This window comes from Homalodisca vitripennis, chromosome 2, assembly GCF_021130785.1.
Source record: "Homalodisca vitripennis isolate AUS2020 chromosome 2, UT_GWSS_2.1, whole genome shotgun sequence".
Lineage (NCBI taxonomy): Eukaryota > Metazoa > Arthropoda > Insecta > Hemiptera > Cicadellidae > Homalodisca > Homalodisca vitripennis.
Genome location: NC_060208.1, coordinates 117,714,242 through 117,775,189, shown reverse-complemented (window position 1 = coordinate 117,775,189; position 60,948 = coordinate 117,714,242). Strand labels below are relative to the sequence as shown.

Below are 60,948 nucleotides of genomic sequence, written 5' to 3'. Positions count from 1 at the left end.
CATTTTCAAAACAGTACTATCAGAAGGCAAAAATATAAATATTATGTGGGTTCCAGGTCATAGTGGCATAAACCATAATGAACATGTTGATAAATTAGCAAAAAAGGGCAGTTATAGAAGGAATAGAGCTAAAAAATTCATTTATTCCCCATGAAGATTTTAAAAATCTCAGAAAGAGATATTATAAAGAAAAAGTAAATAATCAACTAATATCAACAAACAAAGCCATTTGGTACAAACACATTTTAGACATCACTAAGCCCAACCCATGGTTTAAACACATAAAATGGAAAAAGAAATGACATAGTAAATATTAATAGAATGAGATTTGGACATGCTAACATTCAACAGTAAATTATACAAAATAAAGAAATATTTTACACCCCTCTGCCTTAAATGCAACATGGGAACTGAGGAAACAATAGACCATATCATCATAGATTGTCCCCAATATGAACATGCTAGAGTAGAATTAATAAAATCAAACAGACATTTCAAGATAAAACACATCCAGTGAAAGACATTTTGCAAACTAACAACACAGACATTTACAGAAAATTATGCGACTTTTTGAACATAATACAAAAACATTTATAAAACACAAGAACATTTATGTATACCTATTCACTGGGATTCTTCATCCGTGGTCGTCCCCTTTCGGGTTAGAAATGTCATATAGACCCATGACGAGAAGACTCCTTTTAACCTCTATCATACTTTTAACTTCCCTACATCCCACTTTTACTAATATTATACTCTAACATGAACATACATTTATGTAACTAATATTTTAAATGTAATTTTTTCAGATGTAAAAGAAAAAGAATGACCTTCAACCACAGAAGAAATTTTAATTATAAAAACTCAGTGGACAACGGGGCTAAATGACAAAGTCATAGCCTTTAAAGAAAAAAAAAAAAAAAAAAAAAAAAAAAAAAAAGCTGAATCTGAATTTCTAGACAAGAAAGTTAAGCTCAGAAGTAACTGAATGGTTGTTACAAGTTATGTTTATTTCTGTCAAACCGTTATTTCATTTTGGATTTTTGTTGTGCTTTCACTCTTCAGAGCTTAGATTTTAGAGCTCGATTCTTGTTACAGCATTTTGTTTTTATCATTTTATTTGTACTACTGAAGATTAACCTTAAACAATTGCATTCAAGAAATTTTGTATTAAGTAATATTTCTGGAAGCAGTTCTAGAATTTATTAAGATGGAAGACTTAGTTACTACAATTACTAAAACTTTTATTTCTTCAGAGGAGGTTGTTAACCTAAGAAAAAGCCTATTTAAGTATAATGGATTGACTGAAGTATCAGCCAGAGACAAGAGAAGAGCACGGTTATTGGAAGACTACAAATTGTAAGTAGCTTAACCCCAAGGTGATATTCTCCTTCTTTATGATTCTAATCTAGGCTAATTTTGAATTTTTTACCACTACTTTGATTTTTAGAATTTTAGTTTTAAGATATTCTGTAAAACATTTTGAGAATTGTAATTTTGATAATGGTGAAAAAAATATTGGGTAGGGTACAATAAGCGGACCCGGTTTTTTATCGAAATTGGCAAACGATATTACTTAATCATAACCATCTAACTTATATAACCAATCGATACTGAACAATTATTTTGAACAATTAACTTAAATAATCTATATCAACAGCTGTAAAAACTTTCAAATAATATCTACACGTAAGATAATATTTCAATTTTACATAATAATTAACATTGTTTATCAAAAATGGCATTCAGTTTTAGAAAACTACACAACATTGCCTTATAAAAGATATAAGACATGTTTTTTGTGGCTTCAACATGTTGGACTAGTACTGAAAAATCTATTATGTGAAATTTGTGGGAAAGAAACAAATGTAACTGTTAGAGGAGCAAATATGGTCTTCTTCAGTTGTTATAAAAGAAGGTAATGGTGGACATAATATAGCCTAGTAAAAATGCACTAAATAATAGTTTCTTTGAAGGATCAAAGTTTGAAGTGCGCAATATTGTGAGATGTATGCGAATATTAGGTATCGATGATTATATTCTTCAAAATACAAAAACCGGTTCCGCTTATCTCGTACCCTACCTAAAGTATTTGTAACTCATAGTGTACCCCTAAGTATGAAAAGAATGATCGTTCAAGTACTAAATGAAAGAACAATCTATTCAATATTCACCTTTGAAATTACAATTTTCAATTTGTTTATCTTTTCCTATTTATAAATAGGCTAGCTAGTACTTTTTAAAATCCATATTTTTTGCCTATTTCCATGTAATTACCAGTTACGGTGGGTAGGGTACGATAAGCGGACCCGGTTTTTTATATCGAAATTGGCAAACGATATTACTTAATCACAACCATCGATATAATCTATCGATACTGATTAATTATTTTAAACATCACTTAAAAAACCTATATCAACAGCTGTAAACACTTTCAAATAATACACGTACGGTAATATTTAAATTTTACATATAAGTAACATTTATTATTAAAATTAGCAGTCAATTTTAGAAAACTACACGACATTGTTTTGAAAGATGATGACATGTTTTAGTGACTTCAACATTTTGGACTCATACTGAAAAGCCCATTATGTGAAATTTGTGGGAAAGAAACAACTGTAACTGTGAGAGGAACAAATGTGGTCGTCTCCAGTTTTCATAATATTGGTTATAATAATTTTTTTGATCACTGTAAATATTAAAATTCATATTAAAATTTAAAACTTATGATTTTTATTGAGGACTATAGATACTTTTATATCGATTGATAGTCTAGGATTTGGGATGCGAATATTAGGTATCGATGATTACATTCTTCGATATAAAAAGACCGGGTCCGCTTATCGTACCCTACCCGTTACGGTAATTGTGAAAGTAACGGCCAGAACTAATTAGAATCATCCTACTGAACAAAACAATATAAGGTTTCACAGGGTGGAATAACGGAAGTTGTAAAACATAAAAATGAAACTACTTTTCACGTGCAGAGCAATATTTCCATGTTAAACATTCACGTCGGGCATCACGTGACCTTTTGTAACCGTGATTCAACCTCGTTATGACATCATTGGCCGAGTGCCCCCGGCGAGTGCTGCCTGCGCTGATGTCAACGATAGAAAAATATCCCACAAGATAAGATAGTACCTATCAGTAAAATATCATATTCTAGAGGGGCTAATCAGGAATATAAATTGAAAAGTAATGCAAAGAAATTTATCTTAAGTGTAAAAAACTTAATAAATCAAGTAAAACCACAATATTAATATATAAATAGACAGTAATAGAGAGCACTTAAACCATTAAAAGGAAATAATCTCATTTCGGTCAAAGCGTAAACTCTTAACATGCCCGACAAAACACTCTGACACACACACGATTCATTACGATTCATCGAATTAGTGGATGGTTGACAAGCACTCACTTGATCTCAACTACAGTACACGGATATCTTATGAAGCATTGGACTAGAGCCCTGAAGTGCTCAGATAACAGATACGCTATCCTGGCCGCAGATAACATTAAGGTACACCGAAACAAAACACACAGCACACAAACAGAACATTAAAATATTAAAAACTTAACTATTTATGAATATACTCCCTAAAACCATGTTATTTGTCATTTGCACCCCCTAAAACCATATATATTTTTGTTCAGGAGGATGAGTAGAATAATAGTAGTTAATAATGTCAAATTTGTGATTTGCTGGGTCGGCCTTTAACTCATAGATACCCTAGTTAGATACAATGTAACGGGAAAGGCATTAAATCCATGGTAAAAGTTAACGCCTAGACTGGCAAAATACGAGTTTTGCATTATTAACCAATTGCTATTATTCCCCTGAACAAAACAATATACAGTAAGTTTTCAATACACCTGACATAAGTGCGTCCAACCACCATTCTTGGTGTTGCACCACGCTGATGGCAATATATGAAAAACATTCCTTGAGGTAGTAGGCCTACCTATTAGTAAAAAAAAATTCTGAATCATCTGATCACGATTGTCTTTGGCCATTACTACTTTATAGGAAACTAGCGGACCCGGCGCGCTTCGCTGCGCATTTCAATAAGTTTCCCGCGGCTTCGCACGCAATTTCCCGTTGAAAACAGTACACTATATTCACTTATTCATTTTCTATCACATTCTAAACATTGCTGAGATAATTGATAGTCGTTCCTTCGTGAGCTTCTTGGGCGCATTATGAAGGTATGTACCACATTCCTGATACTTCTGTCAAAAAAAAAACAACTAAGGTTGATTTTATAACATTCTTTATATTTGTAGCCAACGTAAGATAGTAATTATGATATCTGCATTGCTCTTCTGATCAAGCATGAGCATGGTTTATATTAAATAAATATTGCAGTTAAAGGTGAATTTTTACGTCAAATTTGAATTGTATTATCTGGATAGTAAAGTCTATGTTTAACAGTGATTGCAGAAACAGTTTAAACAAAATTTGTCGTTTCTCTTAAGCTTACTCTATGCTTTAAAACTATAAGTGTAGTAATTAAATTATATATAAATATATTTTTTGTCGCATTATATATGTTTACAAAGAACAGCTGATTAAAAATTTGAAAAGACTCTTTCACTTAATAACATATGTTTGCTGCAATGCATTTCTTACGGGTATTTCTGTAACCAGTGGGGCGGAATCCTGAATCGGGAAAGGGATAAAAAGTATCCTATAACCTTCTACAGATCAAGACGAACAAATTAAAAAAAAAAATTAGGCGAATCCGTCCAGCCGTTTGTGAGTGATGCTGTTACACACGAACAGTTTCATTTTTATACAATAGATGAACTTGAAGAAACAAACAAATATTGTAAACTCACTCAACTAAAACTTGCTTCTACCTTGCAAGAAAAGTAATTCTACTTTTAATGTTCAAAAATTTATTATTATTATCTCAGAAAAATTAGTTGTTTTAATTTTTAAGTGTGCAGGAATATATTATATGATTCTCTAATCATTTTCAAATATTCCACAATTTTTAGAAACATCACTAAATTGTTCTTTCTTAAAATATCATGAAGTGCGTAGGGGGTTTCTGGTTTTCAGTTCCCCAATGTATATTCTTAGAACATTCAAGTTTTAATTTGTAATTATTTATTTTTGTGATTAGTGATTTCCATGTATACTAATTTACTCTGACATCTCTCTTAAAATCATATAGTTATGAGTTGGGAAAATATAAACATAATCTTACACAAACTCACGACCTATAAATATAAATTAAACAGAAAACTAAAATCAATAAACAATTATGTTATAAACAGTGTTTACATCAGCTGTTGTTCACACCAGCCGGTATATTTAAAACAGCTGATTAACAAAACAGCTGATAGTGTTTCAAAGCTTACTATATGTGACTACAATTTGTTATTCACCAATGGCATTTCTTATGAAAATTTCGTCAACTGTATAGGCCAGTGGGGCAGAGCCCAGGTAATTTTTGTCATATCTGGTATTTCCACACTGTCCTTGATACTCAATCTTTAAAATAAATCTCGTAAATCTATCCTATTTTCTTCACAGCTTAAGACATTTTTTGTACTTGAGAGGTAATATTTGAACACAACTCTTCATTGTATAGTAAGGTAGTTTTTCTCCAAAGCTTAATACCTACTTTAGAAGCCTTTTGTTTTTATTCTAACTTTGTTTAGGAAGAGAGATGCAATTCTGAATGAAAAACGTGGCCTCATAGAAGATAACTTCAGTGACAATGAAGATTGGATGGATTGGGAAGATGTAAGTGATAAACTATCTTAATAGTTGAAGGTTTGAAATTTAATCCTTTTTATTGGGAACATAGTTTTTAATAAAAAAGGCAAGCAGCTACCAGTAACAGTACATTAGTTTGTAAATCCTCAACCATACTGAACGGTTGATACAAATTTTTCAGTACAGACAGATTCTAGTTATTTAAATAGTATAATCATCTGTGTGACAAGACATGATGTCACTCTGAAAACATTTAGATACCAGCAGATAGTGCATACTACAAAAAAGTTATCAAATTCTTATTTGTTTGTCAGAGGGCATATTTGTTTTTGATAATGAGTCATCCTCACAATGACCAAGACACAACTATCAGTGAAGAAATGGATATACACTATTTTCTTCAGGAATATGGGACTGGTAAAGGCAAGCTGGAGGGAAAATGAACTACCACTGCAAGTTGGTACATTGAATAATGCTTGTCAGATGTTCTTCAGGACCAGATGTTTCTCCAGGATTTAATTTAGCACTATGACAATGCCTCTTCTAATATTGCTGCAAAAGTTCTTGATCAAAAATGGTAATAAAACATTAATATAAGTACCCTCCTTATTCACCCGATCTTTCTATGTGAAACATCTGGTTATTCTTCAATCTGAAAGAACATTTTTTTAGTTTTTCTTTTCTTTTGACGCCAAAATTGATGGTAAAATTCATAAATATTTTTAATCCATTCCAAAATAAAATTCATAAATATTTTTAATCCATTCCAAAAATTGAATGGCTGGGTGCTTTTAATGAATGTAAAATCCAATTTCAAAAGCAGATTGATGCTGAAGGAAATTACTTTGAACAAGTCTAACGTTTGGTAAGTCTAGCATATAAACTTCATATATCTCAACAATTTCAGAGTGACACTTATATTAGGTGGTTTAACGTAGCAGAAGAAAACATTACAAACTTGATTTCACTTAAGAGTTGTCAATATGATTTTCACTTGTAAACATGTCAGCTAATGAACATGTATATTCCTCAAAAGAACTGTGAGTTATATTTAGAATAATAAACATGATCACTTCTTCAATGATAAATGTTTTGTTTTTGTCTGAGCGATAAGTCTAAAAGACCCTATACTTAGCCATAAAAGAACCTTTGTGGTTCACTTTCAACTCTTGAATTTTAGGGTTCTATAGCGATATTGAATTTTAAGGTTCTATAACGATGTTGAATTTATCGAGATTTGTGGGTTTCTGTACCCTTATTTTCTTTATACCCAAGATATAAGCTCGAAAACACCTTTTTCTTGTTTTTAAAAATATTAGGGTAGTTCAGCCATATGTGCTCCACTGATTCTTCTGCTTTTTCCCTGAGTCTGCATTCATTAGTCTGGCTTAGTTCCATCTTGATTAAATGTTTCCGAAGAGGCCATGTCCTGTTAGCATTCCGAGTTCCATTTCTTAATGCCTAAATAAGTATTAGGCTTAAATAAGTGTTACTGAAATCTGATGTAGGTTCTATGATATAGGATATAGTATCATGTCATTACTTTTGTACATATTACCCAAATTTTTTAGCTTTAACTTTGTATTGTCGACAAAAATATTATCTGGCAACTGGAAACTGTTGCTGCAAGTTTCTGTCGGACTTACCTGTATGTTGAGAAAAGTAGAGTATGACATTCTAGTTAAAAATCTTTTTCTTTTCAGAGAGTTGAGGTTGACCAGTACTGCACAGGAGAACTATATGCTATTAGTGTGACTTATAACTGGAGTGAAATTATTCATTCTTGTCAACTACAGGACATCCAGGATGAGTTAATAAAATGGCAGTTTTTTCTAGGTCTGTAGGAGAATCTCATTCTTAGTCACCTTTTATTGACCTTTTGGTAAATTTCTATTAGCAGTTAATCCATGAACAGTTTGGTTTCAGACTAGGCGTACCAACTGTCGATGTTATGCTTATTTTTATTTATTATTTCTGACTTCAATAGTAGGAAACATCTGATTGGACTTATCTTTGACAAAAGTCGAACCTTTGACTAGGTCAATCACAAACTTTTATTGCATAAGCTTAACTTAAGTCATATTGACAATTTATTGCCAGACGGGTGGGATATGTGGATAGAAAAGTCCTGCTTGCAGTGTATTATGGATGCATATTTTCCTATATGTCGTATGCTGTGACGACCTTTAGAGCACTGTATTTGAGAAGTATATTTGTGGTGCCGAGGTTATTCTGAAGAATATTGGTGAAATATAGATCCTTACATTTTGAGTGAGAATATTGTATGTGACATTCACCACAGCTTTAAAATAACCTCAAATTAATCTACCAGTGTGATTCTAATTGTTCGATTGTTTTGAGCCTTTTCTAAGGTATCACACATGTGTCCATAGCATTAAATAACATACGTTTTTGTTATGTTTCGAATACAACGGAACTGAAAATGTTCCCATTCATTGTAATTTCGAGTCAGTATTTATAAAATAAAACTAAGTTTTAAGATAAACATATGAATGACATTCTACACATTAAGCAGCTATGGTGGGAAGGGCCGACCCAATACGAATGTTGAGATTAGCTCCACTGGGGCTAAACTGAACATTCGCAATGAATGACATGTTTACTTTTCTTGGACAGCTGTGTACACTTGTTATAAGTGTGAACAATCTAGTTACCAGATCAAGGGTAAAAATAACACTTTTTAAACAATTAGTACTTGTAATTGGACGGGTAGTGAAGTTGTTATTTCAGTTTAGATTTACAAAGCTGTGATGTTATTACATACAAAATAATACTGAATTGATAAAAAAGTGTATGCATCTCATAGATTGTGTGGGCCTACTTCTCGTGGTATTTATTGAAACAAATTGGTGTACAGACCAATCAGCTTGTTGTTTTTGTCCTTGCAAGTAGAACACACTTAGGAAGTGTACTTTTTCTTCTGTTGTTCAACTCGACAAATTTTGCATGGAAATCATATGGCTGATGTATGATATCACTAATAATCAAGACCTACAGAACAAGTGTCTCATATATGCGGCAGACATCGCCATGGAATGTTCCAAAATGACCAGGGCTTCAAATACTTATTAAAAAAAACTTTGCATGACAGAACACTGAATTTGTGCTGTCTGTGTGTAGAATCCACCCACAACATGTTTGCAATGCTTAGTCTATATGTACAACAAATCTTTAACATTAATACTTGTTTTCATCAGTTGCTTACAAGTCAAGGGTTCTTTCTCACTTAACAATAAGCACTGGATCGTCAATATAACACTTTATTCCTCTTTCTTCTGCAGAAAAGCTCAGAAGACTTTCTTCTTTCTCAGGAAATCATCCACCGCCAAGGTCCGTACAAAGGGGAACATTACCCATCCTTGAGGCCATAATAACTTGGTGTCTGTTCTACATAGTTGTGTTGAAATAGACACATTGTGTAACTTGTTATGTGCCTGTTTATTTATGTTTTTTACTTTGAAGGAGTTAAGACTGCTGGCCCTGTATGACTTTTCCTGAGAAGAATCTCAACAGCACTAACATATTCCTCTACTAAAACATTCGGTGTCCTCCAGATCTTCAAAATGTAGCTACATGCATAGCTACTCCTTAAGAGGCTATAGATTGTCTTGAATAATATCAGAACCCCTCTTATGGTAGGGCCGGAAAAAACACACCAATCCCTGGTGATTTAAAGGGCTTGAAAGATGTAAAACCTTTCAAGAATTATTAAATGTACCATTCAATGTGGTTTATGTAGTATAAAAAACTTGCTTTTTAGAGCTGTAGTTAAATTTTCTAAGCGGATAGTTAATACATTTTATCTGCAGCAAACAAGTCCTGGATAGCCATAGATTGTTGCCGTTTTTACTAATGTATTGCCATAATAATTAATTTCTCTCAATTTATTTTTGTTTATAGAAGAAAAGAAAATTAAGTCTAGAGCTACAATTAAATTTTTTTTAAATATTCTATTTTGAGGTTGACATAATAATCTTTTTTTTGGAAGACAGTCCTTGGACCCTAAGATCAACTCAAGGCTTTTTAGCTTTTTAATACTCCACATTTTTGCTAACGGTGAGTATTACTGCTCATTCTGATGATGTTCTGATACTGTGTACAGACAAGGCGCAAAGAAGACCGGAGAGGATATTATAGAGAGAACTGCAGAGGACAGCTGATGTTGTCTGAGTGGTTATTAGACCGGCCATGTGACATTGAGAAAGCCTGGACTGTGGTCGTGTGTCCAGAGGGACAGCGCACGCTCGTCATTGCCAACAAGGTAACTTAACTCAATATTAGCTGAGTTATTGATAAGTATTAATTAAAATTATACTGTTCTTATTTTACAAAATTTATAAGAATTCACGTGTTAAACCAGATACGATACCTAAAATAAGTGTTACAGTATTTCAAATTAAACTTAAGAATGAAACTTGTGTTGTAAAATAAAGAAAATAAATATGGGAATAGCCTCCATGGGTAGGAATGGACAAAGGAAACAAAATTTTTTTTTCCTTTTCGTATTAGTGGTTAATTTTGTGTTAGAGAAAATAAATTAACAATGGCATTGAAATTGAATGTACAATTTAAAATATTATTTCTGGCACAGTTGAATAAAAATAGATTTAATGTGTGGCTGTAATCTTAAAATATCAAACTGAAGCTGCATTAGTAGTTTTGAGGGTTAATTTAGACAATATTAATAGTATGAGCAATCTTTAAGGTAGGCATTTTTAAAAGTTATAAACACTTAAGTGGTTTCTAAAAATTTAGTTTTCAAAATACTTTTTTTTACTGAATAACATTGATAATAATGCTCTATGAATGTAAATGCTTATCAAATTTGATCACTTAAATTTATAGTTTGTTATGCGAAATGACTGGGATAAAAAATGTTTCTCTAATTAATATAGTTGGCTTTCATGATGAAACGTAAAATGGAATTAATAATAGCTGCTATATACAGGATGTCCATTTCACCATATGAATATGGGTCTCTGATACTCAGTTTCCCATCTGTCTGTCTGTGTGTGCTTTTTATAAAATAATTGATATCTTCAAGACAATAAGTTAAATTATACCAAATTTGGCTCAAATGTTTACAATAACAAGATCAGTTACTGAAAATAATATATTGAAATTATCTTTAGTACTTTCAAAATGGCGGCCATTAAAACTAAAAAACCAGCAATTTTTCTCAATAATTTTTTTTCTTTTTGTTTTTCCTTCCTGAGGGAAAAGGACAGTTTTTCCCCACGCTTAGTCCTAAAAGGATCTTTGCCCCTCTCTTACTTTAATTTTGTGCTCTCTAAGTCCGAGACTTTTGCAAAAACCAATTAGATTTAAGAGCTCCTGTTCTCTAATGTCCTTGGGGCTGAGGAGATATGCTCCCAGGTATCTTTTCCGAATTTCTACGATGGCAGGACAATCTAACCAAATGTGCTCCGCTGACTCCTCCTCCTCTCCACAGAGTCTACATTCGTTACTCTGGCTAAGGCCTACCTTCATAAGGTGCTTCCTTAGAGGGCCATGTCCTGTCAACTTTCCTAATATCAGTCTTATATCCTCCTTATTCTTCTGGTCTAGGAGAGCTGTCCACCCTTTAACGTAAGGAGAGATAAACAATTTGGATAGTCTTAATCCTTAGGCTCTACTCCAATTATTGTGTCTTGTCCTCTTTTCCCAATCTTTGACCAGAGCTTTAATGTTGGATAAGGCTATCCCACAACCTGGCTCAGGCCCCACCATTGTGGATTCCGCTTCCTTTTTGGCGAGGATGTCTGCTTTTTCATTCCCATGAATACCTTTATGACCCGGTACCCAACCGAGTGTTACTCTGTTATTCATTGCCAGCTCTGCTAGAGCATTCTTGCATTCCCAGACCGCTTTTGAATCAAATGAACAGGTATCAAGTGCCTTCAGTGCAGCCTGACTATCAGAAAGTATTAGGTATGTTAATCCTTTTGTCCTCATTTGTATGAGTCTTCTGGAACATGAGTCTATTGCCATGACCTCCACCTGAAAAACCGTGGCATGTCTTCCTAGGGGCACACACAGCCATGTCAACTCCAGGTCCGTGTATTCCATATCCTGCCCTAGAGTCAAGACGTGAACCATCAGTGTAAAACTTCAGGACTCCTTTTGTAGGGTAGGCCTCCTTTTTAATCCATTTCTCCCTACTTCCGATAGAGACCATATAATGGTTTGTCAAAGGAGTATTTCTTAACCATTGCGTCTGACACTTTGGTTAGCATTTCAACCTCAGGAAATTTTTGCAATATTTTCATGTGGCCTTTTAAGGAGGTAGCATTTATTACCTTTGTTCCTAGAAGCTTCATTGCACTTGTAGCAGCTGTTCTCACCACCCTCAGAGGAGTGTATCCCAGGACCGCTTCAATTGCTAGTGTTGGGCTGGAGCTCATCGCTTCCGTGATGCTTAAGCAAGCTAGCCTTTGAAGACTCTGTAGCCTTTTAGCAGCTGTTGTTTGTTCTAATTTCGGCCACCACACTAAGGCAGCATTTGTGACTATTGGTTTTATTATGGTTTCGTAAATCCAATATATCATTTTGGGTTTAAGTCCCCATTTAAATCCAAAAAGTCTCTTACAGGCCCCAAGGGCCATTGTTGCTTTGGATATCCTGTTTTCAATATGGGAGTTACAAGTGAGTTTTTCATCCAGGATTAAACTCAGGTATTTCACTTCTTTTGTTTGGTTGATGCTGATTCCCTCCAGAACAGGTTGTGTTAGCTAGAACTTTTTTTTCCTGGTAAAGGTAATCATATTTGTTTTAGATGGGTTGATCCGTAGTCCTTCCCCATGACACCAGTTGCTTACGAGGTTTAGTTCTTTTTGTATGAGGCGTTCAAGCATGCCTTTCTCAACAATTACAAGAATAGCAGTTTTTAGAGGATTTTATCACAAGTCTAATGAAACAAAAATTATTTAAATCGAATATTAACCCTTTGAGTGCCATGGCGTCGCTAATTTTGATGCTTCGAAAAGTGCATAAAGTGCCAGCGTCGCCAATTTTGATGTTACGTATTTTGATAATATTTTATATAGTACAAAGTTATTTTGACCAAATAACCAGATAGCTGCAATCTATAGGTTCCAAACTATCGATAAATACGAGTATTACGATGTTTTCTTTCTTCATTGGTCTGTGAAACATGTGTCCTTTGTGATGATTTTTCTTCCAGTCACATGACATGGCGGTAGAGTATTGTGTTGCGCATCAGCCATTACTTTTGTTTATGTGCCGGTAACCAAGCGTTTCTATAAATATGAACTAAAATAGTTAGTTATACAGTGTTTAGCCATATTTGTTCCCGTATAAGTAATGCAGTGACTGAGTTGTGTTCAAACGAAATGCGTTACTTTCAGTTTAAAAGAAAGTGAGTAAAAATAGTGTGTTTGTTTATATTTTTAGACTTTTATTTAGAAATGAGTAGGTCTAATGAAAACATTGCCGACGACGACGATTGTCTTTTACAAATGTTGAATGAAAGTGTTACTTCTTGCATCTTTTATTAGCAGTAGGCTGGGTGGTTCAGTCGATATTGGAGAGGTTAGTGAGAGCGACGTGGAACTATCAGAAGACTGATTTAGAAAGTTTGAGTGGTTATGATGACAACACTGATGCAGATAAGGGCTATGAACATTCTTCGGCTGATTCCAACTCTTCATTTAGAACCAGAGGTAGGCTAGAAATAGCTATATCTACTCCTATAGCTAAAAAAAGACTGACCATTATTACGCCTCAGACTACTCAGTAGCAGTGAATTAGCCACATCTGACGAGTTGGAAGAAGAGTCAATCCTGGATGAAATTGATGATTCTCATGATGAGAATAATCCTACTGATGAAGAACAGCTACCTTCTGAATGGGAGGAAGTGGGGCCTGATGACGACTTTCCTCTTGGCTATGTTATTTACAGAGAACTTGCAGAGCCTAAACATATGCCAAATCCCCAGTCTGGCCCAATGGCTTATTTTTATTTGTTATTTACAAACTTATTGTTTACAAGCTTAGTCAGAGAAACTAACAGATATGCTGACCAGTGTATTTCAAAGGGCATGTATGTACTAAGACAATTCCAGAATAAATGTATGGCTACCTGTCACTATCAATGAAATGAAGGCATTCATTTTGACAATTTTGAACATGGGTATAGTACGGTTGCCAACAATTTTTAGCTACTGGTCCACATGTCCCTCCATAAACCAAACTTGGTTCAGACAGATGTTTTCACGGAACCAATTTCAGCTAATCCTGAAATTTTTTCATATGGTGAACAATGAAGTTTTAGACAGGCAACCATATGATCCCTGCGCAAAATGTTACACAATTGTTCAGCATGCAAATGTTTTATTTAGACACCATTACACTGCACACCAGCAAATTTCAGTAGATGAATCTCTAATTGGTACTAAGTCCAGAACAATTTTGAAGCAGTATCTCCCGGTAATAAAAACATCACCAGTGGGGAATCAAGGTTTGGATGCTATGTGATTCTGTTGTAAATTACTGTTTGGGGTTTTTGTCTACAAAGGAGCATGTCACGATGACCCACAAGAAAAGAAAGAGATGAAGGAACTAGGAACAGGTTTGTAAAAAAACTGCTGACACTCTGTAACTACATAAACAAAGGATACCATGTTTTTGTGGACAATTTTTTTCCTCACTGTCTTTAGCAGACTACTTATACAGTGTTGGGACTTATTTCACTGGAACTGTATGGTCAAATCGGAAAGGTATGCCAGAACACTACAGCAAGACAAGATTAGCAGTAGGTGTTACCAAATTTGTGAAGAAAGGACATATTTTCTACTTTGTGGTCATCGAGACAAGAAATCAGAAAAAACAAGTTTTGCTATTGTCAACTTCTTCAAAGGCAACAACTTCAGAAATTCTTAAAAGGATGAGAAATCAACAAGAACCACAACTGATTGCTAAGCCAGATGTCATAATTGATTATAATAAATATATGGGAGGCGTTGATACATCAGATATGATGTTGTACACCTACCTCGATGAAAGGAACACTCTAAAATATTGGAAGAAGGTTACCTTCAATATTATGAATAGAATGCTTCTCAACTCCTACATATTGTATGCTGAGCATAAAAAAAATCAAACAATCAAAAATCAATGAATCGCCTAAAATACATTCAAACCATTGTTTCGGAGATTGGAAATGAATGGATTAAAATAAAAATCAATGCCCCCCACATGACAATGGACTTTCTTCATCAAAGGACACATTTGGAATAAAGCAGTTGCCTGGGAAAATGCTTCGCCTCTGCAAGGAGTGCAGCACTGAAAACACCAAACATCCCACTGCCTATGTTTGTGTTAAGTGTGAAAAAGGTGTACATCCCAAGTGCCTCAGCAGACACAAATGCAAAATATACATGTGGAACCTTTTACAGTGTGAATAATATTGTATATATAAACAATTGTTGTATATATATAATTGTTATTGTTCCTTTTTATAACTTTTTATAATAGTGTTGTTTTGGTTTTACGAAGTTGCTGACACCTACGAAAGAAATGTAAGTCAGTTATTTGTCTCTAGATTTACTTATCATATTGTTTTGTGTTATCTTGATCTTTTAGTTTATGTATTGTGAAATCTGCACTATAACTATGTCATATCTAAACTCTGAAAAATGGAGTACGATTTAAAAAATGGCAGTACCAAGCAGCATTTTGTTATAAATATAATGCTATGTTTGTTCATATTATAGAATCACATATTATGCATGAATATTATTTAGAATTTCATGGCCTTTCTCATGGTATACCTTTAAAAAATATAATATAAATATGTAAACAACAAAATGTACTTCAAACATTTTATTTTATAAACAGTTTGGGATTTTTTAATATTTGTCCAAAGAAATATTGGTAGTTTTTTTATTTTAAAACTCATTAAATTAAGTTCATTCATGTGTAACAATTTATTTCAAAAACCATGAAAATCAAATACTTAGCTTTTGTGCAATAATGTTTTTTCTAAATGCTTGTAATTTGAAGTAAAACGACACTTTCCGTTGAATTATCATATATGTTTCATTTTGACAATAAAACAATGTTATAACCTATTAAATTAGTTTAGATTTGTACAATCTTTTCCATTGTATAAAAAAAAAATCTTAAAAAATACCATATACACTCAATTTAGGTTAAAACTTAACTTTTTTTTAAAAAGCAAAAAACAAAATTTTTGTAAAAACTGAAATTTTTATATTTTTTAAAAACAAATTTTGTTTTTAATTATATGTCTCATATACTTCATTTCATTAGAAACAAAAACAACACCAAAATGATCAAAATCTGTTGGATAGTTATTTTACTACAGCTTTTCTCCTAAAAACTTGCAAATATGGGAAAACAGCCTGGTACTTTATGCATATGACACGGGGAAAATGCCCGTGGCACTCAAAGGGTTAAATAACTGATTTACAGTTTTTTTAACAGGTATTTACTGTGACTAGACATGACCCACATTGATAGCTGCTGTTTATTCAGTTTTGTATTGTTGGCTATTCACTGAGAACCTCAATGTGGGCAATGTCTTATGGTGGTCTTATATTTGTCTTAACCTGAGCAATAATGTGGTACCTTGTATAAAAGGCAAAGCCCTCACTTACTCACTCATTACCAATTCTTCAACTTTTCATTATCCTAGAAAGTAAAAATTTGTCACACGTATGGATCATGACTTAAATAGAAAATAAAAGCGTTCTCATAAAGATCAAACATCCATAGGCGTTGAATGAGGTTGCAACCAACAGAAGACCTATATTTTTATTTTGCACTTCTCGTTGCCCTAGAAAGATATCTAACACATACGTCATATGGTCTTAATAGACAAAGTAAGATTGAAAAAGGGTTGCAACCCCTAAACAATGTATATATTCCTGTTTTCCAATGTCCTACAAAAATAAAATGTCACAAAGAAAAGATAAAGTACTTCTTATATTGTTTAAGAATTATGATTATTCTACTTTTAACATAAATGGTGAATAACTATGATGAAATTAAGATATATAAAATGAATTATGAATTATATAATTTAACATAAACACTTATGATGGTATACAAGAAAGAAAGTACATGGTTTTTGTTTTTGATCGAAGTAGACATTTTAGACCCATTTACATACACTTTCTTGATCGGGACAACAACAAAAATGCTACAACCCTGAAAAGTTTTTTCATCAGAAATAGATTACAAGGGTAGACGCATCTTATACTACATCTTTTAAGTGCTTTCACACTAAGAAAACTACGGATTTCAAATTTGGAATTAATGCACACTGGTCTAAACTTAATAATTCGTGTTGTGTTTGTTGGAGCTGTTCAAGCAAATACTATGGAACATTGAAAATAATGGCTTACTGCTAGTATTAAATACAATGATACCGGGTTTGATTATAATCAGTTATAATAGTTGTAAATGTATTTACATATTGCAGCAATGTTATTGTAAATTTCTAAAAACTTTGTACGACTGCTGTCTTAAAATATTTTGAGACATTAAAAAACATATATAAGAAATAAAGTTTTAACCCTTTCAGTGCCAGACATGTTTTGGAATGTTAGTAAGTAATGCCAAAGGTATTTTTGCAGGTGTTATCAAAAAATGCTGGTGATATTTTTTTAACATTTTGCATACTGTTATTATAAAATGTCATAACTTTGTTAATTACTGGTGAATTTTTATAATTTTTGTTTTTTTGTGTACAATAATGTGTATATTGACACTAAAAATACCCAAAATTATTATACTACCAGAAGCACAAAGGATAACGATACTACAATCTAAAAAATTATTTTTCTTTTTAATTTTTTAGGTTTGACTGCAAATAATTATAAAAAAAATTCTCACACTTAGTAAAGTCAATCGCACTATAAGAACACTTTATTTTGAACATATCCACTAATTTTTATAAAACTATCACCCAGAATAAAAATATAGCACTTTTTTAACACCACTCACCTTTTTATGAGGAACTAAAAAGCGTATCTTGATCAGCAAATGTCTATTTCCTTCACTGATTTTACTACTTTTCTTATGACTGGTAGCCATACTAATAATAGTATAATACTGTGGGATAGAACAATAAATAATAGGCCTAACATGATTTTGGCTATTTACAAATATGTACATGATAAAAGAAAAATATCAGTTACAAAGTTGTAATTTAGGTACTCTTCCTCCACTACTCACATAAGAGTATTTTCACTCAGTGGGGACCTTGAAACATTCATAATACTTCACTACACGCCTAAATTACACACATACACTATTTGGCTATATTATAATTATAAACTGCGGAGCCATTCGTACTTCCACACGACTCCTATGCCGACACAGTCACGAAGACAATAGTCAAGGAACCTATTTTTTTAGAGACTCCTACAATTGTACTAATCCAGACCTGGGAAAATATAGAAACAAAAAGCGCTCTTTCAGGAACGCTATCTTTCAGCGCCAGAACAAGATGACAGATGCAACAAACCAATGACCAATGAATGCAAATTTTCTAAATAAAAATTCCATCTGGCTGCTACACCAAAACGCCCAATTCGCAACCAACAAGCTTGATAAATTGCAACTTGTCTGTGAAGAACAGAACACAGATATACTTGTCGTGACCACAAACGGGTTTAAAAAAAAAACATTGAACTCTGCAAAATTCCAAATTTCAATCAGGCTAGTTCTTATTGCAGATAACTCTCCGAAGGAGGGGGAGTTTCGATTTTTCTAAAAAATAACTTCAAGTTCACAGGTTTTTCTATCAAGGAAACAGTAGAAAAAAATTTGGAAGCAGCTGGAATCAAAGTTGACATCAAAAACTGAAAAATAATCGTTATCAGTATTTATAGGTCTCCCAATGAAAGCGATAATGTTTTCTTTTGAAAATTATAATCTTTATTGCCAAACCTGACCAACCTTCAGCTTAATTACGTCTTGATGGGCGATTTCAATGTCGACATACTGAACAACACATCCTACCACAATACGGCTTGTCGATATGCTACGGTCCTTCGGCTTGGAGTTGTTGGTTAAATCTCCAACAAGAGTAATGCCAACTGCACAAACTGCTATCGACGTCGTCTCCAACATTCCAAAAGTCAGTAGTGTCTGTGGTTAATACAGCTATCTCGTATGGCCAAGAGTTTATGTAATTAGGGGAAAACAAATTGAGAGGGAGTCCAAAATTACAAAAACCAAAACTTCAAAAGAAAGTGATTTGAATCATTGCAAACATGAATTTGCCATGTCTTTACATAATGGAAACGGTTTCATTCTGTATGTCCAAATATACCCTAATAAGGGTCCGTGACGTGCATGGATATGAGACATAGGCAGAGACAACTACCATTCTGGAAAACAAAGAATGGTGGTTTATGAACACTTGCCTTCGCAAGCAGGTGTCCAATTTATCAAGAGATTGCCACCTTCCATTAAAAATGCACCAATGCCTAAGGCGTTAAAAACCCGTCTTAAACACTTTTAGACGTCAATGGCATTTCATAATGTTGGCGAGTTTTTGGCATGTAACTGGGAGACCACCCATTTTGAAAACAGACCCTGGCGTTGAAGATGGTGTAAATTGGCGAGTGACTAGAGTGAATGAGTGCAAAATTTGTATGTGTGAATTTGACACTGTGGTATGATTGCAAAATTTTATATTAAATGGCTGACTTTTATCATATAATGTATATTGTTTACGGTAATAAAAGATTTGAATCTGAATTTAAACAAACGTAAACATAAAGACAACATTCTAACACCAAAACATAAGGCTGACGTCAATGAAAACAAAGCGTCTCGGCTACGACGTTATTGACAACGGGCCAACTTGATCGTAAACTTTTTTCATTGTTACTGATTGATCAGCTGTGTTTGTGTATCATATAACATGCTTAAGAAAATATGTTTATTTTTAATGGAAATTGATATGAAATACGTGTAAAAATATAATGTATAATATTTTTAATATATTTTCTTAAAAATGTCTGGTAAACCGGATGTAGGCAATTTATACATGTTTTTAATGTATGCATTGGCACTGAGAGGTTAAATGATTGGGAATTCCAAACACAATTTTTGTCACCTGTTAAAATCTATGAGGTATTAAAGCAAAGCATTTTATTCATTCACTTCTACTATCATGAATTTTTGGCTTGCACAATGTCCTTTGTGTTCAACAAAACCAATCTAAGATAGAAACAAACAAACAAACAAACAATTGGCAGTTTATTTCAATTGTTTTACATTGTAAATGATGACACAAAAAAAAACCACAAGACGAATTAGTTTTTGTGGTGCAAGTGATAATGAACAAGTTTTACCAGATTAAATTGGCATTTATTTTCCTGACATGCTCTTACAGTACCTAAAATATTCTGCCATAAAAATAAAAGGTTATTGCTTGTACGAAGTTGTACCTGTGCAAATAACATTGTTGGTTATGTACTTTACAAGCAGTTTTAATGTTGCAGGGATGTACAAGGGCTTATCACAAGAAAGGGATACTAATGGCGAAGTTCCCCTCCATACTGCCATTCGGGTCTCCAGCCCGCCGTGGTAAGCGCGATGAAATCATTATTCTGGATTGTATCTGGAATGCAAAGAAAAAAATGTTGTTCGCTCTGGATGTTTTATTTTGGAGAATGCAGCCCCTCCTTAGCTGTGATGTAAGTACAGAGCTTTTGTGGAGTACAATAAAACCTATTAAGATTAGTTTTAACTGTTTCAATTCACAGTTTGTTCCTGAAATACAGGGTCTCATTGGTTTGAACCTTGGAAAGTTTAAATATAAACAAAGATGAGGTGATGTTTCACTTTAAAACTTGTTTTAAGGTAAATATAAAAAAATTGTTTTTAGTTTTTATCTGTATCCGTTTCAAAATGGTGGCCATATGTATTCAAAATTAGGATTTTTTTACTATTTTCTCCAACCCCAAATTAATGTTGCTACTAATTGAATTAAATTCAATTGAAACCACTTTTTTGATAGTGAATAAAAAAATGTATGATCATTTCATAAATGATCATTTTGCGCAGGCCATTATTCTTAGTTTCATACCGGATACATATATGCCTGATGTAACAATCAAAAGAGATATGCGGCCGGAAAACTTTTAACTTTTAAATCTAAGTTCTCACAAAATAATTGGTCCTTTTTAAATTATTGTGTTACCGATAACAGTGAGTATAAGGTTCTTAACAACTACCTAATTCTGAAACTTTATACATTCTGCCCATTAAAACCTTAAAAAAACAAACGAAATCAATAAATAAATACTTGAATAACAAAAAGAATTTTAGTTTTACACAAGAAGATTACTATTTAAAATTCTATTAATTAACATTAAAATAATGAAGAATTCAAACAGTTTTATAGAAACTATTATTTACTGAAGGGTCATAAATGCAGGTAAAGCTTACAATGTAGAAGATACATTCAACAAGTCTGATAATGAGTCTAAAAATACTTAGGTGATAATAAATGGAGTAAAAGGAGATAACCGTCTGATTCCTTGTACAGATCTGAATTTTAAAAGTCAAAACACGTTTGTTCAGAATACCTCGAAAGTTGCAAACCATTTCAATAGTTCTTTTGTGTTACTAGCGTAACAAAAAATGTCACTAAATCTTTGCAATATTATCCCAGATGACATTACCAATAGTGTGACTGCTTCCATGGGTCTACCTCCTGTTCACAGAGTGTAGGTTGCCGCTGTTGTATAGAAACTAAGGGCAAAAGATCTTGTGATAATGATTTTTCCATATGGACGTTTGAACAGTGCTACAGGTATTAACGCTATTAACGAATTTAATTCATTATTTATTTCAATGGATTGTACCTAATATTTAAATGGGTCTTTTCCTTCTTCTTAAAATGGCAAAGGTTATTCCAACCTTCAAAAATTATGATCCTCAAGAATTGAGTAATTAGCACCTGATTTTAATACTTCCCGTTCATAGTAAAGTTTAAAAAAAACCTATTTCGTAGTAGCCAACAAAGCTAGTTTGTTACTTTTCATATTCTGAGGGAAACCCAATTTGGATATAGAAAAAATAAAGGTACAATAGATACAATCACCAAATTAGTAGAAACTGTTGTCGATGGTTTGGAGAGAAGAGAACGTGCAAGCAAAGAGTATTTCTTGACCTCTGAATAGGTTTTGAGTGCATGTATAATAAAACACTTGTATAGATGTCTATACTGGCTTATAATAACCTATCTTTTGTGTGCTATAGGCTGATTTTCGCATGTACTGGCTGAGAACAAAAATCTCTGAGCTGAAGAAATATGACCAGCCTTTGCCACTAGGGGAGGGAGTTTACGATGTGCACCTGCCATCCCACTGTACTTTGTCCACTCTGCCTGCCGTGCTTGCTGACCATAATCCATCTGAGGTATGTTTGATATTGTAAATATATTTCTCACTGTCTAAGTTAAATATAGTATAGATCTTAGACTCGTGGCAATGCGTAAAAATAATTATAGGAAATACAAACTAAAAGCAAAATATTACTTATAAAACTGCAGTAAATGTGTTAAAATAGTTATCCATCTATGTTATTTCATACAGAAAGTATAACAATAATAAGTGTTATTATTATACTTGCCAAAAACCTTGTGAATCCTGTAAGATCATGTCTACAAGTAAACATTTCAAAAGTAATGTAACCAATCATGTATATCCTATCAAAGGAACTATCAACTGTGACTAAAAACCTTATTTGTCAATTTGATTGTAACTTCTGTTAAAAACAGTATGTCGGCCAAACATCAAATCCTTTACGTATACACAAGTAACTGGCCATCAATTTGACATTGTCCATAGCAACATAGAAAAACCTTTAACCAGTCACGCTATCAATGTACATAAACAAAATCATTTAGAAAATTGTTACATCATCAAAAGTATAAATAAAATCCTGAAAATTCAAACGAAAACCCTAATAGGTTGAAATTGAAAAAAGTGAAACTGCACACCAATTGTTACTTCAGACAAGACATCCAAGGGGGGTCTTAATTTAAGATAAATTTATTTTTCTTCTACTTATTTACACACTTCATGTCATGAATCATCAGCTGCTGATCTATTGTATTTATTTATAATGTTTGGTTTTTTTTGTTTAATTTCTTACCTTCTTTCTCTGTCATATTTTTTGTAAATATTTATACTTATCTGAAGAATTATATAGATACACAAAAATTCATAAATTTTTTGAACCATTATACCGTGGTTTATTTGTTGAAGAGATGGATAATAACTTGTTTCTGTGAATAATAAGTGCACGTAGCAATATGTACTTTGCATATTGCCCAGCAGCAGTTGTCCGAAAGAGATGCAGCAGACTCATGGTGTTGTGTGACAATAAATATAAAAAAAATATGGACTGAAAGCAAAATATTATTCATAAACCTGCGATAAATTGTTAATTTGGTTATCTCTTAATATGATACAGAAAGTAGAAAAATAATAATCTGTAATTTGCGTTCTGCTGATCAGCTGTTGTCCACAAGTTAACTTTTTTCTATTTATTTTATTCAAAGGGGCAGTTTCAAAAACCTAAGCATGTCAGTCAAAACAAGGGCTTTTTCCTCTCACCATTGTGTAATGAGAGAAATTAAGTATATTACAACTCGTTCAAGAAATTTGACGAACTACTGCAACTTACCAATGAGCTCCCTGTGTGGCATCGTCTGTCCTTTGACCAGTGTTGAAAGGTCTGTGCTCTCTCCCCCACTAGCTCATCACAGTCTAAAACTATTTGCTCAGCTGTCTTCTCATGTTACCACACATCCTACACAGAGGATCGCCGTTGTAGATACCCATCCAGTGAAAGTGCTTTCTCAGATGGCAGTGCCCTGTAATAAGCCTTTTAATCCATCCCAAAACACCTCTAGCTGTAATGCCCCTTGGAAAACCTCTCTTGGAGGAGAGAGTAAAACAAGCTTGCTCATCCTAAGCTCCGGTGTGTTGGCCCCTCTATTATGATGCTTATCTTTTGCCAAGGAGTTGATTACCTACATGCAAGTCTCCTGGATGTTCCACAGAATGGCTGAGGCCCCCGTGAACTTTGTTAATAATGCCTATTTTCCAATATATTAGTAACATAAACCATCCAAATACCTTGACCTTAAGGGTACATCATGGCAGTTTTATAATAATATAATTTTAGAAATAGCTTTAAGGACAAATATGTACTTATATTTTGATATGCCAATATATTGTACACACATAAATAACAGTTTCAAGGGCTAAAACATATGCTAACTACTAAAAATTGCATTAATAGTGAGTGCATGGCAATAATGAACAGCTGAAGCCATAACGCAGTGATTGTTGACAAATATCTACATCGTCCCTTGTCTGCCATATAAATTTCCCCGATTCTACCTTCCTGTTTAACAATTTTATTTGTCCTGTCCTATCTTTATTTATTGACATTATTTGCCCTACATACATCTTTTTAGTTCTCCAAAAATTATAAGGAACAACAATCCACTGGCTTTGCTGAAGCTCGTTAACATTGAGGTTTATCAGGTCTGGGAGTTCTAACTGGGCCGAATTGTCGTCAGATTCATCCTCCTCATGTTACATATCCCCTTCTAATGAAACTTTTCATTTGCATTTCGGTGCAAATTGAAGTAGGGAATTGGAGTAGGGTGTGTATGTGTAGTTATAGAGGGCTTTGTTGATGTAGGCACCCTTGTAGTTTGGGAGTTGGAATGGGTGAGGGAGGCATACAGTCTAAAGAAGGTGAAATAGAGATTTTGCTAGTTAAAGGAGTTAAAGCAGAAATTTGATTACTAATTGAAAGAGTAGGGTCTTTGGTAGTCGAAGGAATTGAAGTAAGAAGGTTGCTTGTTGAGAAAGTTGATATTTGTCAGGTGTAGTAAGGCTGGTAGGTGGACAAGGTGTTTGATCTAGTGACTAATAGCTACCACTTGTACTCTGCATACATTGTTCAACTGTTATAGCTGTGTCCGCCAGGTTTTTATCAGTTTTTGTAGTTGTTTTGAAATCGTGCCTCTTTGTGGGTCCTCACCTCCTCCTTCATCTCTGTCCACCACTCGAACAAACTTTCATCTCTTCTGTGGGTTTCACCTTTCTTAAATAGTACCAATTTCCCCTTTCCAATCTTACCCTCCAAGTAGAACAAATGACTCTGTAGTGCCAGCCACTGACTGTTGGACACAGCTGTTTGATTTTCAAATCTTTTCTGTAATTTAATCACTTTAGAAAAGTTCACGTCGTCAGCATTAAGGGTTAAGAGACCTTTCGTGGAAAATCCATTGACAAAAATCTCCTTTTTAACATTTGCATCAAGGATTTTTTTTCAACATCGGAACAAAATCTTATTTTAATTTGTTGGGGTCCGTTTTTGTACCTCCATTTTTGAACTTTCTTCTGCCAATGAGCCTTAACTGGCTAAAAGACGGCAACACCCAGTAGCTAAAGCACATGCATAGAAATAGGGGATAGAGCAATAATTTCAATTTGGTTTGAAGTGCAAAATTCATTTAAATGATATATATAATGTGGGATGTGTGCTCATCAACAAACATTATCACTGTTCTGGGTATATTGTTTGCCACAAGCTAAGAATTAAATACGTTTGTTATATATATTTGTAAAAGGACTCTCCAGTCATCCACCCAGAGTCAGTTTTGCCCAAATCCCAAGCTGCGGGATTAGTTTGAATTACATTAGGTGGGATTCTTTCGTACAAGTAAACCACTATGGGAGGTGCCATTTCTCCACTGCCACTTGCCGTCACCAATGCTGCTAAGCATTCTTTCTCAACATTGCCCGATATTGAATTTACGTTCACCACATTTGCAAGCACTTTTTTTTGCTTGGGGCACAAAAAGAATGCTGTCTCATCACAATTAAAAATTTGTGATGGATCGCCTAAAACAGGCATGACTTCCTTCATCTCACAGGGTCACAGTATTTGAATGGTTTACCTTAGTTTCATTACCCCTAATACCTATATGTCCTGGAACGCATCACAGAGTAAGATTGTCAAGTCGACCCAGCTTGGAAACAGTAATGTAGCAATCCCAGATGATTCTTTATCTGAACTTATTGGAGGACAGGGCATTAAGGACACCTACCTGTAAAGATGCCAATTTCAATGTCCTTGACACTTCAGATCAGATAAATGTCTGTGACTAAAAATTCAAAATATCTAAAATAGAATTTCCCCATATTGACCCCCCTGAGTATGTTCTTGCCTTCAAAAAGTAATTGAGAATTAATATTATTTTGAGATCTATATGAGTATATATGAGTATGTATCATCATGTATCAGTATAATTATGCCATACCTATACAAAATGTTGTATAGGTGGACGGAATTCTATTCTATCACAATGGTGCCCCTTACATATCTGGTCAGACACCACTGGTAGGCTGGCTCAAGCCGTACATGCTACCAGAGAGGTTCGGGGTGCAGGTGCCTCAGGAATATCTGGAACAGAGACCTCAAAACTATCAGAACCTGGAACAGTGGGTGGAAAAGGTGAGCCACAAACACAGCAAGAAGAATCAGGAGAAGAAAGTCTGTCGCCACAAGCGAAAAGGGAACAAAGACAAGGTACGTTAATAATTAGTTACATCGAAATTCTTATTTTTTTATCAGTTAAATGTAATATGGGAATACCCATATTATTATTACTATAAAAATCATTAACATGAAAAAACAACAAACACAATTATTATACCTAGTTTCTGGAAGACAGAATTTTAAATTTGGTTTGAATGAATGATTTTCATGGTAGAAAAAACTGCATGTTTTTAAAATATGATGTATTCAATTTTTCACTATAAAAAGCAATTTGTTCAAATGAGTGGAGAGGCAAGTAAAGTTTATATTTACATTAAAACAATTAATTAAAATTTCAAACAAGAAAAAAATTAAACTTGTTTATTTTGTCTATGCTATCATATTTAATTTGAAATAATACCTTGCAGTGGACCTTATGAGCTATTTTGCTAGCACTGTTTCTGATTAGTGTTGTTTTCTAGCAACCATTAATTTTGGTTTCATTAGACAAAGATATACTTAGCTGACACTTTATACATAGAAACTGTCATTCTATCTATTCTAAAAATGTCATTCTATCTATTCTGAAAATGATAGTGATCTTTGTTCACCTTACAAACAATTTTTCTGTATTTTCTGTGCAACTTTACACCCTTATAATACTTTATATTCATGGAATATAGTTCTTATCAGTAAAAATTACTAAACTTTTCTTATCTATGAATACTAACTCCTACAGATCTCTACACTACGTTTTACTATGTAACATAAAACATGTTTCTTAAATAGTGTAATTCACAGCCCATAAAAATAGGTTTTTCATCAGTATTGGAGAGGGTGATTTTATAATAATGGTTGAGTATTAGGATTTGGTCATGGATTTATCTCTTGTCCACTTTTCTCAATTAAACTAGTATAAAAACATACACTGGTATGGATGGTAACTATACAATTTAGCTGAATAGATATGAACCATTTATTATAAAAGAGAAAATATTATGTCAACAGTTAATTATCAAATTTAGGAGTATTTAAATTCAATTTGTATATTTTCTATATATTGTTCATTGTAATGAAGGTAATTATCATATTAACGGCCGGAGCGGAAAAATACGAGTTTTGCGTTATTAACTTATTGGAATCGTCCTATAGAACAAAAAAAGTATAAGATTTGATGGGGTGGAAATGAGAAATAACGAAGTTCTAGAACATAAAAAATTAAATAATTCCATGTTCTACATCCACGTCTAGCGTCACGTGACCTTTTGTGACCAATGACCATGATTCAACCTCGTGATGACGTCATCGGTTGCGCCGCCATCTTTGCAAACGTAAATGAAAAATAATACTGAAATGAGTAGAATTTTGATCAAAATGAACAATGTTTTTCTTAATTTTGAGCAACAAATTAATTACTTGTTATCGAAATGAGACGAGTGCCTCTGGCCATCAGCGCGGGGCAGCACCAAAGGTGCTGCCCCGCGCTGATGTCAATTAAAGAAAAACATCCCTCGAGATAGTACCTATCAGTAAAATATAAAATTCTAGAAGGGCTGATCAGAAATATAAATTGAAATGTAATGCAAAGGCAATTATGTAAAGTTAAAAAACTTAATAAATCATGAAAAACTCAAATATAAATATATAGATGGATATTAACCCTTTAAGGACCAACCGTCTGATTTATCGCCGGTGGCGTACTATGCGAAAAGGACCAACCATCTGGTTTATCGCCGGCGGCGTACTATGCAAAAAGGACCAGCCGTCTGATTTATCGCCGGCGGACTTTTCATATTTTTTAAGAGATATTTTAATCTTCTATATGGAATAAATATACTATTTTTCTATTCCCTGTATGTTTCTTACTATGATATCAAATTTTAACCGTCTTTGGAATCATCAGCTTGGTCAAAAAAATATTTTTCGGCCATGTTGTATGGTAATGTTGTCAGGATACTTTGGGATTATACCGACTACACCCAGACATGAATCGTTATTTGACCTCATGATTTTTCTCTCAAACACTTGAAAAATCGCACATTTTTAATGTGCACAGTTCTTGGAGCATGGCCAGAAAAACGCAAAATTTTCCTTTCACATGTCAAATTTTGGTCTGGTCCTAAAAGGGTTAACAGAGAACACTTACCATTAGTGTGTTGGCGGATATAGCTGAACAGCAGCAACAAAAGAGTGGATTTTTAAAAATTGCAACATTTAAAACTTCTTTTCTTACTAATTTTTCTAATTTTCCTATCGCAACGAAACAACAAAGGCTCCCGGTTTAAAAAAAACACGCGACTGCACGACGAACAAATACACTCATTATTAAAAATTCCATGTTCAATTAAAAAGGAAATAATTTCGTTTCGGTTAAAACGTAAACTCTTTACGTGCCCTACTAAACACTCCGACACACACAATTCACTAGGGTTGGTCTAACTAGTGGATGGTTGATTCACCTACTGAACACGATATCTTGTGAAAAACTGACTCTGCCCCTGAGAACTCAGATAACAGATACGTTATCAGGCTGCTATCAGTCCCGGCCGCAGATAATATTCAAGTACAGTAGAACCCCTCATATCCGGCCTCGGTTTTACCGCACCTCGGTTTATCCGGCCACTTCCCGGAAGCCAATATAGAAATTTATTTACCACGGCTTGCAGACGCGCAGTTGCACGCACTAGTCTCCCACGACTCTTGCGTTATTTTGGTGTATCTATTTGTTTACATTTTCCTGTGTTGTCCTAAATTGAGCTAATAGGTTTAACCTGTAAACTGTTCGTTGATTATTTCCAGTGCGGTTAGTACAGTACAGTACAATTGTTTTGTTTCGTCAAGTTCTGTGTACTGTAGGTTGTTTTATCCGGCCGAATCGTTATCCGGCCAGGGGCTCGGTCCCGTGGTGGCCGGATATGAGGGGTTCTACTGTAAACATATTATCCAGACACAGCACACAAACTGAACATTAAACATTAGAAACTTAACCACTTATGAATATACCCCCTAAAATCATGTTATTTGTCATTTGCACCCCCTAGTACTATATATATTTTTTGTTCAGGAGGGTGAGCAGAATACGTTGGTAACGTCAAATTCGTGATTTGCCGCCCCGGCCTTTTATCTTACAGCTACGGTAATGAATTATAATAGTATATTAAACTGCTGTAATTAAACACTATTCCTGATATCTACGTTTCCCAGATGGAGTTGGATTCAACTGAAGCTTCCACAAGCTCTTCTGTGGTGGCTGAGTCTTCCGTATGTGAGATGAGCGAAGGAATGGAAGAAACTTCTTCTTCTGAAGTGACTGACTCTTCTCTATGTGAGATGAGCGAAGGTGTGGAACAACTGGACTCTTCTGAGGTGACTGAGCCGTCTGTTTGTGAGATGAGAAAAAACGTGGGAAATTTGGAATGTACCTCGGACAACTGACAAAAACCTTTCTCGTGTTTACCTCATACTAAGGGCTGTGAATGTTATATTTTTCACACTATTTAATATGTTACATTTATGATATTCATTATAGGTTTCAGGGAGTGTTCAGGTGTATGTTCCAGGGAGTGTTCAGGTGTATGTTCCAGGGAGTATTCAGTTATTTACGGTTTCAGTGTAAAAATTGCTACAGTATTAATTGATGTGTATATGAAGTTTTTACAAATTTCCCAAACTTTTTAGACAGTACTATTATAATAAAAATGTCAGATTTATCACCATATACTGTTTATATACTGTTAATGATCATCATACCTGTAGTTAGGAGTATTGTGTGACAACATTGGACATGTTTACTTCATTACCAAACTTGTGTGATCTCATAGTTATGGTAAAGTAACTAACTAAATTGTATTTATAGAACAAGTGCTATGAATATTGTTACCATTTTAATAACCTATATTTTCTTAAACATTCAAATAGTGCCAATAAGGCTTTTGTATTTTATTATTATTTGAATAAAAACAATTCAGCATTTCCTTTTGTTGGTTTTTCCCTACCATACTACAACTAATATTAATCTTTAGAACGTCATTGATGTCATTGTGGAAGGTGATAAGCAATGAATTTTCTCCAACTCATAGTAGTGAGGTCAGTCTAGATCCAGAAGAATTAAATTCTTTTTTTTTTAGACTCTATTAATCAGTTATGCAAAGGAAAAATCCAAGCCCCTACAATCCAGAAGAATTTTTGGGAGAAGGACGGAAATCAACTTCCATTCACATGGTCTGAAATATCTTCATCAGTTGTAATTAAAGCAGTTTCAAAATTTTCAAACTCAAATTCTATGGATTACTATTGCCTTTCTAACTTTATTATTAAACAAACAATTCATCTGATTAGTGAACTGCTTGCTTTTGTTTTCAACAAAGGCTTGTATGAGGGATATTTTGTGCTATCACTCAAAATTTTAAAAATAATCCCAATTTTCAAAAAAGGAGATAAAAACTTGCCCCAAAATTACAGACCTATTTCAACCACTCCTATATTTTCTAAAATATTTCAGTCTTTAATGTACAATCAGCTTGGTTATTTTTTTGAGTCACTAAACTTACTTTTCCACAGGTCAACATGGTTTTCGGTAAGAAATCTACTACCTCTGCAGTACTTAATTTGATTGATTTATCTTTGGATGCTTTTGAAAGAAAAGAGTCAGTTTCTGTAGTTCTATGTGATCTTAGTAAGGCTTTTGATGGTGTTCCATTTAATATTCTGTCAAATAAACTAAAATTCTACAGTATTGAGGATAGCTCATTAAAAATAATTCAGTCGTATCTATCTAATAGCAGTCAATTTGTTTCAGTAAAAAATAAAAGTTCATCTATAAAACCCATCGAGACAAGTGTGCCTTAAGGCTCCGTTCTAGGTTCCTTCTTTTTCTTAGTATACATAAATGATTTGCCTCGAAATTTAAATGTTCATTCGATTATTTATGCTGATGGCACCAATTTAATGGCCTATCACAAAAATCTTAACTATTTAAAACATCACTAAACAAGCAGAAGAGCTCTTTGCTGGTTTTCTTCTAATAAACTAACTTCTAACTCTCAAAATACACAATACTAACTCTAAGCCTTAAGCAAGAAATTAACATGGAATCTATCAAGCTTTTGGGATTTCATGTAGATTCTAAGTTACAATGATCCCTGCATATTGAAACAGTTTGTAAAAAAATATCAAGAGTAAATTACCTACTACGGAAATTGAAAAACTTTGTAAGCTTGGAATATTTAAGAACATTATATTTCGGTCTGTTTCAATCACATATACTATATGGTATACTAGCTTTGGGCCATTCTCCGTGTGTAAATGATATTCTTTTATTACAGAAAAAGGCAGTCCGTAACATTACAGGAGTGGGTTCGCTTGCTCACTGTAAGCCACTTTTCATTCAACTCAAAATCCCCACAGTTGTAAATTTGTATGTTTTTCAGGTACTATTACATACCAAAACAAATTTACAGAATTTTCTAACTAGAAATTATATTCATAAGTATACTGTAATACTAAAGGTGGAGTTAAACTTAATATACTTCCTCACAGACTGGCTAAAACTGGTACCTCTTTCAAACTAAACTGTATTTATTTTTGTAATAGGCTGCCTGATAGTGCAAAATATGTTAGTTTTAGACTCTTCCAACATTATTATTGAGTAATTTTATATCTTATAAATAAAATTGAATCGCAAAATGTGTTGGTAAGCGCTAATCTTGATAACGGCTGGACCAATTCGGTTAATTCTTATTGTAAAATGTCAATTGCAATCTGAGGAAGGTTTTTATGAAGAAAAAGTTAAAAAAAGTTACCTGGAATATTTTGGAATTCAGAAAAAATTGTAGTTTTTACGTTTCATAATTAAAATGAAACTGGCACTAAACAGCTATAGTTCGACAAACTTTCTGAAACATCTGTTTACATTTACATTTTATTTTATCAATAATAAGTAAACAGTGCTTGATCGGTAGTGTAATGCAGATAGTAAATAAAACATTAATATATAAATTTTACTCCAGTCAATTTATATATAAATTTACTAAGGCTGGTACTTTTAAAATTTTGAACATCCGTTTACAGTGTTCTCTGGTATGTTCTATATTAATTTTTCTTAAGGTTTTCTTTTGTAAAAATAAAATTTCTTTAACCATAGAGCTGTTACCCCAAAAATATCAATCCATATCTTAAAACTGATTGAAAGTATGCAAAGTAGCATGTCCTTTCATAGGTTATTAGAATTACGTTAATTAGACGAATTATGAGATATATAATAACACGACTAAGTCTGGTTTTAATATAGTCAATATGACTGTTCCAGTCTAAGTGGCTGTCTATGTAAATACATAAAAATTTACTAGAATGCAATAAGTTATTGTTTGCAATGCATTTATGGGGTTTAAGACTAAAAAACACATTTTAGGTTTTTTTGTTATTGAGTGAAATGCAATTAGAATCAAACCACAGTTTTGCATCTTGCATGATCTCATGAGCCAACCTTTCCAGTTTGTCAATCATATAATTTGTATTTACAAAAATTGTATCATCTGCATATGATGTTTTACACTTTACGGAAAAGGGTAAATCAATAATATAGATTAAAAAAAGAGAAGGACCTAAAACTGACCGTTGTGGTACGCCCCACTCCACATGAACGATGACAACTGTCCATTAAAAGAAATTGACTGTTTACGATTTTTCAAGTAAGGTTTAAAAAAATTTATTGAGCACTCTGACAATCCATAATAAGATAATTTCATTAAAAGATCAGAATGGCTGACACAGTAAAAAGCCTTTTGAAGATCACATAAAGTGACTTAAGCATAGGTTTTATTTTCAAAGAATAGATCAATTTGTCTCAACAAGTTGTCCTGGGATCTGTTGCTGATCTCCCTTTTCTAAAACCAAATTGTAATATATTTAACAGATTGTTATTTACAAAACAATATTTACTTGTTCATATATTTCAACTACTTTCGATAAAACTGGTATAATAAAGACAGGATGGTAACTATCAGGCTGACTCTTGACCCTTTTTCTAAATTTAGTAAACTGGCGATATTTTAAGTTCATCAGGGAAAACCCCTTTATTCGGAATCCTATTCATACAAATCGAAAGAGGATAATTCAAACTATTTTTTTTCAATAAATTGTTGGATATATCATAAATATCTAAATGTCAGATTGATTCATATTTTTAATAACTCTTGTCATATTATTGTTAGTTACAACTCTCCAAATAAATTTTATAGGGGGTATATGAATTCTTTTAGTTAACTTACTAGATGTAAGTTATTTTTTTAAGTAATAATTATAGATACAACTTATAGATGTAAGTAATAGATTTATTTATAAAACGTACCTCTTTATTTTACTAACAGATTCAATGAAATATTGATTAAAAATATTGGGATGAATGATTAATTTTTGCTGTTTCGCAAAGCCACAATAATGTTTTATGATTTCCCATGCTGCCTTACATTTATTATTACTTCTCGATATATGTAAGAGTAATATCCAGTTTGGTAGCATCAACTTTGTAATTTCTTTTTAATTCGATATATTTTTCTTATAACAAATAATATTGTTAGATAAGTAATTTTTAACCGAATTATGTTAAAATAATAATTGTTTTTTCATTTTGTACTAGCTGTTTCCCGCGGCTTCGCACGCGTCTCTTAAGCTTTGCCCGTATATTTCTTTGCCTTCAAATAGTGTTTGGATATTTTAATATACGTAACTACTGTGTTGTAATTGCAGTTTATAATGTGCAGGCGCTTTGATAACTTTTATATCTTGCAGTACAGCCTGGTGGTTAGTTACATCAATGGGCATTGCGTATAAACCTTCTACATAGAAAAATACAAATTTTCATAGTGATCGGTCCAATAGTTTCTGAGTCTATAAAGGACAAACACACAAACATTCATTTTTATATATTATGATTGCAGAAACAGTTTAAACAAAATTTGTCGTTTCTCTTAAGCTTACTCTATGCTTTAAAACTATAAGTGTAAAGAAATTTATATATATAAATATATTTTTTGTCGCATTATATATGTTTACAAAGAACAGCTGATTAAAAATTTGAAAAAACTCTTTCACTTAATAACATATGTTTGCTGCAATGCATTTCTTACGGGTATTTCTGTAACCAGTGGGGCGGAATCCTGAATCGGGAAAGGGATAAAAAGTATCCTATAACCTTCTACAGATCAAGACGAACAAATTAAAAAAAAAATTAGGCGAATCCGTCCAGCCGTTTGTGAGTGATGCTGTTACACACGAACAGTTTCATTTTTATATATATAGATTGTTCATACATAAACCAGTTATCAAATTATTTTTTCCAACTCTGTTTTGTTTTCTAGTTTTCAGAATTTGAAAAAAAATATTTAATTGAGTAATTTATCAAAAAAGAATTGGAACACTGAAACTGCATCATTCTTTATCTGCTAATTCATGAAATATGTTTTCCCAATCATAATAGGACCGTCTCTATGATAAATTATCCATACAATCTTGAGGTAGTATACATTAAGTATAAAGAATAGATTTACCAAAACAAATTCCACTGTCATCACGAGTTGGCCAATTGAATTTTGAGACATCTTATTAATCCATCATGATCTGAAAGTGGAAACTAAAAAAGGCTAATGGAAGACAAAAATATTGTCTAAACGATTATTCCCTCTAGTAGGTTTATCATTTAAGTATATAAAATTGTTTTCTCTAAGAATATTTAATACATTGGTAGGTTTTACTCTGCTTTGTAATGTCAAAATAAACATTTACATCCCCACCTGTGATAATGCTGGATTCATTCCACTGTGTCATGTAGCTCAAAAATTAATTAAAAAATGCTTAAAAATGTCTTAGGATCTCCACAAGTCGAATGATATACAGACACAATAAATTATAAATTTTAAATCATCAACAAAGACAGCTGACAACTCAAAATTGAATAAATCATTAAATTATTTAGTAACATCACATTCTCTAAAACTAAATTTAATATGTAGAAGTATACTATGTACCTCCTCCTCTAATTTGGTTTTTCCTATAACTAGCACTAGCGCAGCGAAAACATTTAGGCATAGCTAAGTTCATCAAGCCAATGTTCTGAGAGACAAATAACACCAGTTTTTATAGGTATTCAAAAAAATTTCTAAAATCGATACTTTTTCTTTGAGTATTTAGAAACAGCATACCATAATTATTGGACAATTGGCTTGATGTGTTACTAATATGAGTAATTACTAAATACCTAATTTTATATTTAAATTAGGAGTAAGTAAAATAGGAGTAGTCTGATCCAAAGAAGTTCTAGCTTTTTAAATTTCTTTTAGAGCTGCATTATTGAAATTAATATTTTTCTCTCTGGGAGTTCCAAATTTGGCTTTAAATTCATCATATGAATATATACACGGTGTCCCACGAGTAATCCGACAAACTTCTTAGGTTTCTTTTTATCAAAATAATAAAAAAGTTCACATAAACATATGTCCGGAAATGCTTTGTAAGCGAGCTACTGTCATCCAAATACAAAAAGAAACACTCTATTATAATCGGTACAGGTGATAGTGTCTCATCAAACCTTCTCGGTGCTAAGAAGGCTTGGTTTCATTTGGGAAAAGTCGCTATGGGAACGAGTGAAGAGGATGTTCGATGTTTTGTAAGTAAAGTCTTTCCTAATATTAGTTTTAGTGTTGAAAAACTTGAAAACAAGGGAGTAAACAAGAGCTTCAAGCTAGGAGTAGATTTTTTACATAAAGATAAGGTTATGGATTGTACCCGCTGGCCCAGAAATGTAACACTGAAGCGTTTTTTATTCAGAAACACACAAACTCTCAGTGTAACTTAGTTTCTCATTTGTCTAACATTCAGTCTAGTGATATTATTCCTCCTAGCCTAAACTCCCAAACAACTAGACATAGGCCTAAGTTAAAAATAGCTTATGAAAAATTATAGCTCAGATAAGGTAATAGCCTCAATAAATGTTCAATGTTTAAGGACAAAAATGGAGGTTCAATCTTTCTTTATATTGGAAACTAGACCAAATATACTGTGCATTTCAGAGCATTGGCTAGTTAAAGATGAAATTGATGTGTACACCCAAATTGAAGATTTAATTTTGGTGGATGCCTATTGTAGACAGGAACATAAAAATGGAGGCACAGCAGTTTATGTTAAAAATAATCTTAGATATAAAAAACTTAACCTTGAACAATTTTGTAAAGAACTAACTTTAGAAATTGTCGCTATTGAGCTCTTGGACTCTTCATGATGATCATCATGTCGATTTACCGCTCTCCTGATGGTGATTTTGATGAGTTTATCCAACTTCTGGACAAATGTTTTACTTTTCTTTCTCGAAATAAGAAAAAACTTGTGGTCTGTGGTGACTTTAATGTACACCTGGAAGAAAAATCATGGGAAGAGAACATTTTTACAAACATGCTCATTAGTCATGGCCTATACATTTCAAACAGACTACCCACAAGAGGCACAGCGTGCCTAGATTCCATGGCTACAAATTTTGATTCTTGGGATTATAAGGTGGAAGTCATTGAACCTATGATTGCGGACCATAGTGCAGTTATTATGACAATAAAGTCAAGCTTGGGAAATGGTAAACACAAAGAAGTTTCATGACATGATAAGTATAGTTTTACAAAGCGCGTCATCAAGGATGAACAGCTGCCTTTACTAAGGAGGGCTCTAAAAAACGTAAACTGGCCAATTGAATTGGGTGATCATTATTTATCTGAGCACTCCTTTGATAGATTTCTTCAAACCTTTAATTACAATTTTGACATACTTTTTCCATTAAAACCTTTTAAAAAAAATCCAGAAAACGGAACTAAATGTCAGTTTAAAGATAAACCTTGGTATACGGCAGACTTGTGCAGACTTAAAAACTTAGTAGTTCTTCTAAATGATCATTATAAATCAGCAGTCTCACCAAAAGACCGTGATGAGTACTATGCATTATATTGTAAAACAAATAAACAGTACAGACTGGAAGTAACAGAAGCTAAGAAGGCCTTCAATGTCCGCACCATCAGATCATCCTCCAATATGTGTAAAGCGGCCTGGGATATTATAAACTCACACAGACCTAAGAAGCCATATGCTTCCTGCTCAGATAGTCCCAACAACATAAACAATTTCTTCATAGAGGCTGTTGAAGAGATAGTGACAAACCTTCCGGAGATGGACTTTAACCCTCTGTATATTGCGAATAGGCCTAAGCCTATATTAGACCACTGGTTAGAGGTGCGGCCACTAGATATTATAAAAATAGTAAATAGGCTAAAGAACTCTAGAAGCCCAGATATCTATGGTGTTCCTTGCTTTGTTTTGAAAGCGGTGATCCATGAAGTAGCAAACCCTCTATCAGTATTAATAAACAAGATTCTTAGTCGAGGTATCTTTCCAGATGCTTTGAAGATTGCACGCACAGTCCCCATCTACAAGAAAGGAAATCCTGAGGAACTGGTGAATTACAGGCCAGTTTCAGTTCTGCCAGTGGTTAGACACCACTCATGGTCATGGAGTCAATAATGAAAAAACAGTTGGTTGATTTTTTGAGTCCAACAATCTGCTCAGCAACACCCAACATGGCTTCAGAAGTGGACGTTCTACAACCACTGCCTTATTATCCATAGCATCAAAGATAATGGAAGCTTTCGAGGCTGGCGAATCAATGGCTCTTGCGCTCTGTGATCTGAACCGAGCATTCGATTGTGTGCCGCATAAGATACTACTTAGCAAGCTAAATTCCTATGGGATCGAAGGAACAGTTCACAAAACTATTTCCAGCTATCTCGAAAATAGACAACAGAGGGTATCGCTTGGTGGGGCTACTTCAGGAAGTAAAGAAGTCATGCATGGAGTGCCACAAGGTTCCATCCTGGGACCTTTGCTCTTCTTAATTCTTGTGAATGATTTAAGACTGGGAGGCAGGGCAGTGCTGTTTGCAGATGACACTACGCTCCTGTCCAGAGGAAAGCTGATACACTCCGTGCTTCAGGAAGCCGAGGACTTGTTAGCAGATGCCAAGAGGTGGTTCACCACAAACAAACTAAAATTAAACGAAGAAAAAACACAACTGATATTTTGTACTCTAAAAAATGGAGATGTCATAGAGGACTGTGATGAGGCCGTTACATTACTCGGTTTCTGGCTGGACCCGAAGTTAAATTGGAATTGCCACATAGACAAAGTCTGCACAAAACTCTCCAGGGTTATCTTCTTGCTAAGAAAACTGAGAAACGTGGTACCAGAGCGGTGCCTGGTAACGGTGTACCACGCACTTCTTCACAGCCACCTAGCCTATGGTATTCTGCCCTGGGGCCATGCATCAGCATGCAGCAGAATACTTGTTCTCCAAAAGAAGGCGCTACGCATCATTACATCTTCAGACCATCTGGAGCATTAGGCCTATTTTCAAACGCCTCAGGGTATTAACGGTTCAAGGCCAATATGTAATGAACTCGCTTATATACATAAAGGAGAATGAATCACTGTTTGGGAGAAGACAAGATGTCCATGGCTACAACACCCGCCATGCAAAAGACCTAAACACCCTAACATGTAGACTTTCAAAATCGTTGAACAGTTTTCCTATAGCAGCGGTCAAACTATACAACAGCCTACTGGAAAGCATCAGAAATATGAACACTATTAAGTTCAAGGAAGCCATATGGTCCAGACTTACAAGTAGGCCTATCTATGCACTCAAGGAACTTGAAGATGACCCACTGTTCTAGTCCTGCCACCATAAACCTTTGTAAATAGTGTATATAGTTTTAAATACTCGACAAAATTGTTCTGAACAAATTGCAAACAGTTTTAAACAAAATTGACACAGTCTATCTGGTTTTATCAGTCAAAGACGAAGACATCAAGTATTAAGTATCAAGTAAGTACTGCCAGTGAAAGAAAGATTTCACCAGATGTTCCAAGAAAGGACGAAAATAAAGCGAAACTGATGTTTTTATGGCGTAAAGATAGTTGTTAAATTTATTGGATTTTATGTAAAATTAACTGAAAAATTGAATAAAATACAATAAGTTACAAAAAATTTACAGTATAAGACATTGTAGCTTGAGAAACAAGATTAAAAAAATACAGTGTCAATTGAAATGCTTTTTGTTTATGGAAAATCGAGAGTTGGCAACACTGCTTCAACGAAACCTGAATAAAAGTTATTATTGTACAACAGTTCAACAATTCAGCTGTTGCAGTAACTAGTCTATCATCTTTGGTTTGTGCAGTATATGTGTATTATTTGTACTTTATTTGTGTTTCCTAATGACAAGATGCCATGTACATTTTCAAATCTAGAGTACGCAAATATTGTTTTTGTCTTTGGTTTTGCCAATGGAAATAGTTGTGTAGTTAAACGTGAATATGAAAGATGATTTCCGAACAGAAGAATACCAACTCGACATTTGCATTGGTTTTCAATAACTTATGAACAAAAGGATCTTTTCCAACCATTAATTGTTCGAGAGAATGTCCTGTAAAAAAGTATATACGTGAAATAAGATAATATCATTGACATGATACAACGCAGTCTTCAACTTAGCACTCGCCAACTTTATAATAGATGATACATATCTCTTAGTACAGTCTGGAGAGCATTAAAAAAAACTTCTATCCATGTCACTTACAAAGAGTTTAAAATCTTCATCCAGGTGACAGTGCATTAAGGTTACAATTTTGTTGGGTTTTTGTTTTGTTTTTTTGTGTTTTGGGTGTTAGAAAATCAAAATAATATAAGTTGTGTTTTATCCATGGACGAATCGATGTTTACAAGATATGGAATTTAAAATTTGAAAAATAGGCACCGGTGGTCAACAGAAAATTCAAAAGCAGTTGTAGAATCGAACTTTCAAATTCGATTTTTGAAAAATATATGGTGTGGTATAGTTGAGGACCAGTAAATTGGCCCATTTGGTTTTTGAAAACCCCCTTACTGGTCTTGTGTACAAAGACTTTTTAGAGAATTAACTGCCACTTCTACTTGAAGATTTACCACTTGAAAGAAGACATTAAGAATGAGTGAGTGGAAAAAGGATAAAATTCCAAAAAATAGGAAAATGAACTGAGATAGCAGAATTGTTTTAAGTTCCAGAATGCATCTTTTGAGTAGAAAAAGGATAAATTTCTCATGTTCTATGATGTAGTAACACGGATATAAATTATAAGTTGAGTGGAAGGCGGGTAATATTCCTAGACAGGTCTTGGAATATTATCCTTCTTCCACTCAACTGTTTGCCGTGCACCGGTTTGAAGTCACTGAGTGCATGGAAATATTGTCCTTTTTTCCGATCAACTAAAAATGGGTTTATTCTAATCCTATTTATTAACGATTGAGTGCTAGTTTCGCATAGCAGCTGTAGATATTGAGAAACAGATGTTTTCCTTTATTTGTAGTTTGTCTCACAATGTGTTTAACTACGTGTTTGAGGTTATGTTCAGACTGCTAACTTACCGTGTGCAGAACAGTGTTAACAGTAGTTGTGTCTTATTTAAGTGACTTGTTCATTTATTAAAATGTCAGATTCGGAGCAAGGTGCAGATGAGCCTAGGCGCAAGATTGGCAAAGTAAATAAACATTTACATACCAAAGAAATGATGAAAATAGCAAGATGGAAAGGTGAAGAGTTTGTTACCGATAAGGGCAAAGTAGTTGAGGCTAAAACGACCGGCCCAGACTGTACTTGTCGGAAACTTTGTTTGGCAAATTTTTCGCCAGACGGAAAGAAGGCTATAGCGTAACGGTAGGCCAAAAAATGAGGGAGATGTTTATTTACAAGGCCTAATCGAGAGGCGGGATGTTGCATGACATAGACCAAAGACAGCAGCCTCAAAACAAGCTACTGCCTCATTTACATTTTTTGCAATGAATGGGAATGAAAGAGTTCAGGTTTGTCGCCAGGCCTATGGCGATTTACATGCCGTATCTAATAAGGCTGTAGCCCGTTTGACACAACTGTTGCAAACTGGTAAATCACCACAAGATGGCCGTGGAAAGCATGGAAACAGAGGAAATGTATTGGCTCCTGATGTAGTTCTTAAAATACATAACCACATCAACTCTTTCCCTAAACATATGTCCCATTATGCTTCTGAACCAATAACTTAGCTGGACGCTGAACTTACGGTTACAAAAATGTACCAGCTATTTATAGAAAAACATTTTGAGCTGTTAGGAACGGTGAAGTATGAATACTACCTACGCTACTTTAAAGACAACTTTGGCTACAGATTTGGACGTCCACAAGTTGATGTATGCCTAACTTGTGAGGAATTGAACACAAAAATAAAATCACCATTTTTAAATGATGCAGCAAAACGTGTGGCCGTAGCAGAACTAATGGTCCATAAGCGACGAGCACGTAAGTTTTATAATAAGATGCAAGATATAACAGAGCTAAGCAAATCTGATCCAAAAGTTAATGGAATAGTATTTGGCTGTATGCAAAATTTACCTGTTCTGTTTATGCCTGTGCAAGACATGTTCTATTTGAGGAAGTTGTGGTACTACGTATTTAACATACAAGAGTTTAAAACACAACAGTCAGATTTATACAACTACACAGAGGGGGAAGCTTCCAAGGGTCCTAATGAGGTCTCCAGTTTCGTGTTGGACTATATTACCAAATATGTCCCAAAAGAAATGGAGATCCTCCATGTTTTTTGTGATTCCACAGTGGTCAAAACCGTAACCACACATTGAGTCGTCTGTTAGTGGCAATCTCCATGAGTGGACGATTTAAAGAAATCCATAAATATTATCCTGTTAGAGGACATAGCTTCATGCCATGTGACAGGACGTTTGGCACTATTAAACCGGAGATTGATGACATTGAAAAATCATCCAATACATACCCGATGAATAAAAAGCATTCTATGAAGAACGTCTGGCGTGGCCTACTTCTGACTTGGAAAATGATGAAAATGAAGATGATTAAATGAAGAACAATGTATCAATATAAGTTAAACTAATGTTTCATTAAATTTCTTTTGATAACCATCAAAATTGTTTACAGTTTACCTGTGTTTACAACTTTTGAGTGGAAAAAGGATAATATTCCAACAAACAATAAAAAAGAAAAAAATTTGACCCATAACTATTAGGAATAAAAAACTTTCTTGTAAATACATTTAAGGCCAAAGAGTTAAGGTACAAATCTTATGTAGTAAATTTTTCGATTAAAACAAAAATGTAAGAATTAAAAAGTTTTTTTTTCATTTTCCAAAAACTCGGGTTTGGGAATGTTATTCTTTTTCCACTCACTCATTCTAGATATTCAACATGATGGTGCTTTGGCACATTATTTACAAAATGTTAGAGAGCACTTGCAGATAAATTTTCAAAGCAGATGGATTGGTCGAGGTGGATCCAATTAATTGACCTCCTAGGTCCTCTGATTTAAATTCCTTTGTATTACCTGTGGAGTCATTTGACGCAACTTACAGAATACACAGAATCAGTTAATCCCAAAGAAGAATTATTGAACCAAAATTTAAATGCTTGTGAACTACTTGATACCGAAATGCTATCAGAAAAGCTACACATGGTTTAAAAGCACACTATATTGTACTTAAATTATCTAGGAAATAATTTTGAACACTATTTATAAGGTATGGAAATTGGAATAAAAAATTAGCAAAGAGCAGCAAAATTAAAATGTTTTGTTTTTATGAAGAACGTTCATTTAATAAACAAATACTGCATTTTCTATTTATTTTTTTGTATGTGTTGATTTAATTAACACATACAAAAAATAAATTAAGTGCATGGTCAATTAAGTATTTATTTAAAAAATTTGTCTTTGTTTATTGTTAGCCTATTTTACATTATTCTCTTTTGAACTAAATTCTTTAAAAGTTTTGGCTTGAAAAGTTTGCGTTTTCATTACCCATTTAATGAAGTTAATGTACTTAAAATCTAAACAAAACATGTTTTTCGAGATTGAATTTTGCATACTTTGTCTGATATTTCAGAAGTGGGTGGTCTAATAGCTCTGGGATGTATTTTATTCAATTTTTAAGTTAATTTTACATAGAATCCAATAAATTTAACAACTATCTTTATGCCATAAAAACATTAGTTTCGCTTTATTTCCGACCTTTCCTGGAAAATCGTGCGACATCTTTCGCTAGTCATAGCTCGCTAACAAAGCATTTCCAGACATATGAATTTTTCCATTATTTTTATAAGAGAAAACCACCTGAGAAGTTTGTTGGGTTACTCGTGGGACACTCTGTACAATCAATTTTACACTTTACTGTTTCATATGTACCACAAAATGGCATAAGACAATACACTAATTTATTTTTAGTTTCTATTTCATTTACAACAGCTGGCCAGGCAGGATGTCCTCGCATTACAACATACACATAATCACCCATTTTAATATCAAATGCATGTTTTTTGTGTCAATGAAAATAATTGTTTTGATTTATTGTTTATTATAAATAAACTAAGTTTGTTTTCTTTTCACTTAAAAGAAGTTAAATTTAAATTACCAATTGTCAAAAACTTTAAAATTTAAAAAGTACAGAAATAAATGAAGAAAGGAAATATATTTCAGTATATTTTTGTTATTATGTATGCATGCGTTGCAACTTTCCTGCTGATTGACTACTCAATCCAGAAATTAATCAAATATGCAGTAGTCTGAGATAAATGGTAGCTGAACTGTTGACACAACTGATTGCCAAATAATTGATAAGGTAACAGTCTCTTGCAAGTTGCACTTGTGTTGATGGATTATGTAACAATATCCTGCAGAAACAGGAAATACCGCTGTGGTCAAGAACAAGTTTACATTGCCGACTGAGACTGAAAGTAATATTCTCATCTTATGTGCAAGAGTTTTCCACATTAACAACAATTCATTAAAAATATAAATCTGTTGTGCAGTAATATTTACCAATAATTAAGTTTTCAGAAAAAAGTGCTGTCAGCTGCAAAAGTGAGTAATTTTAATAACTTATGTAATTTAATCTAGGTTTGTTGAAAATGAAGTTTATAGTTTATATTTCATGCAAATACTTATCTAATTATTTTCCATAATCTTGGGTTAAAAAACTGACTAAACTACCTAGTTCAGAGTAAAAGTATTGGCACAAAATTTATAACTTATAAATTGATATCACATAGTAGACGACCTTTGTTAATTAATACTTTGGTTGACCTTGGTTTCATCGTTCATTAATATTGAATAGTACTTTCATTAAAATTGACAATGATTCCAACTATAGCAATTTAAAATTATTATTAGCATCATGAAACATTTTCTTTTTATTTATTACAACTTTGGTAAAGTTAATTAAAACATTTATATAGAGTATACATGTTATAGAATAGTATATTATATAATTGAATGGTGTATTATAGAAAGAGCAGATGTGTTATAGTTTCATATTCGTGCAACCGTGCGATAAAAACAAGGCTATTTGGGATGTAATATCAACTGTGAGCGGCAATTATCAAGAAGTCAACATTCTGAGATAAAGTCTTTGACTGTAAATGGAGAAAGCATAATGGATTCTAAGATTATGACATGCCACTTTAATTAGTACTTCACCAACATTGCTGATAATACCTTGAAGTCTGCTGGCCATGTTTCAAATCGATCTATATCTGTGCCTTCTGTCTCCCAGAGTTTTAATGGCTATATACGTCTAAATGAGCTCTTACCAATTAATGAGCTTGATCTAAATAAGAAAATTGACTCTTTCAAGCCAAAGCCATCTGCAGGACTAGCCGAGATTACTTCTAGGAATTTTAAATTTTGCAAAGAGAAAGTTCTTTTACTGTTAAGTATGTAGCCAATTTATCACTTCTTCAGGGATCTTTTCCCTCCAGTATTATGGCTAAAGTCATTCCCCTGCACAAAAAAGGAGTGACTCAGACCATAGGCCAATATTTTTGATTCCAACCTCCTCAAAGATTATTGAGAGAATGTTTTATCAAGGCTCTTTCAACATCTTGATATCAGTGGTCTGCTTTCTGAGAGTCAGCATGGGTTTTTGAGGGGCAGATCGACAGTGACGGGTTTGGAAGATCTGGTTGAAAAAATATTCAACAGCATTGACGATGGTCAAAGTGTCACAGGAATATTCTTAATCTCAGCAAAGCTTTTAATTGCTTGAGCCATGAGGACGTCAGTCTCAGACACAGTAGTGAACGAGAAACAGCGTGGCGGTTAAAACCACAACAAGGGACGTTGAAACTCAGTGAACAAAAGCAAACCCCAGAAAAACGAGCAGGGATGTTGTTGAAATGATCATTTACTCGTATATTGTTCAGGTCAATGGAGATAGGGACATCTTTATCGGACTTACCAACGGCAAGGTTTTTCAGTTTTACCCAAAGATCCTTGAATTGATTCTTGCTTTTCCGAAGGCTTATATTAAAATCTGACATAAGCCTTTCTGATACACTGTGTTCTCTTACAACAGTCTCTTATAAACATGTATTCCTGATTACATGTTGTTGGCTTGGACTTTCGATAGGAAATATCTCTCAGTATTTATAACTAACAAGTTAGAGCAGATATCCATGGAGCAGGTTTTTTGTCACTCTTTGAGTTAATGTAGGTGCATGATAGTCAAACAGGTGTATTAGAACTGCATTGAATATGACACGCAGTTTTCATCACCATTTGATGCGGTAGACAACTCATAATAACTTTGTACATTTATGGTTGAAATAAATAAATGGATGAGAGTGATTGAATTATCTGTATCCGGATTGACAGAAAAGGTGAGTTTTTTTTATAAAATACCTCCTTGTCTCTGCAATAATATTGGTACCAAACCACCACCGATCAATTTTCGTCACAAGTACTTTTTTGTCATAGTTGATATTTTTGGGTGCCATCTTGGATTAACCATGGTTTTTAAAATATAAATCTGATGATGCGAAATATAACTTTATATTTCTCTATATATAACTTTATAACTTGCGGACTGTATTTTTATCATGTACACAACCATACATTGTCATCATATTATTTCATTCTCAAGGAAAAGATTGAAAACAATAAAAAACCTTAATATTAATATTTTTATAGCAATTGTCAAAGTTTATTTAAGATAAGTTATTACAATAGAAATGGTTAAAAAAAGGTTTATATAATGATGTTTTTTTTATATTTATTGATCAAACCTGTCGAACGTTTGCAGTCAACGTGTGCATAATTGATACGAAGATATGTATTTAGTTTAACAGTCACGAAAGGATACTCATCATTGTTTACGGTAACCAATAACATTTATTTTACATGTGTTCAGTTTAAAACGCTATAAACTTTGGCACGTATTTGTTTTGTATTATTTGGTATATGTTATTAATGGTAATAACACATACCAAAGTTGGTTTTTAACAAGTTAAAAAATATACATCTTGAAATTAGAAAAATATAAATGAGTAAGATTTAAGAGATTAAAAGTACTCATATCTCTGGATCCACTTTTAAATAATAGGATATTTAATTTAAAGGGTCGGAGTAGTGAAATCGGAGAGCGAAACTGTTTCTAGAGCACTAACGGAGTTCAATGGAAAGTTCCACGGTATTTGGTTGAATAGCTCAACACAATAGCTGAGTACAATATACTGTACAATTCTAATATATGGAAGCAATGAAACTAAACCTTGGTAGGACACAAACAATACATTTTATGAATACTTCAACTGCAATTGAGAGGAAATTTAGTGTCTATAAAAACGTAGCCTGTACTACGAATATTGCAGTGCTGCCTAAATAAAAATGTAAATTTATAGAAAGTTAATTTAATAATAATTTTTAATAATGAATAAATAATTGATTCGATTTTCTCGTTTCTAATGAAGCTGGCTAATAGAAAACTCTTGTTGGTGATTCCATCATTGCTGCACAAGGCTTAGGAGGGTGGTGGTGAGGAAGGGATGTCTGAGGTTAGGTTGGTCTATTGTACCGATTACAATGAGGATGACCTCACTGAGACTGATATGGAGGTTAGAAATCTGGTTCCAGTTAAAGAATTAGTGTTTGGAAAAGTTTAGAACTTTGGTGCGTGTTCATTTTATAATGACATTGTACATTCAAGTAATAAAATGTCCTTCCAGCTAACGTCAGTATTCATAACCGTAGAACAAGAAATAACTCTAATTTGCACTATTTCGTATTTGATATTGACGAATCCTTTACAGTTTTTTCTTAAGTTGTGACCTTTCCTGGTTTACGACTGATGAGACATAACACTTTCAACTTCATTGATCCTCATCCGTACAATATAACTTTATAATAACTCAAAGTGAAAAATAACATACAAACATACAGTTTATAAGAATCAAAGTATGTCTATATGGTATACGACCTTTCATTGATTGTTTTCGCATACGGTAATCAAATTTGAATAACTATTATTTTTTAAGGAAGTAGGAAGTCAAACGAGTATTCAGACTTTTAGTTTAAGAGTTAGGAAATTCTTTTAGGACCACTTTGAGCTCTCCAAATTAAATGCAAATTTTTAGCAATAGGTCAAATTGTACACAAATGAAGAGAGAGGTTTGAGCAAAGAAAGGAAGGGTAGATAAACATTTTCAATGAAATAACAGGAAATGTGTCCAAGAAAGAAAGTATTCATTCTGTTTTGAGTTCAGAGAAGACTATGACCCTATGGCAGGTGCACTGGTTGCATACTCTTTTTGGATGGTTTTGAGCGTTGCCGTTAATTTTGAAGAAAGATTTACTTTTTGGCATTTCTGATGAAACATGAGCTGTGAAGTATTTTTCACCAGTTTATTTTCCAGTTAGAGTTATTTTTCCTTGTCAATGTAATAATTATCTCGCACATGTCCCTTTTAGCGCCAAGAGCCTATACATAGACCTAAACTTTTAAATGATTTGGAACGCGCGCAATCACAGCTGACGGCGGTGGTGAAGGCGGCACGGGCCAGCTGGTGGACAGAGCTGGAGGGACGGGCACGCCGCACGGATCTCACAATTCCACAAGGAATACCTGACCCTCGACCTTGACCTCGGCGACAGGAGATATCAAACTGATAACTATTATATTAGTACATTTATATGGTTAATAAAGGCAAAGGCTAAGTCGATCTAAATTGCAAACCACGGGTGAAGAAACTAAAAATGCTCGTTTTGTAATTTGGAATAAAACGATAGTATATTTGTCCAGCCTTGAAAATTATAAGGCGGCTTTGGTTTAGCCTTCACTCCCTTTTGATTAATTAACTGGATGGGGAAAATTGGCTGGCTCTAGGGATTTATTTAAAAAATGCGTGGGCTTATAGAGGGAAATTGGTTATTTAGTTTCATTTCTAAATTTCATACAAGTTCTAATCCTTCTATACTCTCTGTTCCAGGTTAGAATTAACGCATTCATAACAATGTTGGTTCAGAAAATGTAATATTAAAATAATAATATTTTAATTAATACTGTAATAATAGAAATTACTCACTAGTGTCTACTTTAAACACAATATAGTAATAATGTCATAAAATGATACTTGAAATGTTTTTCTCTAACTTTTAAACAAGTAATTTGTATTTTGTATTTATTAACAGAGGAAAATCGTTTATTAGTTATTTTATAATATTTAGCTTAATATTTCGAGATGTTGAGTTTGTATAAAAAAGTAGGTCAATCGAACAGACAGTATTTTTTTAGAATAATGTTGTAGAGGGCTAATATTAATTTAAATTAAAATTTTTTTATTCAGGTTTATCAAGAGTTGTTGTACTTATACTTATCCATGTGTTATAGAGTATTGGTAATTAAAAAAAGCACTTTTTATATTTATATTATATTATATACCCATAGGCCCAACTTGTGAAGTTATAAAAATCCAAGAGCTTTTATTTAGGCTTAAACTAGGTTCGTGGTGAAACTCCAAGAGCCTATATATAGGCTTGGCCAAAGTATGACGTCAAGTATTTACGCTCTCACAGTTTTTTTACAGTACACATCCATTTATTGACTAATATCAATACAATTTGTACTAATTTATGCAGAAGCATATTATTATATTATATGTTATATTATTCAAGAATATAACATAACTTTTCATGTCTTTGCAATTTTTTTAGTAGTTTTAATGTTTAATAACGTTACATTATTCATAAGGCAGTAGCGTTTGATGATAAGAGCCAGTATTTCCGTTGTAATCTTATCTTATACTGTTAAAGCTTCTAAAAGTGTGAAATTTACTGTAGACTTTCCTTTATTTAATACAAAAATACCAAGGTGTTGTTTTTTACTATCTAAGTTATACATTTATAACATAAAAAATTGATTTTATTTCAATTTTTATCTATGGAAAAAGTTAAGTTAATTTTTCTGATCTTATATGAAATGTACATAGTAAGTAGCATTGTATTGAAATTCATATTATATTTAAAAAAATTATAATATACACTTAAATGTTTTATCTAACGACTTTGGCGTTTTAATGGTAAAATTCAGTTGTGTAGTTTGTTTACTAATAAAGATATAAATCTGGAAATTGTTAATATTGATTTACCAAATTTACACAGGTCTTTTCCATTTAAATATATTACAATGTAATACAGAGGTTTATCGGGTAAAATACTTTTTCAGGTATTTATGTAGCTATAAATTGACAAAATAAAAATGAAATGAACATATCTTTTTAAAAAGGTATACAATATTTCAAGATAAATGTTTAATAAATTCCAGTATATGCCAGTATACCATTGTTTTATCATAAAATTTAGCAAAATGAGAACGAGTTATGTCACTGTGTGTCATAACTCGTAAAATTGCGCCGGCGCTACTGTGACATACTCAGCGGCTAAACGCCCGGCACGGCGGCGGGAAACTTTTCATGTACCGGTACCTCTGACGATATGACGCGACCTGTCCATATGCTTGGCGGTAAAAGGTTTAAATATTTATGCACTATTGTTTGAATAAGTACGCTAAGATGTAAGGAAATGCATGAAGAGTTAAAAAAAATTTGCCTTTATGTTTTTATTTGAAAAGAATTAATTTATTATATATATATATTATATATATATATATATATATATATATATATATATAATATATATATATACAGGGTGTACATAAAGGTCCTGCACTGGTATAATATTTTCTAAACGATAACAGATAAATGAACAAGATTTGGTACATCAATACTACACCTAAAAAATCTACTTTTTGAAGGAACTATAAGTTTTCTGTAATATCATGGGGACGTCCCGCAAGGAGTCAGAAGGAAATCTTAAATAGGAGCATAGGTCAATATGCACATCATTTTTAAAGGGCTTATCTAGCAGAGTTTAATGCCGCAAAACCGCACTCAAAAAGATTGATCCCAGTACAAAATGGCGACTGTTCAAAGTTTTTACTTGGTTACATTTCATTAGTAGCCATAACCCCGGTAAAGCAAAACTGCAACCAAACGAATACTGCAGATAAATACTACATTGTGATTGTCAGTTGTACAGAAGTGAATTATGACGTAGGTTATCCTCAAGGGTTACAAATTTGGTCCTAATTATATTGGTAACGGTGTTTAAATAGGCTCTTACGTCAATGCCGTAGTGTGGGGGTGCTCCGTCCTGTTGAAACCAGATATTCTGGTAATGTTCTCCAAACATGTTTCGAAGTGCTGGTGTAATTTCATTTTCTAGCAAACGTTGGTATGATATTGCACTTAAATTTCCTTCAATAAAGAAAGGACCTACCAACTGGGTAGGGTACCTATCACACCAAGCCAGACATTCACCTTTAGTGGATACTGCGTATGTGCCTCCCGCATCCAGTGAGGATTTTCGCTACTCCAGTAAACGGCAATTGTGCCTGTTTACGCTTCCATTCAGCATAAATGAACACTCGTCTGAAAACACAATATTGTTTGCATCAATTTCGTTGCAATCTATTTTGGCCATCATAGTTTCACAAAATTCTATACGTCGATCAAAATCATCTTCGTTGAGTTCGTGCACCAAATTCAACTTTATAAGGCTTAAAATTAGACCCTTTCAGAATCTTTTTAACAGAAGACGTAACAGAGATGTCATGAGTTTGTGTTGCTGAGCGTAGGGACTCTTGCGGATTCTCAATAAATGACTGCAATACATCTAAAGAGTTGCCTTCAGTTGTCGTAGTAGCGGGCCTTCCTGTCCTATGACGATCGGAAACACTTCTTGTTTCCATAAAAGCGTTTGAACAGTTCTCCCTACAGTTTTTCTAGAAATTGGCTGCCTCTCGTGAAAAGTAGTCATGAAATAAAATGGCATGCTTCCTCGTGTGATCGTCTGTTGTTTCCCCAACCAACCATCATAAGAAGTGTTATACGTTCACGTTCGTCAAGCGACATAGTGTAGTTGAAGAACTACAAGCAATACGACAAAACTCTTTTGTACTAAAGTGCACTGATAGAAAGGTTGGACAGCACTACTAAAACAAGAAAAACTAGAATAGCCTACTATGAATAGACTGGCTAATTGGAAAGTCCAAACTGTGACCCATAGATATGAGCTTTCTAATTGTTACTGTTATCAGGTTTTCCCCGTTATCAATATATAGGACCAAATTTTGTACCCCTTGAGGATAACCTACGTCGTAATTCACTTCTGTACAACTGACAATCAAATTGTAGTATTTATCTGCAGTATTCGTTTGGTTGCAGTTTTGCTTTACCGGGGTTATGGCTACTAATGAAATGTAACCAAGTAAAAACTCTTTGAACAGCCGCCATTTTGTACTGGATCAATCTTTTTGAGTGCGGTTTGCGGCATTAAACTCTGCTAGATAAGCCCTTTAAAATGATGTGCATTATTGACCTATGCTCCTATTTAAGATTTCCTTCTGACTCCTTGCGGGACGTCCCCATGATATTACAGAAAACTTATAGTTCCTTCAAAAAGTAGATTTTTAGGTGTAGTATTGATGTACCAAAATCTTGTTCATTTATCTGTTATCGTTTAGAAAATATTATACCAGTGCAGGACTTTATGTACACCCTGTATATATATATATATAATAAATATATATGTATACATATATATATATATATATATATATATATATATTATATATATATATATATATATATATATATACTAAATTCTTTTATAGTGTTTTTAGAAGTTATAATCGGAAAAAATTAAAAGATCTTCCCGAAATTTATTGGGGTGATTGAAAAAGACAGATTTCTGTAAAATCTATATAAAAAGTTAACAGAGACTTCATAGTTTTAACTAACCGAAAATACTACATCTAGATAGACCCTCAAAATAATGTCTCCTCTGGAGTGGCTACTGATAGATGGCGGGTTTTAAAGCTTTTATATCACGCGAGCTTCTTCCTATCGTATCGTATCTCCAGAACGTATCTATCTCAAGTTATGATAGTCTAATAAATTAATAGTTTTTGATAAGTTCGTGATATATATTTTGCAAACTTCAACCAACACAAACGTTCCATTTCTTTTTAATATTGCCTCTCAGCTCAAGTCAAACAATTAAAAGCTTCGTCCAATATAATCACTAAATACTTCTTCTGACCTAAAATATCTGCATTATCTAAATATTAGCTTAATATTTACCGAGTCTTAAAAATATGGAAAGGCAATCGCGGGACTGACCAACGGAAGTGACTACTTCTTATAATGGACTGCGAAAATATATTTTGAAAAATGTGTTTGTTAATTATTAAATGGTTATATTTTGAAATAATAATATTATTGATGAGGCACTCAAATCTTTAACATAATAAGTTTTATATTTTCTATTAGTTTTATACATATTTTGTAATTACAATAATTTCATTTTCGCTGTCATTATATTCTAAAAATGAAATTATGGGTATATAATAACTGATATAAGATAAATTATTTTTCAAGTCAATGTAAGATAGGGCCCAATGTAACTCAGTAAAGTTTATAATTTATAACTAAAAAAAGACTAATTTTCTTCTAGAATTAAATAACACTACGGCTTTGTTAGCTAGAAAAGATGTAATACATTTATTTTTAATCCTTTTTAAAATTTCGTCAGGGTGAAACTATTAGTAAACTGGAATAGGAATTAATATTAACCGTAATGAAATCCAATTTAGAATCTGATGAGCTTTAAATACTGCTATGAAATGAAGCAATAAGTTAATACATTTTACGTTGGATTCATTAATAAATAAACGTAGAACCACTATAGTGGTTAGTAGATTTATTCAAACCAGTATTCTACCATATACCATTTTAGTCTTTTTGCAACAACTGTTGGCGTTGGAAATTTGTCTGTGTTAACATAGCTGCGAATAGCAGAGTATGAATTGGTCTTGTATATTTTGACAGCTTTTAAATTGAAGCTTAAGTAACCTAACCTTAAAACTTCCATAACCAAGGAAAGTCTCCAGAAGCAGGGATAGGTCCAGAAGATACGATATTTCGTACAACATTTACGCCAATAATAATATGAATAAACTGATCGACCAGCTAGAAAACAAATCACTGTAAAACACTACTAGATTAGAGAAGCGTTTCGTAATTCCCGTATCATATACGAGTATATTAATGTTGTATGTTATTGTGGTTTATATTTCTCTTTTAATTTCTCCTAAAAGATTTTTCATTAACGTATACTTTTGTTAGTTCAGATCAGATGTTTATATAACGGTTTGTTTACGTTTCGATAAAGCATGTGGAAAACTTAAACATGCGTGACGCGAAACGAAAGTTTTTTCCCCCGTGCAAATCACAAATCCATAGCTCGCCAAAAGAAGTAGTCACTTTAAGGAGTGATAGTAATCTCTCAGTACTACGCCTGGGTAGCCACTGAAAGGAGATACGTCCTGACATAAAAATGGCCGCGATAGTCCCGTCCCTAACAGTTATAAAGCGAACAAGCGTGACGGTCCGTGACGCGAAACGAAAGTTTATCCCCGTACAAAACATACATCCATAGCCTGCCAAAAGAAGTAGTCACTTCATGAAGGAGTGATAGTAACCTCTCAGTACTACGCCTGGGTAGCCACTGAAAGGAGAAACGCTCTGACATAAAAATGGCCGCGATAGTCCCGTCCCTAACAGCTACAGAGCGAACAAGCGTGACGGTCCGTGACGCGAAACGAAAGTTATCCCTATACAAAACATACATCCATAGCCAGCAAAAAGAAGTAGTCACTTCAAAGTAAAATAAAACAAAATAAAAATAACACTTGTGAAGTATTTTATTTTAAAAGTGCGTTAGATTTTATAATGTTTGAAAAATAAGATGTGTTACAACATAAATATCAAGATGCTTATCTCATTCATACTACATCAGACTTATCTCTTAGGAATAATATTGGACCGAGGATAGATCTGGGACACTCCAGGAGCATTAAAAATTATCAGCGTAAGTATGGTAAATATTTTGTATTAATAAATATATAAAGACATATATGTTATTGAGCAGAGTATACATACTGCGTTGTACTATATATATGTAACGTAGAGAATTTATAACAAATTAAATATGTCATAAGTTAGGGGTGGATTAAAATGATGGAATGCACTAAATATTCTCGTCTTAAGAAGTGTGATAATTTTAATTGGCATACTAAAATTGTGGAATGTTATAATTAAAATTTCACTAAATATAATTAGTCCATGGGTAAACAAATAAAGGGAGATATTTCATATTGCAATCCGTGACAAACTGCAAGGCGCTGTAAACAAAGGGACAGGACGCTGTGGGAATGGGTGGGGGTGGGGGCCGCCGCGACGCTCAGTCAGTTCCGAGACTCGGACTTCGTGACACGACGCGTCGCGACGCTCGGGATATCTACCGCTTATACCGCCAGCGTCACTCTAACCGCTAAAGGTAACCTACCGCTTCCAATTTCGTTCAAACAAGAAATAAATTTACTTTTAATACATATTAGTTTTACATTTCCGTCAATACATTACATTTATAAACACAACGTTATAATACAAAGTAATTTCAATATTAATTATATTGCCCGTCATCGTATGTACTAGTGACTTATATTACAAAGACATTAGCTAATAAATTTCAAATAAACTAGGCTAACTATATCCGGCGTAACAAATGTTACAGAAACGATTAAATTAGTTTCACCATAATTAGAATTTTATTTATGACATATTAGTTTTAAAATATTAGATATTAAGCCAGGCAAAATAGACATTTACATTGACGAACAATAGCCATCAAATTTTAGCTCACATAGTATTACAACATTCTACAAAAATGGAATATTACATTAATGAATTGCGAAAATTGTTGATTTTGACTTCATCACGGATATATATTGTGGGTAAATATTTTACCTTTTAACTCTAGGGATAGTTTTAATTAGTAAGGCAGGAACGAACGTTGTTTAATTAATGATAAAATAAATAATGACAAAATATGACACTAAATTTCTCCCTATGTGTGCGATAGATATTGCATTTTGTCGTTTCCACAGTACCATAGAGTTCTTGAAGGTCTAGATCAGGTGTCGAGAGCCAATTTGCCTTATACTGAATACTCAACCTGATTTTTCGTCAAATCTATTAAAAACTTTTCCCTAAGAAAGGAATATATGATCTGCTGAATTACTTTTGGTGATGGTTGAAGAGGCAAGTTACCAAAAGGGTAAAGTTTCAAACAAAATTTTATCTCTTAACATATTTTTCTTAGCTTAACACACTTAAAACAGCTGCAACGTAGATAAATAAATGTTAAATCAGCATCAGATAATCATATACAGACCTGTCATATAGCTGAACAGTGTCGAATTTCAGTCTCTTTATCTAGTTGTTATCTCGTTCGTGTTGTATCCATTACATATGTCAACAGTTGGTTTTAAGTGCATCAAGATAGATCATCAATATGATCGGACAGAAACATTATAGGTTAACATTTTTAACCATTTAGATATCGTCCCATTTTGACATTCACCAAAAATTAAAAGAAATTCCTCTATTGATTACAAGAAAGCTCTAGTTGTGTCATTATATACAATGACAATTGGCTTAAGACTATGACTTTCACATTATTTTAAATCTCGTTTCTCGTTTGTCTTACGCTGATATCACTATTATTTACATGATAGATTGTGTTCCATTCAAATCTTTTGCCGCTCTGCCACATCGATCTCCGCCAAACTTAACGCGGATAAAGACCTATTTATTTCTCCGGGGAAATTAGCCTTCTATATCGATTTCACAGAGACCTAGGATGTGTTCCATTACAATGCAAATTTGTATCAGCCTCTCAAACTTTTGGGTCTGAGTTAGAAATAGTGCAGGTCCAACTTTTTCTGTTATCTGAGTATTATCGACCTTGTATACCGTCTCTTTCCCGTTACATATTAAAGAAGATCCTCGCATATGATTTCATCTCCCCTGCAGATGAGGACGGACTAATAAGGCTGAGAAAAAGGGCTAAGAAGGAAATAATGAGAATATTAACTAGTTAATTTGTGCAGTTTTGTACCATACTAAAAAACTGCTGTGGACAAGGATATGAATTTGTTCGTTAGGTGTAAGAAATTATTACTTAAATGGGAATGTTTCATGCCAAGTTTTTAATGAAATAAAACTTAAGGATAATCTAAAATGGATTATTATTGAAAAATATCCGATTGTGATGAAAATAAATTTTTAAACATTACCCGTACATGTTTGAAAAAGTGAGTGTCTTCTAACCAAATGAAGACCGAAAGTTTAGCTGAAAGTGATAATTATTTTCAGTACGTTCATTTCGTTAGTTGACAGTGATGTCATTATTATTTATATGTCTGACGGTTAGTTTTATGTGTGTAAAATATGATCTGATTTAAAAATTATCTTTCGATATTACTAATACTTTTTTATTCATTTCACCATCTTATCACTGATAACCTATTTTTTATGAGAAAGTATTCTATCGAGTTTACGATAAACTAGATAGTTACTTGTGCAATACGAGTTTGTTATAGACCCTAAACTCTTAAAACAATATTACGTTAAGTTAATAACTAGACTAGAAGAGTTGGCTTAGATCGAAAGAGGAGTAATTAAGTTTTGGAGAAGCACGAAATTTTAAGATTAATTTTTTCTCACCGATTTGCCTGTAGATGCATATCAGGGCTTATTGTTATTCAAAAGTACGAGTTTGTATTTTAAGTAATTGATATAACGTCATGACACATCCAAGAATAGACACATTTGTAGGCTACAGACTTTAGTATGTGGTTGGGGCAACCCACTGGTTCAGTATCTGTGTAAATGGCACAATGGTATTGAACGAAAGTCTAAAGTTGTTGAAATAAATCTTTCAGTACTGTGAATTGATGGTGTATTGAGTGAATGGCATTGTCGAAGGTTTCAATATTGTTTTCAATACCCCGGCGAAGTGGTTGGTGTTTCCTGTCAGTTCATTATTTATGGCATGGCAAACGTGTCTGATGTCAGCAAGGATGTGGTTTTGTGGAAGTTGAAATTACTGGTACACAATATTAATCTATTTTATATAATCCTGCACATATTGTATAATAGATAGTCAAGAGAGATTGTAATAGTACACAGGCAATGATTACGAAATACACATATGAAAATAAACGTTCGCGCTAAATAGATTTGGAATATAATTAAAACAACGCTAATAATACTAAAGTGTATAAACTTATTTTTACAAGAGTATGAATAAAAATCTCACAAGAAAGGCATGAACTAGAACTTTATTAAGATCGGATCAAGAATGAATGAGTTTTTGAAGTAAATTGTGATTTATTAAGAAAGAAAGATGTTCTGTCCAAGTTATGGGAGTCCATCAACGATGACAAGTGTTCTCAATAATCCTGCTCTCCGATCAAATTAATATAATTGCTTATTCCGCAAAAGTCAATCTAACAAGGTGTAAAATTATAGCTGAACATTATTCCTTTTGTCATTATTATGAAATATGCATTATTTGTTGGCATATGCAACTTGTTATATGAATAGTACATTAATAAGGAAATATTAACGTACTATTGTTATTGACTAGAGACCACCACTGTGTGAGTGTCGCAGGCAAGTTCATATTCTCACATGCTTTTAGGGGAGAGTTTGTGTAGAATTCAATGGTACACGATGATTAGAGTGTTTGACAATGTGGTTGAAAAATCCTAGAACTGTCTGAATGGATTGATTGAAAAGAGTTTCTTCTACTATTATGTATCCTTACCCCATACATTTACCTAGTAACAAGATGTAAGTATACTGCAATAAATAACGTGAACTAAGTAGCGTATGCACGCTTTATTTATGAGCGGTGGCCTTATAAAGATATTATGTACTACGTTGTGACAAAGGACGTGAACTAACTAACGTATTTATGTTTCTTAGTCATATAAGAGCGGTGGCCTTCTATGAATATATTTCCGAATCGAGTTCCAGATTATACGAACTTTTTAACTTTAAACACATGCGTGTATTAACAAAGCAGTTAATGGATAACGCGAGATGTAAATAAAATTTTTACACATTTAAAAATTGTATTATTTACTTGATTATACAAAAAGGTAAGGAGTTCTGAGTGAATAAATATATGCACGATTATATATTACGTCTATACGGCTGCTTCCATGTAGGTCTTTCACGACTCAATCTGTGTTATGTCGTGGGGTTCGACTAGATTTTAGTGCAAACAAGTAGAAATGGTTATTCTTCATTCCAAGATAAATATAGATTGTTTTTGAGTTTTAACCCTTTAAGTAGCACGTCCTATCTTGCTGTGGATTGATTGTCTTGAGTCCACCACTATGTGACATTGCTCTAGAAGAATTAACACTAAAATACTACAGTTTGATTAAATAATAAAGTTATTAGTAACGTTACATCCTATTCAGAGCATTGTGTTATTTTCCTCAGACGGTGTGGGGGGTCCGCCACTGCTATAAAACTCGAATACAGGTAAGCCGCATACCTCCGTGTGGCCTCATTATCTAATCGTTTAATTACTCATCTTGTACACTCCACCATGAGCAAATACGCGCAGATAATTCTCATACCTGTAGGAAGTAATGTTGCAGTATTATACTGTGGTATATCATAACTAGCTCGTAACAGTGAATGTTGTGGACTTTCTACGATGCAACACAATTAACAACTATTTCATAGGTTATTCAAAGAAAATTAGTTATTTTGATACCGAAACTTTTCGATGAAGTATGTTTTAAAAGAATGTTCCAGCAATTCATGAATTACAACAATTTTTTTGTTTCATGTGGTAATAAAATTTACTAATGTCGATCCCAACTAATATTAAAGTAAGGGAAGTCGAGAAATAACATATACATAGCCATTAATTCAATTTAAGTTTGCAAACAAATTTGGTATTGATATTGTAAGAAAATCACAACAAAGTGGTTAAACCCCCTTAAATAATATATAACTTTGAAAACTAATAAAACTAAATGTAAAAATATATAATAGAAAACAGAAAATAAAATTGGGGTTCTAAATAAAACGTGCACAAAATTGAATATGGATAACATTTATAAATGAACAGTACAAAGAATGAATACTTACAAATCCCCATTATAATTTTATTCCTTAACAATAACTGTATTATAAGTATTATCAATGTTTACTAAAAACACAATATAACTACAGACACTGGTCTGAATTTTAAAATTGTAAAGATATGTTGTTAAGTCAGATATTGGAGAGTTTATACTTGCCGTGTAATAAATAATAGCCGTATAATAAATGAAAACATATTAAAAATAAATGTTCCTGTGGTCTCATTCAGGAAACGTTTAAATTTTGGTCTACGTGGGAGAAGATATAGCGTATACAGCTAAAAAAACAAACAATACTTTGTAAGCTTCGCGTTGTTACCAACACATCTATTAAAACTGGAGGGTAAGATAGTGTTGCTTTACATTGTAAATAAGTGAATATATTGATCTTAGATCTATTCGATATACAATACAACACATTTCATTTTATAATATAACCACCCGAGTGTCATTGTTTTTAAAAATATTGTTAAACAGTCGACTAAAAATTAACATTTGTTTGAATTAAAACTTTTGAGACACTTTATTGGTTCCTCGAGTTTCGAATTTTCACTGTGTTGTTTAGATAATAAAAATGTTGTTTTCATAATAAAAATAAATTGTTTCAGGTAATAAATTATTCATTTGCCACGCAAATTTCGTTTCTAATTATGTGTGAGAGGTAATGAATTATTTTTTTACTCAGTCTCTCACAATCCCCGTATTACATCCAGCGGCTTAAGTTATGTTTAAGTTTAATGATTGAGAGTGTTAGTAGGGTTCATGGAAGATGGATATCGGATTTCCTCGAAAGCTGATGTGAGTGGCTGAAATCCGGCAAATCTTCTCAGTCAAGCTGCATTAACGTTCCGGAAACATTTTGGTTCTATTTACAGTAACACAGCGGTCTATCAGCGGCCTCTTCCCGCTTCAGCCAATTCACTAAAATCTGTATTAACCACTGACACTATCGCTATCATTTTATTCAACAGTGTTTATACTCTCCAGGCTAAAACGTTTACGAATATTCATAATGTGGAAAATTTAAAAGAACTGTAGATTAAACGCAAACAAAGCACTATGTCATAACGACAACACAGAGTGGAAAA

General features: G+C 33.2%; 1 protein-coding gene across 1 annotated transcript; it reads left to right on the top strand.

Moving 5' to 3' along the window:
- The first annotated feature begins 943 nt into the window (after positions 1-943).
- LOC124354630 (snurportin-1) lies at positions 944-30,304 on the top strand. The gene is made up of 7 exons (XM_046805245.1): positions 944-1,359; positions 5,677-5,761; positions 9,858-10,016; positions 20,260-20,454; positions 22,025-22,183; positions 26,135-26,383; positions 29,537-30,304. The coding sequence occupies exons 1-7, from the start codon at positions 1,211-1,213 to the stop codon at positions 29,765-29,767; spliced, it is 1,227 nt and encodes a 408-aa protein (XP_046661201.1). The 5' UTR covers positions 944-1,210; the 3' UTR covers positions 29,768-30,304.
- The last annotated feature ends 30,644 nt before the right edge of the window (positions 30,305-60,948 follow it).

Excerpts from the sequence above, each read along its gene's own strand:
- LOC124354630 (XM_046805245.1), top strand. The coding sequence starts at position 1,211 with ATGGAAGACTTAGTTACTACAATTACTAAAACTTTTATTTCTTCAGAG. Across the intron at positions 10,017-20,259 it reads CGCTCGTCATTGCCAACAAG|GGATGTACAAGGGCTTATCA; the intron begins GTAACTTAACTC and ends TTAATGTTGCAG. Across the intron at positions 26,384-29,536 it reads GAAAAGGGAACAAAGACAAG|ATGGAGTTGGATTCAACTGA; the intron begins GTACGTTAATAA and ends TACGTTTCCCAG.